General features: G+C 40.3%; 1 long non-coding RNA gene across 2 annotated transcripts; it reads right to left on the bottom strand.

The window, feature by feature from the left end:
* Positions 1 to 31615: 31615 nt before the first annotated feature.
* LOC308686270 lies at positions 31616 to 34824 on the bottom strand. 2 transcript variants are annotated; one of them, XR_014029557.1, is made up of 6 exons: positions 34691 to 34824; positions 34445 to 34509; positions 34118 to 34173; positions 33685 to 33765; positions 33145 to 33252; positions 31616 to 32597 (listed from the first exon to the last, which is right to left on the bottom strand). It is a non-coding gene; the product is annotated as an uncharacterized lncRNA (long non-coding RNA). The 2 variants fall into 2 exon arrangements; XR_014029558.1 differs by having other exon boundaries at positions 32464 to 32597; positions 33685 to 33725.
* Positions 34825 to 72089: the final 37265 nt, after the last annotated feature.

Below are 72089 nucleotides of genomic sequence, written 5' to 3'. Positions count from 1 at the left end.
GGTGTAAGCGCTGCTGGGCTTTTTTATACACAGTGTCTGCGTGCTGTGAGAAAGATAGAGATGTGTCCATCTCTGTCCCAAGGTATTTAAAAACATTAACTTGTTCAACTGGCTGACCATTGATGCTGAGGGGTTGAAACATTTGCAGTGTATTCTTGGTTTCCCTACTCTGACAGCACAACTCCTTGGTTTTATCGATGTTGAGCTCCAGGGAAATTTCTTGGAATGTCGTGACCAAATTATTAACTGTCTGGTGGTAAACAGACAGTGCCTTAGTATCGGACAAATGGGCTACTAAGGCCATATCATCAGCGTACTTAAAAAGAAACATTCCATCCTTGTTACAAGATATATTGTTTCTGTAAACAGAGAAGAGAACAGGAGATAGAACACATCCTTGGGGGAGCCCAGTATTTAAAAACTGTTTCCTAGAATTAAAGCCGTTCACACACACCTGTTGTGGTCTGTCCTGTAAAAAGTTCTTTATCCATAAAATCAATGTTGGGTGAACCTGCAACTCGACGTGTATATATGTGTACAGTATTAAAAGCAGAAGAAAAGTCCATAAATAAAATCCTTGTGTGAGTGTGTGATGAGTCCAGCTGTCTGGTCACAGTATCCAAGAGAGTTAGAGTTGCATCCTCCACTCCACGTTTAGCTTTATAAGCAAACTGGAGTGGATCCAGTCTTTCTGTCACAGAGCTGGAGAGGTGGTTACCTATTACTCTTTCCATACATTTGGTGTACTTTACAGCTCATAACTATGCATAATTAGCCTTAAAGGGGTGGTTCGGGATTTTTGACATCGGACCTCATTTTTAAGTCAGCCTGGTTGTTATTCATCAGTGGAGACATTTTTAAAAAAAAATTATCCAGTCCTTATATTTGGATAGTTAGCCAATGCTAGGCTAGCGCGAGTCAAGGGTAGATGTTAGCCAGCCATTAAAAACCGTTTTACCCACTCCACAGTGCACCAAACGCAAATCAATTATAACACTAGACTATCGATGCAAATGTCCGTTGAGAGAATAATGTTAGAAATCAAACTTACCTTTCATCACATTGCATTAGTTATAATTTGTTCCCTGTAATCATAAGCCTTGTCTACAGCAGCAGCGGAGTGATATTGATTACCTAGGCAACCGAGTGAGCCGGTACACACATGTACTGCGCTTCTTTTCTGTGTTTACTTTTTGCCGCATTACTAACTGGAGCAAAGTAAAATTCCGCAGCTGCTGAGAAACTAGTTCCTTTGGGATCATTGAGATGAAAGGTAAGTTTGATTTCTAACATTATTCTCTCAACCTACATTTGCATCGATAGTCTAGTGTTATAATTGATTTGCGTTTGGTGCACTGTGGAGTGGGTAAAACGGTTTTTAATGGCTGGCTAACATCTACCCTTGACTCGCGCTAGCCTAGCATCGGCTAACTATCCAAATATAAGGACTGGATAATTTTTTTAAAAAAATGTCTCCACTGATGAATAACAACCAGGCTGACTTAAAAATGAGGTCCGATGTCAAAAATCCTGAACCACCCCTTTAAAATGACATGTCCATGGACAGCTTACAGGGACCCCGTCGAATAAGTTACAGGTGGGCATTTCCTGTAAGATCACAGGAAGTGCCCACCTGTAACTTATTTGACGGGATCTCTGTAGGCTGTCTGTGGTCAATGCATTAATAGGTCATACTTCATAATTACAGTGGTTTTATTAGGTAAAACCTACTGTAAACCACACAGGAAACACCATTTAACTGTTTCATGTGCATGTCAGCTGATAAAAATGATGAATATGCATAAAAATGCTTTGTCCAGAGAAAGCCTATCTGGGTCATGTCAAATAAGTTGCACGTGGGCTCTACGTCTAAGAGGACCCTGAGCAGTGTTTCCCCTACAATGTATTAAGCAGATTTTCAGCGCCTCTGCAAAATCTTCACATCATCAGTAATATCACGACATTCACTTACACACGTTGTCATAAGGAGTCGTTCACATACAAATATTTCAAATGTGGGCGCGCAGAAAGCGTACTCATAATAGAAGCGACGCGGCGACAGACACAAGTTTATTTTTTGCTATTTTTTATGCATCTCTCTGTCTCACATTGATCTCTTTGGGAACATGTGTCTGCTAAGGTTAATGCAGCAGTTAGGGTTAGGGTTTGACGAAACGCATGTGTCAGTTTCAGGCCAATCGGGCCTTTCTGTCACACCGTCCACGAAACACCTGTGAAAATGAATGGTATAAGTTGTACGTGTCAGGGGCCCCTGTTCGGCCCCCGGGGGTCCCACGGGCCCCAAACTCTGTGTGCCGGTAGTCCTCGGCCCCCCGAACGACATATTAGGAGGACAAGTCTCTAGAACTCGGGTCATTTTTTTGCACCCCCCGTTAGTGGTCCGACGTCCCGCCCGCGGGACACTGGGTGTGTAAGAGGTTATACTTTTTGAAAGACAAAACTCAAAAAAAAAAAATTAAACATGTTACATATCTCTGGAAAGCTGAGATTCTTGTGATTCGAACGATATAAACCATTTTAGGATACAATCAACACAGCGGGTACAATCTGTGTCTTTGTCAGACCACCAACAGCCAGACAGACAAACAGAAACTGGAAGAAACTCACCATTGAAGCCTTCTGTTAGTCCACTGATCCATAAATTCCAACAAAAATGGTTCGGTTACACTTTCAAGGGTCCATACAATCCAATTCAGCGAAGTATTTAGTCCATAACACATTTATATATCAATAAACATCCACGGAATGTAGTAGTAGCATTTCCAGTTAGCCGACAGAGCTGTCACAACTTCGACGCATTCTATGGTCTAGTTTCATTTGACATGTAAACATGAAGAAAAATGTGATGTCAAAATGGCCGCTGACCCCTGAACTTTTGATAGACGGGTCATTTCAGCCAATCGGTCCATGATAGAGGTGTCACAAGGTATCAATAGCCAAGGAGCGCCTATGATGAAGCATGGTACCTCCCTCTCTTTGATTGACAGTAAAGCAATCCAGTTGCAATGGATGATGGAAATGACGGTCGTTTCTATTAGCCAATGAATTTCTGCAAAGAATAATATGCATTTTCAGTGGGTCGATCCATCTGGTCATGCGTGAAGTTCGTGCGCAAAGCACCGTAGTGATTCATGCGCCCCGTGCGTAAACATAGCATTGAACGAGTTTACGAGTGAAAGAAGGTAACAGGTGAAAAATGACAAAGATAACTAGAAAAACACACTTCTTGCTTGAAGAAGTTATTGAACAGTGTAGTCGCCGTGATAGTGATGAGTCGGAGGTTGCTATTTCTGATGAAGAGAGCGATGTTTCATCATGGACTCGATAGCTGCGTGCTAGCAGAGTTAGCTGTTTTTGGATGGTGGAGACGTCACTCTCGACAAGTAAGTGTTTTATTATATTATACAACATATTTTACTATATATACTGAGGTATGTGTTTGTTTTTAGGTGTACTTATCAGCTTATGTCGTGTGTTTGGTGTGTTAGGTCGAGTGTGTGTGTTTTGACATGTAGCCACCTGCTAACTTCTGTCGTGTGCGCTTGTAACTTCAAATGTGGGCGCGCAGAAAGCGTACTCATAATAGAAGCGACGCGGCGACAGACACAAGTTTATTTTTTGCTATTTTTTATGCATCTCTCTGTCTCACATTGATCTCTTTGGGAACATGTGTCTGCTAAGGTTAATGCAGCAGTTAGGGTTAGGGTTTGACGAAACGCATGTGTCAGTTTCAGGCCAATCGGGCCTTTCTGTCACACCGTCCACGAAACACCTGTGAAAATGAATGGTATAAGTTGTACGTGTCAGGGGCCCCTGTTCGGCCCCCGGGGGTCCCACGGGCCCCAAACTCTGTGTGCCGGTAGTCCTCGGCCCCCCGAACGACATATTAGGAGGACAAGTCTCTAGAACTCGGGTCATTTTTTTGCACCCCTTGTTTAAGTTTCTCGCACAGGCCTCTTGCACTCATAGACTGACATACCTTCTTGAAAGGTCAAACTGAAGACACACTTGGAACCGATCTAGAACCCTGCAACCCAGGATCTAGAACTGGGGGCCCCTCGACTACCACGATGCCAAATTTGGAGTCGCTGCGACCTTTTGACCCCTGTATTTCCGCCTGCCCACCTGCAACTTATTTAATTCAAACTTCACAGGCGCTTTCAGGTCAAGGGGGTCTTTTTTGGCCAAACAAGCAGACGTGGACACGGAACTCTAGAATCCGTCCCAGGGGCCCGTGACGGGACATATATGTGAATTTCGAGCCGATCGGACCACCGTCCACGAAGTACCTATGAAATCGCATTGAATAAGTTGCACATGTCACTGGACCTCGTTCGGCCCCTGGAGGTGCTAGGGGCCCGAAACTTCAGAGAAAGTTGCATCACACAGCCCCCGAAAACATACAGAGAGGGGAACGCCTACACAAAAAAACAAAAAAAAAAACACTTGTTGCCCAATGTCCACAGAACACCTGTGAAAATCAGTGGGTTAAGTTGTACGTGGAACGCTTTGCCGTTTGGCCTCAGGGGGCCCTGGCGGCCCCAAACTTGATCTGCCTGCAGTCACTGGGGCCCAGAAAGACCCTTGTGGATGGAGGAAGCTGAACCATGTGTGGATCAGGCCGAACCACTGAAACACACACTTGTGAACAACGTAGAACCTTGAAACTAAGGATCTCGCCCTGGGGCCCACTGGGCTACCCTCATACCGAATTTCAAGGCCCTGTGACTTTTCGGCACAGAGTTAGAGATACGGTGACTTGAGACAAAAAAACAGGTGGTTAGGGGTCAGAATAGGCACTTCGTGGATGATGAGGTAGACTATGGTGAAGTTTAGGTGGTTAGGGGGCACCATAGGCACTTCGTGGCAATGAAGAAGAGGATAGGTGGTTAGGGGTCAAAATAGGCACTTCGTGGTACTGAGGAAGACTATGGTGAAGTTTAGGTAGTTAGGGGGCACAATAGGCACTTCGTGGCAATGAAGAAGAGGATAGGTTGTTAGGGGTTAAAATAGGCCCTTCGTGGACAATGAGGAAGACTTTGGTGAAGTTTAGGTGGTTAGGGGGCACAATAGGCACTTCGTGGCAATGAAGAAGAGGATAGGTGGTTAGGGGTCAAAATAGGCACTTTGTGGTACTGAGGAAGACTATGGTGAAGTTTAGGTGGTTAAGGGGCACAGTAGGCACTTTGTGGCAATGAAGAAGAGGATAGGTGGTTAGGGGTCAAAATAGGCACTTCGTGGACAATGAGGAAGACTATGGTGAAGTTTAGGTGGTTAGGGGGCACCATAGGCACTTCGTGGCAATGAAGTAGAGGATAGGAGGTTAGGGGTCATAATAGGCACTTCGTGGTACTGAGGAAGACTATGGTGAAGTTTAGGTGGTTAGGGGGCACAATAGGCACTTCATGGCAATGAAGAGGAGGATAGGAGGTTAGGGGTCATAATAGGCACTTTGTGGTACTGAGGAAGACTATGGTGAAGAATAGGTAGTTAGCGGGCTCCAAAAGCACTTGGTGGTGTCACGGTAGACGTATTCTCTGTTCCTTTTAGTCTCGTGTTTATGTTGTTGTGTGAGCGCGTGTGTAGTGGGTGTGAGTGTATGACATCACCTGATCCGCTCCAGCTGATCATCATCACTTCACCAGCTGCAAGCAATTCACCCTTCTATAAATACTCACCGTTGTTGTATCATCCTTGTCAGATCGTTTGTTGATGTCCTCCGTGTTGGTGTTCCGGTGTCCGTTCCTGCCTTGTGTTCCTGTTCCCGTTCTTCGTGGATTTTGTCGTCTTCTCACCGTCACCGTCACAACACTTCATCACGGATCCTGACCATCTTGTCCCTGCGTCACCCATCTCACATCTGCTTGTACTGTTGACTGTGTTGCCGTAATAAATAATACTTGCACTTGCTTCCTGTCTCATCTAGTCATTATGACAGAACGATCTGACCACGGAATGGAAGCAGCGAGCGCGTCTTCTGGAGCATTGGAAGAGTTCATTCATCACAGTATCCGAAGAATGGATTCACAACAACGAGATCGGCGACACGGGTCGCGCAGTACAAGCCCTGGTGACGCAGGTGTCCGAGCTCACCCAGCAGATCCATCGCCTACAGAGTCCCGCTGCGCCGCCCACACCGGCTGTTCCCCCCGCAACACCTGCAAGACCTTCCCAGTCCGAGCCTCGTCTACCCACACCGGAGACCTATTCAGGTGAACCAGCTTTTTGTAGAGCATTCTTGACGCGTTGTTCAATGCACTTTGCTCTTCAACCACAGACTTTCAGTACGGAACAGGCCAAAGTGGCGTTCGTTATCACCTTGTTGACTGGGAAGGCGGCACTCTGGGGAACGGCGGTGTGGGAGAATCAACATCCATGCTGCGCCTCGTTCCAGACCCTCTCCGCCGAGATGAAGAAGGTCTTTGACCGAGCGCTTTCGGGGAGAGAGGCTGCCAGGACATTGGCGGATCTTCGTCAAGGTGAAAGATCAGTTTCATATTTTTCTATCGAATTCCGGACCCTGGCGGCGGAGTGCGGCTGGAACGAGGAGGCGCAGTGGGATATGTTCCTGCATGGGTTGGCTGACCACGTCCAGAAGGAGATCTACGCCTTGGATCTACCTACCACACTGAACGGGTTGATTGACTTAGCTCTGCGGGTGGACGCTCGGCTATCCAGGATCGAACGCCGAGTCCCGTCCACCCGTACCTTCGGAGGGGTCGACGGTTCAAGATCCAACGGCAGGGACGTGGTCAGCCCAGTCTACGATCCCGAGCCCATGCAGGTGGGTCGAGCTCGGCTTTCCCGGGAGGAGAGGGAGAGGCGGAGGTCCCAGGGCCTTTGCCTATATTGTGGAGGAGCGGGACATTTTTCATACAACTGCCCGGTAAAAGGCCAAGCCCGATAGTAAACTTGAGGCTACTATCGGGTGGGATCTCCGCCAGGAAGACCTCATCAGCTGTCACATCTACCTCCACGCTCCTCCCGGTAAGACTAAGATGGTCAGTCCACCAGCACGACTGTCGAGCACTTCTGGATTCTGGGGCTGAAGGTAATTTTATGGACCACTCATTCGCACAACAGTTACAGATTCCCCTCAAACCTCTCACTCACAGAATTGCAGTTCACGCTCTTAATGGACAGACACTTCCCACCATTTCACTATCCACTGAAGAATTAACCCTCATCACTTCTGGTAACCACTCTGAGACTATTTCATTCTACATCATGGATTCACCTCTGGCACCCGTCGTCCTCGGACATCCCTGGCTCAGTCAACACAACCCCCGAGTGGACTGGCATCATAGAGTCGTGCTGGAGTGGAGCAAGGAATGTCATAAGTCTTGTCTCGTGTCTGCTTGTTCGTCTGTGCCTGTTTCTGTTTTTCAGGAGGAAACAGGGGATTTGTCTAACGTGCCCGCGGAGTATCTGGACCTGAAGGAAGTGTTCAGTAAGTCTCGTGCTGCTTCTCTTCCTCCGCATCGTCCCTATGACTGTGCGATAGATCTACTGCCAGGTAAGTCTCCGCCTAAGGGCAAGTTATATTCACTCTCTATTCCGGAGAGGGAGGCTATGGAGAAATACATTTCTGATTCTCTAGCAACCAAGTTCATTCGCCCTTCCTCTTCTCCAGCGGGGGCGGGGTTCTTTTTTGTGGGGAAGAAGGACGGTTCTCTGCGACCTTGTATTGACTACCGGGGGTTGAATAACATCACGGTTAAGAATACTTATCCTTTGCCGTTGATGTCTTCAGCCTTCGAGAGGTTGCAGGGAGCGTCCATCTTCACTAAATTGGACTTGCGTAACGCTTATCATTTGGTTCGCATTAGGGAGGGGGATGAGTGGAAGACTGCCTTTAACACCCCCAGGGGGCACTTTGAATATTTGGTCATGCCCTTCGGGCTGTCCAACTCCCCGGCAGTTTTCCAAGCACTGGTCAATGATGTGTTGCGAGATATGATCGATCAGTTCATATATGTCTACCTGGACGACATATTGATTTTTTCTTCTTCTCTCCAGGAACATGTGCAACACGTCCGACGAGTGCTTCTGAGGTTGCTAGAGAATGGGCTTTTTGTCAAGGCGGAGAAATGCGAATTCCATGCACAGTCAGTTCCTTTCCTTGGGTACATCGTGTCGTCTGAGGGGATGCGGATGGACCCTGAGAAGATCAAGGCTGTGGTAGATTGGCCAAGCCCGGATTCTCGCAAGGCCCTGCAGAGGTTCCTGGGGTTCGCCAACTTCTATCGGCGTTTTATTCGCAATTTCAGCCAACTAGTCGCACCTCTGACCGCCTTGACCTCCCCCAGAACGACGTTCAGGTGGTCTAACACAGCCGAGGCTGTGTTTACCAAACTGAAAGGCCGCTTTGTTTCAGCCCCCATTCTTGTCGCCCCTGATCCATCACGTCAGTTCGTGGTGGAGGTCGACGCGTCAGAGGTGGGAGTAGGTGCAGTGTTGTCCCAACGCTCCCCTGTAGACGACAAGGTGCATCCATGCGCGTTTTTTTCTCATCGGTTGTCCCCGGCAGAACGTAATTACGACATTGGCAACAGAGAGTTGTTGGCAGTTAAGCTAGCGTTGGAGGAATGGCGCCACTGGTTAGAAGGGTCAGGGGTACCTTTTATCGTCTGGACTGATCACAAGAATTTAGAGTATATTCGCACTTCTAAAAGACTGAACTCCAGGCAGGCTCGGTGGGCACTTTTTTTCGGTCGTTTCGATTTTTCTATTTCGTACCGCCCGGGTTCTAAGAACATCAAACCCGACTCTCTATCTCGCATATTTGATTTTTCCGCACGCCCGACTACTCCCGAGTGCATTTTGCCCGAAACTCTAGTCGTTTCCACACTCTCATGGGAGATCGAATCGAGGGTCCAGAAGGCCTTAGAAGGGGTAACGCCTCCGCCCGGGTGTCCACCGAGCCGCTTATTCGTGCCGGAGGGATTACGGTCCGACGTTATCCAGTGGGGTCATGGTTCCAACGTGGCGTGCCATCCAGGAGTTAATCGGACTAGTTTTTTAGTCAAGCAACGATTCTGGTGGCCACGTATGGCTCGCGACATTCACGATTTTGTCTTGGCTTGCTCGGTTTGTGCCACTGGTAAGACTTCCAATCGACCTCCTGATGGGTTACTTCAACCGCTGTCGATTCCTTCGAGACCCTGGTCCCATATCGCTCTAGATTTCATTACCGCCCTCCCACCCTCTCAAGGGAACACGGTCGTTTTGACTGTGGTGGACCGATTCTCGAAGGCAGCCCATTTTGTCCCCTTACCCAAATTACCCTCAGCTAAGGAGACAGCGGTAGCCGTCGTAGACCACGTCTTTCGCTTACATGGCCTCCCGATTGACGTGGTCTCTGACAGGGGACCCCAGTTTGTGTCCAAATTTTGGCGAGAGTTTTGTAGATTACTGGGGGCGACTGTTAGTCTGTCCTCAGGGTTTCATCCCCAGAGCAATGGCCAGACCGAGAGAGCCAACCAAGATTTGGAGAGGGTGTTGCGATGTTTGGTGTCCAAGAATCCTTCCTCATGGAGTCAGCAACTCTCTATGGTGGAGTACGCTCACAACACGTTGCCAGTGTCGGCCACGGGCCTTTCTCCATTTGAGTGTAGTGTAGGTTACCAGCCACCTATTTTTCCCAGTCTGGAATCCGAGGTTGCGGTTCCCTCCGCTCACGCCTTTGTTCAGAGGTGTCATCGTACTTGGACTAGAGCCCGTGAGACTCTTCTCCAAGTGGGAGCGCGCACCAAGGCCAAGGCCGATCGCCACAGGTCTAAGCCTCCCGTATACGTCGTGGGTCAAAAAGTGTGGCTTTCTACTAAGAACATTCCTTTGCGCACCGTCTCTAATAAGCTTGCACCCAAATTTATTGGCCCGTTTACTGTCACCAAAATCATTAGTCCGGTGGCAGTCCGCCTCAAATTGCCTCCCGCGTACAGGAGGATCCATCCCGCCTTCCATGTATCTAAAATCAAACCAGTGTTTCATTCTCACATTAATCCGCCTGTCCCGGTTCCTCCCCCACCGCGACTCGTAGATGGGGAGACCACTTATTCGGTTAATCGTATTCTGGACTCTAGGCGGAGGGGACGGGGATTTCAGTACTTGGTGGACTGGGAAGGTTACGGTCCGGAGGAGAAAAGTTGGGTACCTGCTAGAGACATCCTGGATCACTCCCTTATCGATGATTTCAATCGACAGGTAGGGGGGCCTGGGAACGCCAGGAGGCGTTCTTAGGAGGAGGGGTACTGTCACGGTAGACGTATTCTCTGTTCCTTTTAGTCTCGTGTTTATGTTGTTGTGTGAGCGCGTGTGTAGTGGGTGTGAGTGTATGACATCACCTGATCTGCTCCAGCTGATCATCATCACTTCACCAGCTGCAAGCAATTCACCCTTCTATAAATACTCACCGTTGTTGTATCATCCTTGTCAGATCGTTTGTTGATGTCCTCCGTGTTGGTGTTCCGGTGTCCGTTCCTGCCTTGTGTTCCTGTTCCCGTTCTTCGTGGATTTTGTCGTCTTCTCACCGTCACCGTCACAACACTTCATCACGGATCCTGACCATCTTGTCCCTGCGTCACCCATCTCACATCTGCTTGTACTGTTGACTGTGTTGCCGTAATAAATAATACTTGCACTTGCTTCCTGTCTCATCTAGTCATTATGACAGGTGGACTGTCCCACAGTGCGCTGGCACCCCCAGAGGTGTCCATACAGAGCCTATGGTCAATTTGGCCACCTAACCTGCGATTTCAGAAAACGTCCACACCACCATTGGAATAAGCAGCTCGTGTCGTCCGTTTCGAGCATGCGGACCTCGGAGTGCCTAGGCTGACGATGGCAACTTGAATGGGAAAATTCCCACGAACCACCTAGGTTCCCTTACTTTTTTTTTTTATTATGCAAGGAGTGAAATTACAGTGAGAACAGTGTATGTATATACAGTGAAAACAGTGAAACATCAAATTGGATCTCAACGGAACAACAGTTGAATTGTTTAAATTTCTGAATAGAAATGTATGTTTGTGTACATATGCTCTATATAGCTAATGACATATTAGCATTAATAACATTAACAATATAACAAAAAAAAAAAAGATACCACTGTCACCATTCCGACTACTTATGATAGCGATAGTAACAATAATAAAGATGATAATATCAATAATTACTACCATTACTTCCACCAGCATCATAATATACAATAAATAACTAAATGCAGTAGCAAATAATTACCGCTATTATCCAGTCGTGTTGTGTTTTGTCACGTCTCCGCCCTGCCACCCACAGCCTGTAGGATGTGCCCAGAACGTGCCGCCCATCAACAAGGGAAGATACCGCTGAGCCCAGAACACCCCAAGTACCCTGGCAACTCCCACCATCGCAGACAGGCCGCTTACACCAGATTGCCAACCCTGGCGTAGTTAATGTGACAATGTTCCTAATCTAATATGTTGCATTAAAATGAGACATGGCATGAAACACAGACCCAGGGGTAGCCAGTTGATGGCAAGGCCCGAGTGGAATTCTGACCTCTGCCACCCCTGTGCTAACTAACCTTGGTCAGAAGTAACGCACCATGCTTACCCTGTTCTATATGTGTTAATTTAGTTTTTTTAATATACACATATATATATATATATATATATATATATATATATATATATATATATATATATATATATATATACAAATGCATACATATATATACACATACATATACATATACATACATACACATACACATACATACACATATATACATATATATACATATACATATACATACATACATATATACACATATACATATATATACATACAGGTTCCCTTACTAACAGTTTCGACACTTCGGTACAAAGGATCAACCTGGTCTCACAGGATTCCGTGAAATGTCCACGGGCCCTTAACTCAAAATCCGTGCAGCCATCACGGAATCGCCCCAAATTCCGTGATGCGGCCACGGATATAACTCCAACGCAAGTCAATGACACTGACCTTCCGTGGTCCACACACGGATACCGTTTCAATGACGGGAATACAGAACTCAATCAACGGACGTGCTTTCTCATTTGGAAACGCAACATTTGAAGTATTTGTTTCTTTTCCAACATCAAATGCCATAATGACGTTAACCTGACTGTTATTGTAGCTGTTGCATTGTCCTGTCATCATAAAATTTCAGTTTGTTTCAGTTAGCCTAACCAAAGTCCCGTGATGGCACCACAGACCTCAACAACCTGACCTCACTCATGGACGTTGTAATGTTGCTGGCTTGTTTAGGAACTTATAAGCTTTTTAGGTCGACTGTGTTGCAATGGCATGTAATTAAGTTGACATTTTGTCTCGTCCTGTCATCATAAAATCCAGTTTGATGGCGTTTTACACCTATTGCTCGCTTGGCTATAGTCAGAACTAAAATCTGTGATAGGAGCACGGAGTGAGTCTGTGATGAGACCACGGATAACTCCAACGCAAGTCGTCTCACGTCAGTTCGTGATATGGTCACGTAATTTAATCTATTGATTCGTGTCACGGACACGTTTATTTCGTTATTTTCGTAATACCAGGACGTTTTTAACTAATGTATTTTCAATGGGAAGCGTCTTTCGTGATCACAGCACGATTCGTTCTGCCTGTCGGCTGCAGCAGAGAAGTTGTTTAATTATTTATTCACGAGATCTTATCTTATCATGGTTTATGTATTTTTTAATGTTATTATTTCGGTCTTTTTGCCAGGAAAGCTGGATTGCTTTGCTGTTTATTGATATTTTTTAAATTATATTTTATCAGTAGGAAATCGCGCTGAAGAAGTCTCGTTCCGAACACATCGCGATATTTGGCATCAGTTCACGTGTGTCAGATGTTGGTGAGTATACCTAAATACGCTGTCCTAATAATGTGTGATATAATGTATTTTCTGTTTATCGATATTAATTTGCCATTATATCTGCCATCTCCACGGAGACTTCTTATTTCATTGCTTTCTAATTCAAAATAGGGTGATTAAACACTGCCTGTCACGTGACGTGCTATAGGCCTAGAATAGATATTCATATCAGATTAAAAATAGTACAATTAGTTCCAAAGTTGTATTTGTAGTAGAAGCACAGTAAAAACAACACTTACCATGCTTTTACCACAGTAGCATTAGTTTTACTGTGATAAGTGTAGTAAAAAGACAATAATCACAAAACTTACCATGCTTTTACCACACTATTGGTATTTTTAATGTGATACTTATTGTAAATGCACAGTAACCACAACACTTACCATGCTTTTACCACAGTAACCCTAGTTTTACTGTGATAGGTGTGGTAAAAGGACAGTAACCACAACACTTACCATGCTTTTACCACAGTAACCCTAGTTTACTGTGATGGGTGTGGTAAAAGGACAGTAATCACAAAACTGACCATGCTTTTACCTCAGTATTGATAGTTTTAAAGTGATATTTGTTGTAAATGCATATTAACCACAACACTTCCCATGCTTTAAATGCTTTATAATGTAACATCCAATATTTGTAAGGTAAATCAGTACTTTTTCCTTTAAATAATCCTATATATTATACATAATGATATTTTATTTTCTCTTTTTTCAGCTGAAAAGACCAAAGGGGCCTTTCGGACTCAGTCAGCCCATTATTGTTTGAGGAGAAGTAAACGGAGGAGACGGACAGCTGCAAAGGCAAATATTCACAATGGTATGTATGTGTTGGTTTTAACCCTAAATCAAACATTTTATCAAGCATTTGTTGTTTCTTAAAAAACCCATAGCCCAATCAGTACAAACATAGTCTGAAAGTCTTAATAATTCACAAGATTTAACAAGTTGTCAAATTCGTATGATACTCGTACATATTTGTATACTCGTACACAATCCTGCAGCTTTTACTCCTAGTGCGGTCATTGGCTACTGCCTCAATTCCTGTACATATTTATCGTCATATTTGTAAATCAGTTGCGCCCCTTCTTGGAAAGTTGTCGGATGTCACACACACTGTCAGAAAGTTTATATTAATTGCAAATTGGTCCCCGTCTGTTTATGTTCCAGTGATACATGATGTCTCTCCACACCTCATAACCTTCCTCTGTTTGCAAGAGTGGAAAAGCTTATCTGACTTGTCACATGACATCAGATACTCGATTATTTTGTCATAATCAGATCAGTTACACTGCTGATAACTGTCCCGTTTGCATGTAAATCATTTTCATATAATTATTGCTTGCTATTAAAGACATACTTTTATTCATAGACATGCCCACATATCAGTGAACTTATAACATAAAAATGCTTTTAACATTTAATTATGCAACACTCTTTACAGAAAACATATCCTACAGTTATAAACTGACTATTTGCAAGTAATGTATTAAAATGACCTTCCTTTCTGTTTTGCAGGATTACTTAGTCCTTTTTTTAAAAGCTCTACCAATATCAAACTCAACAGCTCTTTTAAGAGCCAACCATTACAAGAGCTACTAGTGAGTCTCAGCGAATCTTGCCGTGATCAGCCCTTCCCAGGTGAAGTTTCTAGAATATTGCAATCATTATTTACTCATCAAATGTTCTCTCCTGAATCATATGGTAAAACCTTATTTATAACTGTCTTAATTTATGTTTCAAGAACAATAGTAATTGCACATAGAGTAAGTCGAGACTTTCTTGTTTTACAGCAGAGAAGGAAGACCAGTCCTTATATCAACGCAAGCTAATCGAATAAGTCCTTTGTTTCGTGTGAGGAAGGAACATCTGGTGCCCAAAGAAGACAGAAAAGTGTGCGAGTCCATTGGTATGTATTGTATTGAAACAATGCTGTAAAATGTAGTACATAATTTGATGTTGACAATTTTACATTGTACAGGTTATCACTTGGTTTTTGACCAAGCTCTTGAAACAATTGACAGAAGATTATGGGTAAAACTGTTTTTGTTCAGTACTTAGCTTATATTATGTGCTGCAATATTATATACAGTATATATAACCAAAGTCTTCAGGTTTATTTCTAGACAATAGGCAGGAGGGTTTGAGGTCGGAGCTAAATCTGCAGGACAGTGGACGCTGAGGGCCAGAGTAAACCATCACTGCTTTAAATAACGCAGAACATAAGCTGACCCGACTGTCCATTAAAGGAGCATTTCACCCGTGGGAACATTGATCTTCATTAAAAGTGGGTCATATATGTAGTCGAAATGTATTAAAATTTTCGAATTTGGTGCCTTTTTGACCGAGTTATTACAGAAAGTAACTTTAGGGCTCATTTGTATGGAAAACCACAACTCCCACAATGCAACACATTTGCACAGCTCCACAAGCCACTCCCACTAATCCAGAACACCGCCTATGCGAAATCCGCCTATCAGAGAAAGCACTAGGCTAGCTAACGTTACCGCTTGAGTTTGAAATTCATTGGCGATCTCATTCTTGAATTATTCCTTGTTACTATTTATTTGGAAATGGTGAACTATTGCATGGTACCGGGATGTTCAGCCAAATCAAGGAAAGGGCAAAAAGTAAGTTTTCATGCCCTACCGAGAGATGTGGAGCGATGCAAATAGTGGCTAAGAGCGATGTCTTTACAAGACACACGGATGAAAGACCTAAAAAACAAGAGGATTTGCAGTCTACATTTTAAGAAGGAAGACTACGAACTAAATGTACTTGGAGTGAAGAGAGTCGTTCTTTTGGATACTGCGATTCCGTCCGTGTTTACCCTTCCAGACGACGATGAAGAGCCTGGAACATCTGGCACTAGCAGCAGCGCTAAATGCATTTGCTTGGAGGTAAGAGACTCCTATTTCTGTTAACACACATACACTCGTCTGTAGTAAAGTAGGACATCAAATATAATTTGTCTGTTTACAAAGTAAATCTGCCGTCTTCCGCATGTTTTCCTTGCTAGTGGTTGTAGTTTGTGTGACTAAAACTCCACTCGTCAACAGTGAAGAAGTTCAGAAGCAAATTAGCTGCTAGCAATGTAATGTTAGAAAGACGTTCCTTTCAACGTGAACCTTCAACAATGTTCTTTGTAAATTTGTTGGTATTGATGTAAATTAATATTGTTTGACGTAAGATGTTATTTCATAAAAGTTTAACGTTATTGAACGTTTGCAATTTCAGACGGGAACTGCTGCTGCTTTGGTGTCGTCGTCGTCGGATGATGAACAGTGTCTTCTTACCTCAACACCAGTCAAGAAACCTACCCCTGTACAAGCAGGAGAGTTTGTAAGTTTGTACATCAGATTGTCTATTAGGGAATTCTGAAACTAATGTAATGTTGATGTTAGTGGAATTTAAATCTAAAAAGAAAGCTCTTTTTGGATTTTACAGTCAACATGCCCAAATACACCTGGAGGCCTCAATACAAGTGCCAGCAGCATTGAACTTTTGCAAACCGACGAAAGCTATCAGCCTGAGTCAACCATCCCCCCCCACATCATCATCATCTTCAGAAGAAGAAGGTGTAAAGGACTGGCGTGAAAAAAAGATTATTGTAAATGAATCCAGCCTCATGTCACTTTTCAAATTCTGCCAAATGTGTGGGAAGCCAATTTCTTCGAAGGTCATCATTGATACTGGGGCACAGAGGAAGGTGAATTGGATTTGTCTTGGGGGCCATTCGGGGACTTGGACATCTTCACCTGATGTAAGAGGAATGCCTGAGGTGAATCTCCTTTCTGCGGCGGCTGTTCTCTTCAAGGGTGGAGCATTCACAGAACTATCAGACTGGTGCACAACCATTGGTGTCCAAATGATTGGACAAACTACTTTTTATGCCATCCAGAGCACATATTTGCACCCTGCTATTGAGCAATTATATGAAGACAGAAGATAAGAAATCTTGGCAAGGGTTTATTTGGACCAGGAGGATGGGAAGCGCCCACACTTAGCGGGTGATGGCCGATGTGACTCACCAGGTTTTAATGCAAAGTACTGTCACTACACATGCATGTTAGATGATACAAAGGAGATAGTACACACAGAACTGGTGCAGGTAAGATATATTTAAATGGATGCATAATAACAATAATGAAAAATTATGCTATGTTGAAAACGTTGATAGCATCACACTTATCAAACTTGATTCTTTAGTCTACAGAGGCCACCAGCTCTGGAGCCATGGAGCCACTGGGTTTTAGAAGGGGACTTACAGAGCTTTTGGACTTGGGCCTTGACGTGGAGGTGATGACCACGGACCGCTCTGCGTCAATACGAAAGACAATGAGGGAACAATATCCTGATATCATGCATGAATTTGATATCTGGCACACAGCCAAAGGTATGTTGTTTTTTCAATTGTTGTAAACACACGCACGCAATTCACCATACTTCTCAGTATACATAATTGAGTCACTCCTGACCCCTGGCCAGATCTGTGCAGCCTTGCTGAACTCAGCCATTGTATGTGTTGAATGTGCACAATGCATAAATAAATGGAAAATGTTGGTTTTTGATTAAAATTATGCTGCATTTACGAACACAGGCTTCCGGAATAAAATGCTGACGAAGGGAAAAAAAAGGACAATGCAATCCTTCTCGCATGGTCCAGGTCAGTGTTGGTTTGAAATCTTGCAGAAGTTCCATTGGTTTAAAAGGTTTGAAATTACTAATTTAAATGTCTTTCACAGGTTTGTCGTAAACCACATGTGGTATTCATGTGCCACGAGTAAGGGGAACATAGAGGTAAGGTATTATAAGCTACAATACAATATATATCTAAAAAAAAATTTTTAGTGTTAGTATTATTTAAAAATCTTTTCTTTCACACAGGCACTGAAAAACCGGTGGAAACAAATTACACACCATGTTTGCAACGAACACGAGTGGAGAGATGATGATGGAAAACGGCAACGGTGTGACCATCGTCCTCTTACCGCCCAGGACCAGAGGATGCGGATGTGGATTGAAAAAGACTCATCGGCATTTCACGCCCTGTCGTCACTGGTCCTAAACCAAAGGCTCTTGAAAGACCTCGACCATATGGCACTGTTCAAACACACTGGTGAGAATCAATGCGCTTTCACTCTTGAATATTATTCTATATCCTAATCAACATGTTTTAGCTATCCATCCTCTGTCTTATTTGTAATTGCACACAGGGCAACTAGAAAACTTTCACAGTGCTATGTTGAAATACCTCCCCAAGCGTCAGGCGTTTTCATACCATGGAATGAGGGAGAGGTCCTACCTTGCCATCCTTGACCACAACGAAAACATTATAAAAAGGAAACAAGCCACCACAGTAACAGGTTTGTTACCATGTACGCTCTTCAAATAGTATAATAAAAAAATTATAATGTTAACAGTTAACTGAATTGTCATGTTGTTTTTTAAAAACAATATAAAATTATATATACACACTATATACTATATAAAAATATATTCATTGTGGAGAGAACTCTACTGCAATCAAATCTTTATTCAGAATTTATGATTTTTTTTTCTTCTTATTTTATTATATTCCTTGTCATTTATAGGAGAACTACGGTTCAATCAAGTCTACTGCAAGAAATCCAAGCAATGGATACTGAAAAAAATCTTCACGGCACACACAACACATTTTGTTGGAGATCTCATCAAGAGAGTACTTGAAAATAGACGCAATATGAACATCAAGTACAAAACCCCAACCTCCTCACTTGCCCTGCAACAACCGGATTTGCCACCCAACATTGCCCCTTTACCAAAACCACCGAAAGAGACTGCCAAAGCTTTATTCAAAAGCCGCTTCTGAGACCTCTTCACATTGCATCCAATTCAAATTCCATCTCTATCACTACTGTCTTGGGACAATACCATCTGCGTCTTTTTATATTCTGTAAATAATGGATGTATATAGAAATTGTTGGCTTTAGCTAAAATTATCTTGTTTAGTTAGTCTTATTTAAATTTCTTGTCTACTCATGACAAAATTCTTACATTTGTGAATAAAAAAATACTTATTCAATTCTTTCTGTCTACACTAAAGTTCTTCGTTATAAACTTAGGAGTAAATTGATTTAGAAATAAACTTTGCCATTTAGACTTGCACAATACGACAGCAAAATAATGGTTATGCCTACATTATTTTTCAATCTATTGTCATAAGGCAACAGGTGGTTACTAGTTCCACTTATTAAATGTTGATCATCCAATAGCCCAAATTATTATCAAACATAAATTTGGAGAAACACTATTAGGACAACAGAAACGTGAATGTTATCAATTTATTGAAATATTTATAACAACAAAAAATAAAAATATGAACAAAAGTTATAATTCCTCCTGAGCGTCCTCAACTTCTTGGTGCCCGCAGTACTGGCCATCTGGAGCTGGATATTTTAATCGAATTGCCTGCACGACACAAGCGGGTAGAACGACACGACGTCCTCTACCCAATCTCTCGCCTTGCAGGACCCATTCGAGAAAGTGTCGGTAGGCTGTTAGGCGATATTGTCTACAAGACATTGAGGACACAGTTAGCGATGTATGGTATTTACGTGCCACAGTAGTAAACAATGCCACAGTAAGCTTTTTGTGCATTAAAAAAGGTACTGCACAAACAGTTTACAGTTGACGTTACGTATTAACCGGGAATCATTTCGTGATAATAATGCTTGAAGAAATTGTGTACATTTCGCGAAATGAATAATAAATAAAATTGAAACACTTACTTTACAGTTAGACGTCCATTTGTCCCTGCAGGCTTCGGCTGGCGTTTCCAGTTTACCTTTGGAATTCTGAAATATGTCTCCAGGACGCCTCTGTCCATATGCGGGGCGAAACTAGGATGGTTCACAACGCAAACATCCGTGTCCTTGTCTGCCTCAGACATTTCTTCGAGGAGAAATTGGAATCTATGAAATTCTTGGCAGCAGACGGACTCTAGCTCTGTGTCCGTAGGCGCACAGTGAGAGCACAGGCACCACCAGTCCGCACCAGCTCGAGCACGCCCGGGCTCCTCGGATGCGACAGGCAGGTCTCCGGCCTCGGCTGCAGCCGCCGCCTCCTGTTCCTCCATCAGCCTCAGCTGCTCTTCGCTATATTGCGGCTCGTATAGATAGCCACGAACATCTGTTTCGAGCAACAGACTTTGAAAATCCTCTTCTTCCATATTATGAGTTGTTCCTCCAGCCATTCTCGTAAATCTGACTCCATCAGCGCTTGTTAGCTTAGCTACATAGCTTCCAAACAAGATGGCGGATTTTTATTTTCGTTTCTGTAAGTTTAGTCCCACCCACTAATCTGTAATAGGCCTGTAGGGTGAGTGGGTCCCACCCCCTGGAATAATAAGAAGCTAGTGTTTGTAGTCTCTACACTTTTCAATGAAATGTGACTTCCTGCTTATTATGACGCAAAATGATGATTTTTACGTCATAATAAGCAGGAAGTAAAACACTTAAATCCTTATTTCTCCCATCTCAGGGAAAAATAAAGGAAAAATCCACGATCATTATAATATATGACTGGGTTTCTAACAATACAAAGCTTAATGCAAATGGGTGAAGTGTCCCTTAAAACAACTTCATTTGAGAATGGTTTGTGTTTTTTGTTTTACTTTCAGACCAGGACTGGAGAACGCCTGACAATGGGATGTTAAGACTTCTTCCTCTGGTTGAGAAAAAGCTACACCACATCAGTGATCACATCATCTGTTCTTCTGTTCTTCAACTGAACAAACTGTTTAGACAAGGAAGAAGAACACGAACACGATAGAGACGTACTGGGAAGATCAAGAAACCAGTTTAGCTGTGATAATGAATCATTATTTTCCAACACAATATCAAATCTGTTTTCTGTATCATAGGTGACTGAATATGATTATCTGGCACTCGTTTTGTGGCTTCAGCAGCTGTGAATGGATTCATATGATGTTAACGTATTTTTGAAGACACATTTTTATTTATCTTGAATCTCATTTTTCTTTATGCTACTTTTTTTTTCTGTGATGTTTTATGTTTTTTTTAAACTCAAATGAGTATACTCTCGAGAAACAGGACATTCTCTTCAATACTGGGATTATTTTAATAGTGGATAAGGCTGAATTCTGAACTTAAAACCTGGACATTGACCACCTGATAGCCCTGCTTGCTAGCCACCACATGGATGCCCTGCTAGCAGCCTGCTACAGGTAGTCCTGCTTGTTGACCTGCTGCAGCTAGCCCTGCAGCTAGTCACTACCTGCATGATATATTGCTAGCTTGCTGCTGGAATTACTGCTGCTAGCCTGCTGTCAGTAGTCCTGCTTGCTAGCCGCCTGTTGGATGCCCTGTTGCTACCCTGCTACTGGCCTGCTGTTGGTAGCCTTGCTTCATAGCCTGCTGCTGGTGGTTTTGCCTGCTAGCCATCACCTGGATGTTATGTTGCTAGCCTGTTGCTGGTAGCTACCACCTGGATGCCCTGCTGCTGGCTGCCCTTGCTAGCTACTACCTGGATGCCTTGCTGCTAGCTGCCCTTGCTAGCTACCACCTGGATGCCTTGCTGCTAGCTGCCCTTGCTAGCTACCACCTGGATGCCCTGCTGCTGGCTGCCCTTGCTAGCTACTACCTGGATGCCTTGCTGCTTGCTGCCCTTGCTAGCTACCACCTGGATGCCCTGCTCCTGGCTGCCCTTGCTAGCTACTGGATGCCTTGCTGCTAGCTGCCCTTGCTAGCTACCACCTGGATGCCCTGCTGCTGGCTGCCCTTGCTAGCTACTACCTGGATGCCTTGCTGCTAGCTGCCCTTGCAAGCTACCACTTGGATGCCCTGCTGCTAGCTGCCCTTGCTAGCTACCACCTGGATGCCTTGCTGCTAGCTTCACTTGCTAGCCACCTTCTGGATACCCTGCTGCTACCTGGAAGCCTCCCTGCTAGCCTCCATTCTATAGCCCTGACTTTTTGACTCCAAGCTACTGTTCACCCCTGTTAAGGCTGTCTTCAACTAAACCTGGTAACTTGACATCATGCATTTGTTTATACTATTCATACTTTTACAGTCCAGCCCTATACTAGATGAATTTAATATGCCCAAAATGAGAAGTAGTATACTGATACAGTTAAATTATGGTCATTTCTCAATTTCATCTACAAGCCATTATGAGATGTACCGCCAGAAAATCAAACTGTGTAACAAAACAAATTGTTCACAAATTAATAACACCCTGTATCTCCAGAACTTAATGTTGTTAAATGATCATTTTACTGTCTCAGATTTCTCTTTTTCTCAGTTCATAGAGGACAGTGGTAATGATAAATATTACCCAGCTAAACAAAAACTACGTTGTTTGATTATGCTTTTATTGATGTTATCCGGTAATGTTTAGCCCAATCCTGGTCCTGTTCTTGGTCTTCTTAATACTTTGCAATCCTTAGCCACTCCTTCTGATTTCAAAAGCAGACATGGCCTTGGTTTTATACATTTAAACGTTAGAAGTCTAGTCCCAAAAATGGATATGATTAAGATATGGGCTAATACAACCAATGCTGATATCATTGTTATCTCTGAAACCTGGCTTAAAAAATCTGTATCTGATGAACTTATTTCTATTGAAGGTTTTAAAGTTTATAGAACTGATCGGGTTGGCAAGGGAGGTGGGGTTGCCATATATGTGAAATCCAAGTTTATAAGCTCGGTAACCCTGTCATTAACTAAAGCTAAACAATTTGAAATTCTGACTGTGAAAGTGAATATTTCAAAAGACGCTGATATTACAGTAGTTGGGTGCTATAGACCTCCATCTCCTTCAAAGGATGCTTTCCAATCTATATCTGAAATATTACATGAAATTAATGACTCTGAATTTATTCTTATGGGTGATATGAATTGGGACTGGCTGTCTGGGAACTCTGATTGTTTTAAAGACTTATGTAATGACTTAAATTTAGTGCAACTTATTAATGAACCGACAAGAATAAATCCCAAAGCAGAAATAAAATCTACTCTCCTAGATCTAATCGTAACAAACTCAGTTCATAAATACACCTCAACTGCTGTATTTTGTAATGACGTCAGTGACCATTGTGCAGTAGCTTGTGTAAGAAATACAAAAATCCCAAAGGTAAAACCGTGCATGATCCTAAAAAGACATTTTAAAAGTTTTGAACAACAGGCTTTTCTGCATGATCTGTATCATAGTGAACTCAACAGGGTGTCTTTGTTTTCGGATGCTGAAATGGCATGGGATTTTTTTCATTCAAATTTTATTTCCATTGTAAATAAATATGTACCAATCAAAAAGTTTAGGATCAGTGGTAAGGACAATCATTGGTTTTCAGACAGCCTATCAGAGCTAATATGTTTAAGAAATAAAATGTGGGCACAAGCCAGATTTTCCGACTCTTCTGCTGATTGGACTGCATTTAGAACTGTAAGAAACAAGTGTACTTTGATGATTAGAAAGTCCAAATCTGAGTTTTTTTTTAAGTCAACCACAGAAAACTTAAACAATCCTTTAAAGTTTTGGAAATCAATTAAATCTTTGTCGGGTGCACGTGTGACCTCAAATCTTCCAGAACAGATTCTTATTGGTTCAGATGAAGTAAAAGACAAAGCAGTCATAGTCAATCAGTTTAATAAACACTTTATTCAGGCTGGATTCATATTTAATCAAACCGCAAATAAATCTGTCCCATGTCCTGCCATGTCAGCATCTGAAAATGTAAATCGGGAATTGTTTAATTTTAAACCGATTTCAGTTTCAGAAGTTCATAAAGCCCTCAGAGATATTGATCACAAAAAGTCAGCAGGTACAGATAATCTGGATCCCTTTCTGTTAAAAGTGGCAGCTGATATTATTGCTGAGCCCATAGCGCATATTTTTAATTTGAGTCTTGTTTCTAACTCCATTCCTAAAAGTTGGAAAGCAGCCTATGTTCTACCTTTACATAAAGGTGGAGACCCATCAGAATTGAATAATTACCGTCCAATATCAAAACTTTCTGTTTTGTCAAAGATCTTAGAATCATTTGTGAATGTACAGTTAAAACAGTATTTGACTGACAAAAATATTTTAAATAATTTTCAGTCAGGATTTAGAAGTGGCCATAGCACTATAACTGCTGCTACATTAGTGACAAATGATATTATCGGGGCCTTAGATAAGAAGAAACATTCTGCTGCATTATTTGTTGATCTGTCTAAGGCATTTGATTCAGTTGATCATGGATTGTTATTGACCAAACTACGTTCAGTTGGTTTAAGTGAGAAGGCTGTTGCATGGTTCCAGAATTATTTGGTAGATCGTACTCAATGTGTTTATGCTGAAGGTTATAAATCTGATTTTCTTGAAATAACTAAAGGTGTCCCTCAAGGATCAATCTTAGGACCCATTCTGTTTTCAATTTTTATAAATGATTTGGATAGAGATGTTCAAGCCAAATTACATTTATACGCTGATGATACAGTGGTTTACACCCAGGCTTCCACCATTTCAGTAGCAGTGCAGGAACTTCAGACTGCATTTCAGGCACTGCAATACACATTATTGAGTTTAAAACTGGTTTTAAATACACAGAAAACAAAGTTTATGGTCTTCTCTAAAGCTCGAGCACAGCTACTCGACAATTGTGGCCTTTTTTCATTAGATGGGAACTCAATTGAGAGAGTGTCTTCATACAAGTACTTGGGCATATGGATAGATGATAAGCTTTCCTTCAATGAACATATTACTGCTTTAGTTAAGAAACTTAAAGTCAAGCTCGGCTTCTATTACAGAAACAAATCTTGCTTTACTTTTAGTGCTAAGAAGAAACTTGTGGAAGCTACTTTTCTGCCTGTAATTGATTATGGAGATATATTGTACATGCATGCTGCATTTTCCATCCTGCGTCATGTTGATTCAGTTTACCATGCATCACTACGATTTATAACAAATACAAAGTCCCTTACCCATCACTGCATTCTTTATGATTTAGTTGGTTGGACATCACTTAAAATTCGTAGACAACAGCACTGGTATATCTTTATTTATAAAGCTATACTTGGCAAATTTCCACTGTACCTCTGTAACCTCCTCTCTGTTTGCCCTGGTACCTATCAGCTACGCTCCTCAAAGTGGTTGCTTTTTAAGGTGCCACGAGTTACAACCGAATTGGGAAAAACTGCTTTTTCTTATTTAGCACCTTGGGGGTGGAATAATCTACAAAAAGAGCTAAAGTTAGAAACCCTTATGTCCATAAATGAATTTAAAACTACTGTAAAGAGTGTTGTGATGGAGACATGTTCTTGTTTTTCTTAAGAGTCTCATTGTGTTTTATTTTTAACATTTTGTACTTCTTTTATCGTGAAAATGTAATTTGGTGTTTGTTGTGTATGCATTTGTGTGATTTGGCTGCTACCTTGGCCAGGTCTCTCTTGTAAAAGAGATTCTGAATCTCAATGGGACCTCCTGGTTAAATAAAGGTATAATAAAAAAATCAACTTTATGCTTTGTCCTCCAATAAAGTGTTGTTTAATAAAGTATGGTGACTATTGTGTATTGAAAGTGGTGTTTGGTACAGTAAATATACATTTTTATTTGAGAAATTTTAATTTCTTATTTCTTTAGTTTAATTTAAAAATAACTACATATAATTAATAACTTATAAATAACTACATATAATTAATGACCATGATTCTTTTAAGTGGGACATAAAAAATGTAGATCTGGTTAATGATATTTGGGACAACAATGCAACAAAAGTTGCACATACTTGCATGTATGCCAGTTTGCAGTGAAATAAAAGGCAGCTATGTGAATAGCAAGAGGCTGCAGTGGGCTATCTTGCTATAAATACTTAACGCTTAATTGAAGATGATCCATGTTGATCATTCTAGTTCATCTTCAACTGCTTTTCGAATGAAAGCATATATCACTGATGTCAGGCATATAAGCAGCAATCAGAGGGGGTGAAAGGGAAATGTTGGCACTGTTTTTTTGTTGTTTTACTGAATGGTGCATTATCCTTGTGTAATAGAAATAGTGTGTGTAGATCTGTGTAGATTATACTGTCCTTCCACCCCCAGGGGCCCAGCAACGGCCCCCAGAAGAGCAAACAAATGCACATTTCAAATGGCTGTAACTCAAAGTCCGGTTTGTGTATCAAAGAGAAAATCGGCTGGACAACTGCTTATGCTATGTTTAATAAATAATGTTGGCCACAGTTTTCAGACATATATGGAAAGCTGGCATAAAGGTTATTTTTAAAGTGCTCACAGTAAAATATCAAATTTCAGCCTGTCCCTCATATATGTCATAAAGGTTTGCACAAAGGTTTGCACAATGAACAAATTTAGATATCCAGTTGTCCATTAAATATATTATTTATTTAACATTTATTGTTTTATTACTAAACGTTTTAAACTACATTACCCACATATCTCTGTCATTCTATCAATGGAACAGGAAGCATGGTGCTGTAGTTCATTGAAATGTGCAGACATGCTTAGGGTTAGGGTTAGGATCTCGGTAAAGGAGTAATTTCTCACAACATAAAGACACTTTATAGTTAGCTTAATGTATAACTAACGTAATAATAACACCAAACCATACTTTGTAACATGAAGCGCCGTTTTATATGGGTTAAACGATTGTCTAATCACAGCGAGTTCTGCGATAAAGTCACAGCCAATAACAACCCAGCTGAACAGATGCGTCACACTTACATGCCCATTTATGGCAAATTTGCTTATTTGATTAGACTGATGCATAAATACATTTGAAAGAGAAACTTTTTTCTAAGCAATGGCCTACAGCAGAGGTAGTTTTGCAGTATTTTAATTAAAGATAATTGCATGTAGGCCTACTAAAGTGCTTCTAACATTTACAGTGTATGTATAGTCAAAGGTATATCAATTATATTCAAATAAATGTAACAAAAGCACAATGAAACGACACAATTTTGAAAGCTTATTCCAATATTTAATGTCAAACTGTTTAAAGACAAATGTAGCGCCAAAACTACAGCACAACAGTATAAAAATAAGTTCATTAAAAATATCCAGATACAGGGACAATCTATACATTAACATTAAAAAAAATGCACAATGACACAATTTAATTGATTAATATTACACTTTTACTTTAAACTCACTTTAAAACACCATCGAGTATTTGTATCATATTCCGGTCGCGGTTTAAAATGGTTTCAAGTCAAAAAAATATTTTGAAATATGTTATATTTAACATTTTATATGAAGCTATGGGCTATCCTTACCTAGCAAGCATACTGTAAACATTCTTTATTCATATGAAAATACCCCAATCGCACGAAAATCACACACAAATCACATATACTTGAAACCGTGCATTTATTAGCTTCTTGTTTCAGGTGAAGAGATGTTACTTTAGCTTTGTTATCACGGATGTCAGAATGAGGAAGTCATGCAGGACCGCGTCAGGCAGAACAGAAGCTTATGCTGAGTCCCAATTCGCATACTATCCGTCCTAAATAGTATGCGAAACTAGAATTAGTACGTCCCAAATCGTAGCATGTTGAAATGAGTATTCCAAAGATACCCGGATGGTCTACTATTTCCGGTTAGAATTCGAAGTGCAGATCAATGCACACTCTAACGGCTAATATTGCCCACAACCCATTGCGTGCGGGAGGGAGGAGCTTTGCGGTGATGATGGTGATGTAAACCTGGCAGTCGGATGCAGCAACGGAGATGCGCCCTCAGTTTTTAAGTGTAAGAATTCAAATGTTTAACCCTAATTAAAGTTATATTTTATTGTCTCGTAATATTAATGGGTTTATGTTGTGCCAAAAAAGTACCGTGTTTATCTTGTAGGGTCCGACGAAGATACCGAGCGCCTCATTGCAGGCTACAAAACAATAAATAAAAAGGCTCTAGTAGCCTACAGTGTCATGCAAGTGTCTTTTTTATGTATTTCTGTTTCTGTCTGACTTATATGTTAACTTTATCAGTCCAACCAAAGAAACATGGTTACTACACTTTTACTATAGTAAAAGCATGGTTCATTTTCATCGGGGTATTTTTAAGGATTATACATAAGTATAAGATTAAGTATAAAATACGTTAAACAATAGTTACACTATAAACTTTAAATATTTTAACTCAGAAAATAAGTAGCGCTAGCTTTCGTTACACACATTTGCACATGAACGTCAGAACCAGCCGCCTCACAAACGACCTGCGTTTGGTTGATCTACGACGACGCCCTGCTTCACTCCTCAATTTGGTAAACACATTGTAAATGTATTGTGGAAAAAAAGATGGGAATAGTAAATAAAATTATATTGGATATAAGAATGAATGGAATGTTAAATGTTTTGTTAACAGTCGCGGTGTGCGTAACTAGGCAACCACGTTCAAGTTCACGTTGCATGACGTCATCGAAGTATGTCCCAGAACGTGCATACTTTTTTGCTACACACTCAAAAGTATGTACTTTTTCATCACAAAAAAAGTACATACTTTTAGGTCGTAGTATAAGTAGGCGAATTGGGACTCAGCCTTAATTTTTTTTTCCCAAACCACTTCAGCGGAAATCCCGCCCTGCAGCTGATTCTAAAGTTTTCACTGGTCATGTCAATCACTGTACTGATTGCCTACACCAAACACTGATCCCTAAGGCCGGTGACACACTGGATGCGTGGCGTGAGCGTGGCGTTTCTGTTGCGTGTCAGCTGCATCGCGTTTTCCATGTCTTTGCACACCAGAAGCGTGTCTGACGCGGCGCTGCTGCTGCTAGGTGACATATTGGTGATATATTTGACATATGGGGAGAGAGTTGTGGAAGGCCTATACTTCATGTTAAACAAATATATAGCAGCAAAGACAACTTCGGCAGTGTTGACGGCAATATAGACTATAGAATATTTCATTCTGTATTGACAGGTGCAGTATTTGAAAATCGATCATATTTTTTTAAATTGCATTTATATTTGCATTTATGTCAAACCCTAGACACTTTCAAACATCAAAATGACATTTATTAATATGTATTCGTGTCAAAATTTCATATAAACATCTTTTCCTATTCAATTTTGCTTGGAAACGCTTCCAAGACGCTTGCGTGTCGCGTGAAAAATAGGCGTCGGTTCTATTTCTAGCAAGCACGCGTTTTCCGCGCGGCTCAAGCCGCGCCTGAGACGCGCGTGTCACGCACGCAGTGTGCAAGCTCTAACCTGTTAACATGGGAGCCGAAATAAAAACGGACACGCCACGCAGCTGAGACGCTTACGCCACGCATCCAGTGTGTCACCGGCCTTAGGCCGGTGACACACTGGATGCGTGGCGTAAGCGTCTCAGCTGCGTGGCGTGTCCGTTTTTATTTCGGCTCCCATGTTAACAGGTTAGAGCTTGCACACTGCGTGCGTGACACGCGCGTCTCAGGCGCGGCTCGAGCCGCGCGGAAAACGCGTGCCTGCTAGAAATAGAACCGACGCCTATTTTTCACGCGACACGCAAGCGTCTTGGAAGCGTTTCCAGGCAAAATTGAATAGGAAAAGATGTTTATATGACATTTTGACACGAATACATATTAATAAATGTCATTTTGATGTTTGAAAGTGTCTAGGGTTTGACATAAATGCAAATATAAATGCAATTTAAAAAAATATTATCGATTTTCAAATACTGCACCTGTCAATACAGAACGAAATGTTCTATAGTCTATATTGCCGTCAACACTGCCGACGTTGTCTTTGCTGCTATATATTTATGTTTAACATGAAGTATAGGCCTTCCACAACTCTCTCCCCATGTCACCAATATGTCACCTAGCAGCAGCAGCGCCGCGTCAGACACGCTTCTGGTGTGCAAAGACATGGAAAACGCGACGCAGCCGCCACGCAGCTGACACGCAACAGAAACGCCACGCTCACGCCACGCATCCAGTGTGTCACCGGCCTTAACCTACCCGTCACTGTAACCTAAACCATTGAAATCGGTTGTAGGGCGGGATTTCCGCTGAAGTGGTTTGGGGAAAAAAATCACGCCATGCAGAATAAGAGGCAGGATAATGGTCACGTTGAACCACGTGAGATGATTGACAGTTGTACAGCGAATGAGCGCGCGCTGAGATCATAAATGACGCAAATCAGGAAGAGGAGACAGATCTCGCTGCATTCGCTGTTTGAGCTCTTCAGATCGCATAATTCAGTGGAAAATGGATAGAAATGTTATTCTGTATGACGAAATATTTTACAAACATGTGATAATCATTATTTCTCCAAAAATGCGCACCATTGGACTAATAGCCCTGGCGGATACTGTATTCATTCGATTCACATGACGTCACTGTAGCTTTGCGCCGCCATCTTTGCGACCGACGGTCTCAGTAATGCCTGCAATATGTTGTGCAGTTGGCTGCAAAAACAGCTGAAAGAGGAGCCCTGAACTGGTATTTTATTCTATACCAAAAGAAGAGAGAAGAGAGAATCATTTATTTAAAAGACTAAATTTATTATTTAAAAGTCTCATGTTGGTTTGTGGTTAATTATATTTCCATTATACTCTCAGTGGCCAACATTATACAGACAGATATCGACAGATAATGTTTTGTCTTCATTTTATTGTTGGATCTGTTTAAATGCACTTTATCATGGTAAGTTAGTAAGATTTGGGGTTGTTTTGTTTTTGAACTGTCTGTCTGTCTGCCTGTTAGTTGATAGGCTACCTACCTAAATCTAATAAATATTTTTCTGAAGTTCATAAAGATATTGTCTTCGTCACATGCGCTTTAGATGTTATTTTGTGTAAGTAACGTTAACGTTATCTCTGCAGACGATGCATAATCTCAGCCTTGAAATGCATATTTTAGGACTAGTTCTTCCAAAAGTGATAATTCTGACGTCATTTACTCACCTTCATGTTCAAATCCTTAAGTTTACTTTCCGTGGAAGACAAAGGGACATTTTTGAATAGGCCTATGTAAGTTAGCCTAATGGAGACTCTTCTTGTCGATGTAATGAAAGTGAATGAGTAACGTTAGCCTACTGGGGGCTGTCACGCAAAAAATAATAAAATAATAAAAGACAAAAAAACATCACAAAAGTATCATAAAAGTGATCTAATACGACTCGTCCGTTATATTAATATCGTTATTTATTCATATGATAGCTTTATGTGACGAACAAACTGCAATTTCAGTCGTTATATTATAATCACTGAGCTTACCTCTTGCCCAGCTAACAATTTAACGTTCTGGGAACGTTCTGGGAACGTTAGTTTTTGGTTCCCAGAACGTTCCCAGAACGTTCCCAAGAACGTTCCCTATTGGTTAGCCAGGAAAGTTTTCTTTACGTTAATAGAACGTTCCCTATAGGTTAGGGGAACGTTCCCGGAACGTTCCCGAAAGGTTCCCAGAACGTTCCCGAAAGGTTCCCGCAAGGTTCTCGTAACGTTCCCGGAAGGTTAGGGGAACGTTCCCGGAACGTTGCCGAAAGGTTCCCAGAACGTTCCCGGAACGTTCTCCTAACGTCTACACATCCTGATATGCCTGTACACAAATTGTAGGTCTACAAACAACATATTCTACATTGTTTATTGTTCAAACACTTAAGAATCCTATGAATATATTATTACAATAAATTGAATTTACAGAAACTATCACTAATAAGTAAATCAATCAGTTTGTATTAAATAAATAAATCAGCACACAATCCATGTTTTTGTTTATTCATTGTTTAATTATCAACCTAAAATAAGTCATTAAAAACAGCGTTAGCAAAATGTATTCAGGAACAGTAATTTACATTTAATATTTCAAACATGAAAATATTTCAAATAAAACTGCACAAACATTTTAATTAAAACGATCTTTTTGCAAACTGTAGCCTATAACTTTGGCTATAAAGTTGAAAAAGTATTCATTTATATACAATATACATGAATGTGCCAATCTTCACTCCGCTCAAAACATTTAAACTCCCAACACCATCTGCAAATTTAACAAGAAAATTAAAAGACAACGCGTTACATGGACACACAATCCCATGCCAAAATTCAAGCCCTGTAATGGCATTAATATTCATCTGGAGCAAATGAAAAGAGTGAGGTGGGATTGTGGATCACAATTGGGATCACAAGCTGTAGGAGATATGAGCACGAGCGCTGCTGGTATCATGTATTTATTCAGATATTTCAGCATCAATGTGTATAGAAAAATTTATATATTTCAAAACACTACATTGCATTTATTTATATTGCACTATTTATTATTTCAGACTACAAATCAAAAAAGGAATGTTTTATATAGGGGTAAGGATACCCATATTAAGCCTCTCTCTCTGAAGTCAAATAAAAAACAGAGAAAATAATATTTAAGTCTAGTGAACTCTGACCTGCGAATTCGCTCTACCTTTTATGTATAAGTCTCACCTCCAATGAAGAATTTGAAAACCTGTAACTGCTGTGTTGTTTATGAGAAAGAAAGTGAAAAAAAGTTTGAAACTGCTATCAATTTTTTTTTTTTTAATCTCTGTGACTTTACACCTACAAATTCCACTGTCACAGGTGCTCAGTTTTGCTATAATGAAACCCTCACAGAACATGGTAATAATCAGCCATCCATGCAAAAGCAAAGGTCGGTGTAGTTTACAGGTGCATCTGTCCAGGCCAACATCTGATGCCTTGATGCCTTCCGCTGGGATCCCAGAAAACCTGAAATAAAAAAATAGTACAGTTCAAAATCTATCATACATACATCTCATCTGGTATCACAAATTATCATTCCAGGTTCACTTTAAGATATGCTCAATATTAGTGCTGCACAATATTGAAAAATTTAGAGTTTATTTAGAGATATCAGCCGTATGGTTTAGTGCATGCGCTAACGGCTCCAGGTTTGTATCTGGTAAATTACCCCACTAATAATGCCCAGAATGGTACCAAACTACTACAGTAGTACAAATAGGTTCTGTACTCATTAAACGAGGCATTGGAAAGTTTGTAAGTACATCAGGAGTTTATTTAAATAACACTTGCCTGACGGCGAATGCTACTGCTGATGTTGACGTCACTTTATGAGTACAGAACCTATTTGTACTACTCATTTTTCCCGACATAGAGCAGACCGGCACACAACAAAAACTGCTGTTCGGATGTTCCCTTTTCTGATATTTTAGCCTTCGTGACATTTTAATTAAAACAGAAGTAAGAATTTTAGTGTAATAAGCAAAAATTAACAGTAAACTCAGAGATCACCTACCGCTGCAGATGTGTACGGAAGTGAAAAGCGGAAATGCTTAGACCTCTTTCCGGTTCAACCGCTGGGCGCTCCGCATAACCTCTATTGGGGGGATTTTGTAGAGTGAACCTGCATAGAAAATTACAATAGATAACAAGCATAGATAAATACAATAGAAGAAAAACACAGTTGAAATAAGCAGTGCATTATGTTTTTCAGTTAAATCTAACTTATCAGGTACAGAAATTGATTTATCAAAATGTAAAATAAGTCTTCAGTGTAAAAATAAAATAACTATAAAATTAATGTATCTTTGCTAAAGCTACAAGTCATTCTCTCTTTTGATGTTTGATCACCATTGGCGACACAGCTGCGGGTACGTTAGGCTGCTGTCCCTTTAAGACGAATGCGCAGAACTAATATAAATGACACGCATCCGTTTTCTTTCTGTTTAAAACACAAGACAAGAGGAAACTCGCCATTTTGACTTCATTTTGCGTGCACGTGTCTGTTTAAGCTAAAAAAAAAAAGTGAAAGAGAACTGAATTCGGCTAAACTCACCTTCTTCATCTACTGACTGTGGATGGCATCAAGGTCTTGTCCTGAAGAATACAGGGCCAAACAATAGGGATTTTATCTCATCTGGTAACAAGAGCAAAGCCATAACTTTAAGAACTCTAATGATATATTTACCCCCTGATATTGCATTGGGGATATCAATTCAAACATTTTTAAAGGCTAAGAGTATGAGCCACAGCTGCCCAAGATATCTAGGGGTTGCAAATTAGTCATGGCTATAAACCTGTATGCATGGCATCTACTTTGTATTTTTTATAAAGCAATGTTCTATGCATTTGTCCCTGTCAAATAAACATTAAATAAATAAATCTGTGAAAAATAACTGCCTAAAGTTGTCGACCCCCTGAACCGCATTTAAAAGTACAAAGAATTTCAGTATTGATCAATAAAAAAAAATAAAAAAATACATAAATACCTTTGAGTTGGACAGTATGTTGTCAGTCTCATTGGCCAACATAATTCAAAACAGACCTAAAGAAATAAAATAAAATATAGTAATCATCAGGATATCATGTTATCATAATAGTTAAATGAATTATTATAACTATGACCATTATAATATTGTATTAGTCGCCTATTATTTAGCTGATTATTTAGCTTACAGGCTTCTCAAGGACAATCTCACTGAAAAAACTTGGGGTTAATGATTTTAAAATGTGAGACTTATTTCAAAAGCATAAATCTTACAGACCCCAAACCTTTGGACAGCAGTGCACTGCATGTTTGAGGTGGTTTTGCTTACTAGTCATATGGTTCATAGAGATTTTCTTGGACAGGGAGTGCAGCAGGCCATCACAGCATGATGATCTAGGAACATAACATGCTGTTTGTCACAGAGCCAAAAATATTACATGTGATAGGTTTATTACAAGGAACCAAGCTAGAACAGAGGTGAAATGCAGAAAAGATAAATATATACAAATCTTAAGATAATATATTGTGAAATAAATGCATATGGAATTATCATCATGATTAAACAATAACTCACCCCTTGTTGTAGAGTTTTATTTTTTCTCTCGCTATTCTGAAATCACATTTTAGCAATATTGGTAAGTAACGTCACTGATTAAGTTAACAATACAGTGCATTCTTTTTGGTTAGCCTAAATAAATTAGCTTACTTCCCATTGACAAATTACCAGCAAAACTATCAAAAACTGTTATCTACACTAAATATGTGTTTAAAAACCCAAACTTTCATAAATAAGACCTCAACTTAACGTAACTTAGGCCTAACGTTGTCTTTTGAAACCGGTTAGCTAGCGTAGATGCTAACGGACTTTTTCAAAGACATAAAACCATTTCTTTAAAATAAATATTTAACAGAAGCGTGTCAATTACACGTAAGAAATGTGTCAGGGGCGTTTGTGTGTATTATTTGTGAGATTTTGTTGTCTAAACTTACCTGAAAGCAGTGAAACCAACAGCGAGAGACGGGAGTTTTGTTGTTTGTCAGTTGTCGATGACGTTTCCATCTGCTCTCGAGCAGCGCACGTGCTCCAGTGTTTGATCACGCGCATGCGCATTAAAACACTTCAAAGTCATGCAGCATTTAAATAAACATATAGAATTAAAATATAACATAATTTAAAATATCATTAATAAAAAGTTATTGCGAATAGATCTGAACGTTGTTGGTTATCTTATAACCTTAGGGGACCGTACTGACGACGTTGTCAGTTGGTAATCTGCCTGTTAATAGTAGGCTAAGTGATATTAAAATAATAACCTGCAGAGAACGTTCCCAGAACGTTCTCTTTAGGTTATACAAATAAAACCTAAAACCTGCAAGGAAACGTTCTGGGAAGGTTCTCTTTAGGTTATAAAAATTAAACCTAAAAATAACCTGCAGGGAACGTTCTGGGAAGGTTCTCTTTAGGTTATTAAATAACAACCTGCAGGGAACGTTCCCAGAACGTTCTCTTTAGGTTATAAATTTAAACCTAAAAATAACCTACAGGGAACGTTCTGGGAACGTTCCCTTAAAGTTATAAAAATAGATCCTAAAAATAACCTACAGGGAATGTTCCCAGAACGTTCTCTTTAGGTTATAAATTTAAACCTAAAAATAACCTACAGGGAACGTTCTGGGAACGTTCCCTTAAAGTTATAAAAATATATCCAAAAAATAACCTACAGGGAATGTTCCCAGAACGTTCTCTTTAGGTTATAAATTTAAACCTAAAAATAACCTACAGGGAACGTTCTGGGAACGTTCCCTTAATGTTATAAACAAAGATCCTAAAAATAACCTACAGGGAACGTTCCCAGAACGTTCTTGTTTGGTTCCCAAAAAAATAACCAAATGGGAACCAAACGGGAACGTTAGGGGAACGTTCTGTGTTTGCTGGGTGATAGCTTTTAATCGCAGCCGAATCATTCAAAAAGATTCGACTCGAAAGAGTCTTTCATTTCGATATTTGTGTGTATTAAACCTTCTTCTCTGTAATTGAACATCTGTTCTTTCGGACAGATATGGCAGTCTTTTATGATTTTCGGCTGATGTCTCTGGCTGTGCTGATGGACGGATTAGATAGATTCATTCATGCCAGCCGAACAGCTGCAGATTCATAGATTCATTCATGACATCGCCTCGACTCTCATGAACGCGCGCCTTGAAGCTCTATGACTTAAGTATTTCTATATCATGAAAGGCCAAATGGGACAAACCTGGGGCAGATAATAATGGACTAAAGAAAACTGGGGGTAACAAATAAGGATCGGAGCCTAAAATAAAATTTTCTCCAGGTATCTCTGTCTCTCTCGCTCATTCAAATGGGCAGTTTGGGCGGCCACACCGGGTGAGTCGGTCGCAAATATGGCGGCGTTCTATTTATAGTGACGTAGGTGGCATCTATGAATATTGCATGCATTTGAACACAAATAAACCGGAGAAGACGTGAATGAATGCTTTATGAGTGATGGTTTTTATTCAAAATAACGAACGTTACAGATTAATGTTATGTTATATTTATGTTACCGTGTTGTGAAAGCATAGCTAGCTAATTCCTTTGCGACTGATGTATCGATCTTGCCGAATCAGGTACTCAAGATGGCGGCAGACAAGTTTTAGAAGTGAGTGACGTCAGTGAGGAGACGTTGGTGACATCATCTGATATTCATGTATATTTACAAACCAAGAGATGAGATTCAACTTTGTTATGTGAAAATACATTTGTTTATTCGCTTTAAAGAACAAATAGGCAAAAACATAAGCACAACATTTTACATTCTCAACTTTCATTCTATATCCTTGTGATTATTGATCACTTTTATTGTAACTATGCAATGAATATGTCCTTTAGCAAAACACCTGATGAGCACTGACAATTTTTTGATAAAGGCATTAGGCAGAAATCAAGTACAGTTTATGAAGCTGAAAGAGAAAACAAAACGCTTTAACAATATGGAAAAAGATAAATCACTATTTTCAATATTGGTTCTGCATATATCAAAGAGATCCTGAGGAGGAGTGGGACTCCACATGAAGTCTTTCAGAAACTGAGACAGAGCAAAGGGTGCACCTCGCTGGACACATCCTACGCATGCCCAAACAACAACACCCAAACACAGTGATGAAGTGGACACCACCAGGAGGATGCAGGAGACAGGGAAGACCAAGGAAGACACGGAGACAGATGTTTCACGAAGATCTGAAGAATGTCAGTGTCCCATGGGAAGATGTGAAGAACTTGGCCACGGATCGAATACATTGGAGGACACTTGTTGCCCAATGTGCCCAGCACAGCACTTGATGATGACGTTGTGAGTTTATCCATAAGCGTGGGATATGTTTTTTGTAAAGAGTGTTGCATAATTAAATGTTAAAAGCATTTTTATGTTATAAGTTCACTGATATGTGGGCATTTCTATGAATAAAAGTATGTCTTTAATAGCAAGCAATAATCATATGAAAATGATTTACATGCAAACGGGACAGTTATCAGCAGTGTAACTGATCTGATTATGACAAAATAATTGAGTATCTGATGTCATGTGACAAGTCAGATAAGCTTTTCCACTCTTGCAAACAGAGGAAGGTTATGAGGTGTGGAGAGACATCATGTATCACTGGAACATAAACAGACGGGGACCAATTTGCAATTAATATAAACTTTCTGACAGTGTGTGTGACATCCGACAACTTTCCAAGAAGGGGCGCAACTGATTTACAAATATGGCGATAAATATGTACAGGAATTGAGGCAGTAGCCAATGACAGCACTAGGAGTAAAAGCTGCAGGATTGTGTACGAGTATACAAATATGTACGAGTATCATACGAATCTGACAACTTGTTAAATCTTGTGAATTGTTAAGACTTTCCGACTATGTTTGTACTGATTGGGTTTTTTAAGAAACAACAAATGCTTGATAAAATGTTTGATTTAGGGTTAAAACCAACACATACATACCATTGTGAATATTTGCCTTTGCAGCTGTCCGTCTCCTCCGTTTACTTCTCCTCAAACAATAATGGGCTGACTGAGTCCGAAAGGCCCCTTTGGTCTTTTCAGCTGAAAAAAGAGAAAATAAAATATCATTATGTATAATATATAGGATTATTTAAAGGAAAAAGTACTGATTTACCTTACAAATATTGGATGTTACATTATAAAGCATTAAAAGCATGGCAAGTGTTGTGGTTAATATGCATTTACAACAAATATCACTTTAAAACTATCAATACTGAGGTAAAAGCATGGTCAAACTTTTACCACAGTAACCCTAGTTTTACTGTGATAGGTGTGGTAAAAGGACAGTAACCACAAAACTGACCATGCTTTTACCGTAAAAGCATGGTAAGTGTTGTGGTTACTGTCCTTTTACCACACCTATCACAGTAAAACTAGGGTTACTGTGGTAAAAGCATAAAAAAAAACCTACAACAAAGGGTGAATTATTAATTTCATATGCATCTATTTATATTAATATATAATTAATTATTATATTAATTAATATATTATCTTAAGAAATAGTAATAAACCCTATTGTAAATACTATGTAACATTGTTGGCTCTGTGAAATTGCATGTTATGTTCCTACTGTAGATCATAATCCTGAAGGCCTGCTGCAACCCCGTCCAAGAAAATCTCCACGGCTATGAACCATATGACTAGTAAGCAAAACCACCTCAAACATACAATGCACTTACTGTCCAAAATTTGGGGTCTGTAAGATTTATGCTTTTGAAAGTCTCACATTTTAAAATCATTAACCCCAGGTTTTTTCAGTGTGATTGTCCTTGAGAAGCCTGTAGGCTAAATAATAGGCGACACATATAATGGTCGTAGTTATAATAATTTATTTAACTATTATGATAACAGGATATCATGGTCATTGGTATATTTTATTTTATTTCTCTAGGTCTGTTTTGTGTTATGTTGGCCAGTGAGACAGACACCATACTCAGTGGTATTTATTTATTTGTAGGTATTTTTTACTGATAAATACTGAAATTCTTTTTACTTTAAGTCACGCAAGTTATTTTTCACAGATATCTGGCCAGCTTACTCATGGCTCATATTCTTAGCCTTTAAAATGTTTGAATTGATATCCCCAATGCAATATCAGGGTCTAAAGATATCATTAGAGTTCTTCAACTTATGGCTATGCTCTTGTTATCAGATGAGATATAATCCCTAGCGTTTGGCCCTGTGATTCTTCAGGACAAGACCTTGATGCTATCCACACTCAGTAGATGAAGAAGTTGAGTTTCACAATAGCTGCCACTATCACAAATCAAGAGACCGAACACAACAGGCTTTCATCCATATGAACACACCCATATGTAGGCATGGGTACTGAAACCCGGTATTAAATGGGTCCTCCTGGGGCCAAATTATGGAAGACCGCAGTCACCGCAGTATCAATAAGCTTGGACGTTATCAGTTCTGCTGACGGTACTGAAGAAATTACATGCACTATTTATTAAATACATTCTCTTGCAAATTGCATCTCACGCCATCCTTAAAAATATTCTTGTTTGCCGTAACCCGACCGACCCTGTCAATTTAGTACCGACCCAATTTATTTATTTTTTTTCCTTTTAGTCCGACCGACTTGCCGGTTGTAAACTTGCGTTAATACCGACCGATTTATTTTTTACTCTTCAAACAACTAATACAAATGCAATAAAATAATATTAGTTATTAATTATTGTGAATATAAGTTGCCTAGACCTACATACAAACATAAGCTACGTTCTTTCTTTTAAATAAAAACCCGTGGCGCATCATCTATGATCATGTTTACACCATTGGTTTACGCATGTCACACTACGGCCTGTAGGCTAAGTTCACTTCGTTTCATTCACTGTCAATGGTTTGCGCTTGGTAATGATGGCTGCGGCTTTATCAAATTACTATAAAGATTATTTCATTTTTATATGTTGTTGAATATGGTTTATTAAAAAATAAACATGTGAGAGCGTGTTATAGGCTATATGTAATGTTATAGTCAGATATGACGACGCTACTGCAGCACGCATCACCGCAGATGAGAAGCTGAGCATCTATTCATCAAGCCAACGTGCAAACTATCGCAAATCAAAGTGAAAGTAAGTCACTGATGATTAACACACAATCATCTTCATTAAATGTAAAGAAACGAAATGATCTTACCTGGGCTGTTTCTGCTTTCTCTTATTGCGGCCTTTGATTCAGAAATTTTAGCTGATGATCAATGAAATAATGCATCTCATAACTGTTGATTTCGGTGACTTGCACTCCATTAAATCTGCATATAGCGGGAATTGAAGATCGGATTTATATCCGCAAAAAATGGAAATCGTAAATGGAATCGTTTTGATAAGTCAGACAGCAATCCGATCTGAGAAAACGCATGAAGTGAACGCGTTTGATGACCAGCTGACCTTCACAGATCACATTTCAAAGACAGCTCGATCATGCAGGTTTGCACTGCACAACATCAGGAAGATCAGGTCTTTCCTAACTGAGCATGCAACACAACTTCTCGTCCAGGCCCTAGTCATTTCTAGGCTTGACTACTGTAATGCTCTTCTGGCCGGACTTCCAGCATGTGCAACCAAACCCCTACAGATGATCCAGAATGCTGGAGCTCGTCTTGTCTTCAACAAGCCCAAGAGGGCCCACGTCACTCCTCTGTTCATCTCTCTGCACTGGCTACCTCTCGCTGCTCGCATCAAGTTCAAGGCATTGACGCTTGCTTACAGATCTATCACAGGCTCAGCTCCCTCCTACTTTCACTCACTCCTACGAGTCTACATCCCTACCAGACGCCTACGATCGGTCAACGAGCGACGTCTCGTGGTTCCATCCAGGGCCGGATATAGGCATGGGCAAGGAGGGGCAATGCCCCCCCAAATGCCGTGACTGCCCCCCCAAACGTGATGGCATGCAAAGATCCCAAATTTAAAATATATTTCAAGAAAAACGCTCTCTGCTCTCTATCCCTCATTCAAAGTAGCTACTGATTGGTAGATGCATAGGGAGGGCGTGGCCAGTCGCTTCACCGGCTTGTGGTGAACCTGCTGAGCTTCACGTCTTATCGTCAGTCACTGCAGAGCGGAGCACGCAGACACACTGTCGTCAGCTGAGCTCAGCCCCTGTTTTGAGTTTCCTTCGCCGTCAGTCACTGAAATTATTTGGTTACTCTTTCTGTAAGCGTATTCTCATTCCCTCCATATCTCTCTATCGCTTTCTCTTGTAATTTGCACCGAGTGACGAGTCGAGTATGCACCGATTTCTGGTTGCTAAAGCTAGCACTGGCAGCAGCAACGAGGCTGCTAGGGCATTAGCTGCAGCAGAGACCGAATCACCCGGCTCGTCGGGTGATACTGCTCCTCGACTCGCTACAATTTCTAACCCCCGTGCCCAGTCCAGTACCAGTACACCTAGTTCTAGTTGCACAAGACCCGAGAGATTGTTGAGAAGGAGCGACAAAGTGTGGTCGACACTTGTAATTTCATTTCCCTTCATTTATTGCCTCACAGCACAACTTTTTCAGATAACTAAAAAAAAAGTTACACATATTACAAACTAAACAAAAAGTGAAGGTTTTCAAGTTTCAAAAGATAATATTGTCAATATGAAATGAATTAGCTAGGAACTAACAACAAATTATCAGAATAATTGTTTTTTTAAAACAAAAAATCAAACAGAATATAGATACATTTTTGTTTAAATCCTTGGTGCAAATTAGAGCAGCTTTCAAAGACAACATAAACTAAATGAAATGCTAAGCTATTAGCAGTGTCAAGCCAGATGTTAATGATTTTGTTTAGAATCAGACCAGAATCAGGTGTGTGTGTGGGGGGGGATTTTTGACTGCTAGGTTATATTCTGTGTGTGAAGGCTTATTTTATTTTAATGTTTAAATCTCTTTGTTTTTTTTTCCCCTCTTATGGTATAACGCTGGAGTTCTCGGTAAATTTTTCATCAGACGGAACATTAATGTTCTCCGCTGCCCGGTCGGCTCCTGCAGCCCAGACATCCACATGTGTACCGCTTGCTAATTCACAAGTGCTGTAGGTAACAGTGGGAAGTCTGGGAACATGGCTCTGTTCCCACAATGATTGGTTCGGCACAGCGCTACTAAATTCTGATTGGCTATTCTTATGTCTATTTTAAAAAAATTGGACAAATGAGTTCTATGCAATAGTCTCATATTTCTATCGAGAAAATGTTATTTTGCGATAGATATCGTTATCGTTTTATCGCCTAGCCCTAAGATAGATATATGAATAGATGAACTGATATGATGATAGTATAGTTAGTATAGATTTCTATGAATTTTAGGGGTTTGGGGGGATTTGACACCCCAAAAATGACTTGCCCCCCCTGATATTCTACCTGCACCCCCTAGTGGGGCTGGCTGAATCCGGCCCTGGTTCCATCACAGAAAGCCACAAAATCACTTTCCAGAACATTCTCATTCACAGTTCCATGCTGGTGGAACACTATCCCCACCCTCATCCGGAATGCAGAATCCCAGACAACATTCAAAAGACAGCTGAAAACCTATCTATTCCGTGAGCACTTAACCCCATAAAAAAAAAAAAAAAATCTTTCCCTTTGAAACATCACTTATCAGGCTTATGCTACTCTGAATAATGCCTGAACTTCGTATTTTGAGCACTTCTTGCGTTGTTGTTGTTTTTGCCTCTTCATGTTGACTCGCTTAATTTAGTCCTAATTTGTAAGTCGCTTTGGATAAAAGCGTCTGCTAAATGACTAAATGTAATGTAAATGTAATGAAGTGGCCAGGTGTAAACAGCCCCTTGACATCGGTGAAAAACTAAATAGAGATGCATTGTTAATGTAACACATTAACATGTTTTTTTTCATCGGTATTACATTGCATGTTAATGCAATTAACTGTCATTTTGTGAATTCTAAAGTCAATTTAATTTATTTGTTTCCCTCTGAAAATCCACTTTAGTTGATATCTAGTGGCTTCTTTCTTGATTCTCACCCAGTCAGTGACATCACGATATGCAAATTAGTTTAAATTCATACCTATGTAATCACCATGACAATTTTTTTTTTCTTTTTTTTTACTGTTACTGCAAATTAAAATATTTTTAAGGATGGCCTCACCAGCTGTTTCTATATGCGATAGGGGTGATTGCATTGAAGTTTTTCCCTCTTTTGCACCTCGCTTTAAATCACTAATAGGGGTGTAAGAAAAAATCAATACACTTGAGTATCGCAATATTTTATTTTGCAATACTGTATCGATTTTTAATATCGATTTTTTTTTTCTTCAGTTTGCGTGCAAAAATATTCATGGTAAGACAGTTGTCACCGCTAGGGCCGAGGACAACCACCACTCCGGAGGAGCTACACCAAGAACACCAAGAACACCAAGAGTCAGACAACGACGTGATGTAAAAGCTTGATTCTTTTTATTGAATATAAAAACACTTTAAAGGAATGTCACTGCCACAGAACTCTTCGTAGGGGCCACTCATCGGAACGGGGCTTCTGTGAAGGTAGGCTCCGGTCGGCCGCCAGTTGATCACCTCCTTACACGGAGCAATACCAGGGGGGGAGGAGAAGAGACAAGGGACGGATGCCTTCGTTTAAGCAACAGCGGTGGCTGGGTAACTCTGCTCACAGGACCACAATAGAAGGAAGGAAGGGACGAGGGACGGATTGGTCCAGGGGCCAGGACCTGCAGATGGCAGACAGCAGACCGACATAAGTAGTGGGCAGGACCCAGGAGGCCACAGGTGAGGATCGGCAGACGGTGGGTTCTTCTCACAGGACAGCACCAGATAACTGAGTGTCACCTCTCTTTCACAGGACAACGGGGATTGGACGGAGGACCAGGACCTTTTGGTGGGGAGCAATGAGCAGCATATGGTAGGCAAAAGGCAATGACCATCAGAGGGAGTGCAGTAGTCAGCAGTAGGTGGCGGGCAGGGCACAAGGGGCTACAGGTGGGTGGCAGCAGACCGTGGGCTTTCTCTTTTCACAGGACAGCATCAGATACTGAGTGTCACCTTTCTTTCGCAGGACAGCGGGGATTGGACAGAAGACCAGGACCTTCTTAGTGGGGAGCAGAGAATAGTATGTGGTAAGCAGGAGGCAACGACCGTCAGATGAAATACAGTAGTCAATAGTAAGTGATGGGCAGGGCACAAGGGACTACAGGTGGGTGGCAGCAGACAGTGGGCTTTCTCTTCTCACAGGGCAGCATCAGAAACTTAGTGTCACCTCTCTTTCACAGAACAGCGGCAGGTCACCGGAACCGGCCTGGTGTTACACCGGAACTGTTTCCCCAAGGGAACTCGTTCCGTTCTACCTCAGCGCTCAGCAGTAGCAGTTTTATACGGAAGCCATATGAGGCCATGGATTGTTATTTTTTTCTATCTTGTTTTCTTGTGATCACGACTTAATTTTCTCGTGATCTCGAGATAACAAAAGTTGTTTTCTCGTGATCACAACTTAATTTCTAATGTATGATCTCGACATAAAACCGTTTTCTCAGTCACGACTTCATGTGTATCGCGATTCGCAAGAAAATCTCGCTCCTTCTGAATGTCATGGTGTAGCCTATGTGCGAGCTGGCATCTTTGCCCGCAGAAGAGATGGATTTTATAACTGCTTTGAGAGAGAGAGGTGTCCCAGAGGAGAACTGGCAAAAATGGAGGAAGATCTCGAGATCACGAGAAAATTAAGTCGTGATCACGAGAAAACAACTTTTGTTATCCCGAGATCACGAGAAAATTAAGTCGTGATAACGAGAAAACAACTTTTGTTATCCCGAGATCACGAGAAAATTAAGTCGTGATAACGAGAAAACAACTTTTGTCATCCCGAGATCATGAGAAAATTAAGTCGTGATAACGAGAAAACAACTTGTTATCTCGAGATCACGAGAAAATTAAGTCGTTATCACGAGAAAACAACATAGAAAAAAAAATATAATCCATGGCCTCTTAGGGCTTCCGTAGTTTTAACATTAAGTGACATGCACTTTCCGTGAGCGGTAATTGAAAACCCGGAGTGGACCATCAGCGAAGTGATTACAGAATGCTTAGAGTGGAGAGAGGAACGTGCTTTCGCTTCACTCCAGGCTTTGATCACATCCCCCTCAGCAGGGTGAATACACCTCGTCTTTCCTTAATTTAAGACCTTTTCAAACAAAAATTAAGACATTTATTACTCTATTTGAGAAATGAAAGCCTATTTACGGCCTTAAAATGATGAAAAGTGAATTTAAGACGTTAAAGACCGACTGGAACCCTGCAATTGACGGAAATCCGTCATAGACTTGCTGCAATTAACGGAAATCCGTCGTAGCGACGGAGAACTTTAATCCCTGGAGTCTCAGCATAGGTAGGGATTTAAACAACATAAATGTGAACCACTGTGTCACAGAGTGACGAATAGGAACTAAAACAAACTATATTTCAGTTACCATGGACACACTTATAATGCAGGTAGGGCTGGGCGATATATCGATATAAAAAATATATCGTTATATTTTTTAAATGCGATATGGAATTAGACCATAGCCTACCGCATATATCGATAGTTCAAATTTGCGCTGTGATCCTTGCTCCCCGCTCCTCCGCTCCTCCTTTTCCACTCTGCGTGCGTGTTTAGAGCATGTAATGTAATGAGAGGCGAATCATGACTACTTCAGAAAACCCAGCACAATAGGAACTACCAGGCAGTGACATAAGTGTAGGCCTACGCTGAAATAAAGTTTTTCACCTCAGAAAAACGGACTTTCTTGTCCTGTCAGCCGTTATCCTGTTCTCGTAGCGCACACTCTTCAATTGCACGCGCAAATGCAGCTGATCAAGTGCAAAAGAAACTACGAGCATGCAACGCCGTTACGTTGTAAATTACACGAAATAAAAGTGATGCAGGCATGATTTTCATTCTGTTCACCAGGAGCAGTTTCCATGTTTCATTAACAGTTATTGTTAATATTGTGTATTCACCATGGTAACTGTCGTTTCCATATTAACCCCAAAATGCCACTTTCTTTTTCTGTGTGTTATTTTTTATATTTTTAAATGACTGTAGTGGCTCATACCAACACTGTATTAACAAAAACTAGTTTTGGGACTGCTATATAGCTTTAGCATAGGCCTAATGTTTAGTTATCAGTACTAGTCTTTACTATTAGTCTTACAATTTATGTTAAGTAAAGGGGAAAAGTACTTGTGTGTGTGTGTTAACTTTTTTTTTTGTAAATGTGTTATAATTTAATTATATATATATATATATATATATATATATATATATATATATATATATATATATATATATATATATATATATATATATATATATATATACGTGTATATGTATGTATATGTATATATATGTATGTGTATATATATATATATAGGCAAATTATAACATGTTTACACAAAATTTGTTTGTATAGGCTATATTCAATGTAAACTTTGATAATCATAATTAATAAATCACAATTACAATTCGAAGGGAATAATCGGCAATTATGATTTTTGTCATAATCGTGCAGCCGTAACTTAGGTGAAGAAACCTGTTTATTATTTATTCATTCATTTGATTTTACAACTGTTCACTGAAATAGCTGGTTTCAATAAAACTACTTGTGACGTCATATTTGGCTTTGACTTTGACTGAACATTTGCTCTCACTTTGTGGAAAAAATATCGATATATATATCGTATATCGATATTCAGCCTAAATATATCGGGATATGACTTTTGGTCCATGGGAAGGCTCCGATGTATCGGAGATCGATAAAAGTTTAAAAAATAAATGGAGATGGGCTTGGCTTAGCGAAATGGGGGGATAATGGCAAGCCTTTTAGTTCGTGGACTAAAAAAATCAAACAGCCAGGTAACGTGTCTTTGCACAGTATGTCACAGGAGACTTCAATATGGCAATAATGGCAAAAAAGTGCTAGGTCACCATCAATCAGAAGCTAGTCACAATTAATGCTGCCATTCGTGCTCTACAGTAGCCTACATGCTCCCTGCCTGGTTTTCATAGATTAAAATAGCTTTTAAAATACGCCTACTGGCAATATTAAAGCGGTTTAAAACATCTCCCCTTGAAACGCTATTGGTCTCGACTATTTAAAAATTTAAAGGAATATGACTTGGCCTAAAAAAAAAATTCAGTCAGAAGAATTTTTTTCACTTTAATCCCTGTGAGACGCACCACTAGTGTCCTAGCCTAACAGTGTCTAACTTTTTGCTAGAAGCTAACAATGTAGCTATGGCTGAACCCCGTGTAAGACCGGCTCCCACTGCATGAAGTATGGAATCATTTTGGTTTCCAGAGTAAAGAGGGCACTACCAATATCGACAGGAACCATGCAGTTTGTAAACTGTGTAGTACTCTGGTAATGCCACAAATTTGAGGAAACATTTTGCAAGACACCATTCAGACACTCAGTTAAGCGAACAGCAAGCTAAACGAGACGACCCCTCACAACTCACCCTTGCTTAAGTTCAAACGCATAAATTAACAACGACTTCAACTCATGCAACCAAAATAACCCAGTCAGTATTTTTTTTCATTTGTAAAGACATGCGTCCGTTCAGTGTTGTTGAAAACAAAGGTTTCCGTTATATGGTGCAAACAATGGAGTCTCATTACACTATACCGTCCCGGCAACACATCACTGAAATCGCTGTGCCCAATCTTTACAAGGTGGTTAAAACAAACGTGCTGGAATGTCTAGATTTAGCTGAGAAGGTTGCCTTGACATGTGACGCTTGGACATCTAGGGCAACTGAGTCATATGTGACTATTACGGTTCATCATAATTGATCAGCTGGTTTCCTCCACAAAAACCTTAAGATTAAATAAGCTTCCCTTTTCATTGATTTAATAATTAGTTACATTCCTAAATGTTTCCTTTAGGAATCGTGTGTTTGTAACACTAAGTGTTATGTGTTGGATGTACCCTGTGTATGAATAATAGTGCAAGCATTTTTTTAATGACAGATTGCACCTAGTGTGTTATGCATTAGCCTAGATGTCACAGTCAGGGGCTATGTATTTACTTTAACTGACAATTTACATTTGTACCTCAATGTTTCCCTTAGGAATCGTGTTCGTTTTTTTGCAACACAAAACGTGTTGGATGTACCCTGTGTACTAGGAATAGTGCACGCATTTTTAAAAAAAAAACGAAACGCTCATCATTTAAAGCCAATGTCCCAAACACTTCAACATAAATCAAACATATACAGTACAGTGGTCTAGTTTGAACCAGTGTAAGATTTCTTAACTTTTAAAATTAATTTTACATTCATATTTCCAACTTTCTTTATAAAAAAATGGCAACACTTTACAATAAGGTTTCATCTTGTTAGTATTAGTTAACATGAACTAACAATGAATGAACAATACTTCTATAGGATTTATTAATCTTACTTAACGTTAATCTCAACCATTTTCCAAGACATTTTAGGATCCAGTGTTGTATCTGTTAATTTAGTGCACTGTGAACTCAACTAACATGAGCTATATTGAACTACATATTTTATTAAATCACAATAACATAAGTTTTTCTCTCTGTTAGTTCATGTTAGTTAATGCAATAACATATGTATTGTAAAGTTTTACCAAAACATCCATTGCCTTGCAAATAATAATAATAAATAAACTGAAATTAAAATGCAAACAAGTTATTTGACATTATTGCTTTACTACATTACTTAGGCTACATATAAAGAATCAAAATGCATATGCCGTGGATAAATAAAATGAAATAGCCTCCGCATGGACAATAAGGGAATGATTTTACTCAAACCATATTGTTGATGAAAATGATACAAGAACAATAAAAGTACTAGTTGTGAATAATAACACATCAGTGTTTTTGAAAACATATTGAAATCTTTAATATTGCAGTAATATTAAACATTTTAATACTACAGTAATATTAAACATCTTTAGTATTTCTGTTTCAAATAAAGTTGTGTTTGAGCTGTGTGCGCTAAAGCTAAAGAGCTGAAGGAACACCCCTAAACCTATATATGATCAATTAGATATTTATACAAAATAAACACAATATTACAACTTATACTTGCACAAAATCATGCACAGATTAACTTGAGCTATTATTAATAGTAATCAACTATTACATAGTGCAACTCCTGTTGTGGATGCGCTCCTCCCAGGACAACAAGCTGAAACACAGCAACTAAACCCAAAGAATTCACTACGATTTTAATGCAATATTTTGCTCATTATAATGTATGTATATATGGCAGTCCCAATCATAGTTATTAATGTTCTGCATTGAAGCTAATGATCATCACATATTGTGACTTTTAATTCGAAATCAAAGCTACAGCTAACACATCGCTGTAAAAGACAGACTTACAATCAGTTAAATGTACTGTTATGTTGATGAAATATTGAAAAAAATCAACTTTAGAAAACATGGGTGGTGATGAAGTAAAAAGATCCAGCACATTTAGTTGGTACAAACTTTTAAACTGACTGTATGCATATCCCACACAGCCTCATTTTTGATTCACTTGGAATTAAATATGGCATCTACCCAGACTAAAGTTGCTTGACACATGCTGAAAGGTTCCACACAAATTGTTAAAATGACTAGATATCTTTGTAGGGAAAAAAATACAGCTTCTTATTTGTAATATTGAGATCTTTAAAAAAAAAAAAAAAAAATTCAGCTCTTATGTGGTAGCCAAAGTAGGAGTAACATCACAACATTTATAGCTACCAACTGGAATATATTCTGTATAAGTTTCTTTTTTCTGTAGACCATAAAAGAAGATCTTTTGAAGAGTGTTTTTTTTTTTTTTTTTTTTCATACAAGTGAAGCTCATTTATGTTTTGTCTTGAAGATCCACATAGGAAACAAAGTTTGGATCAGAGAAGAGGCATGGAAGAAGATTCATTTATCTACAAAAGATTCTCTCTATGTTAAAGAGATAGCTGTGGCACTGGGGGACAAATGTCACGGAGTGACAAGCGGCTGGGCGCTAACCTTTTCTTTTTTTTCAACTTGTTTCCCGTGGGGAGCACTTCCGGGGTAACACAAGGCCGGTTCCGGGGATACACGGAAGCCGGAAAAACGCTGCGAATGAGGGTAATCGCTGGCAGCTGCACGGGGAAAAATGTCGACAGGCGATTGGACTGAGTGGCAGATAAAAGAAGCTGACGCTCGAGAGAGACGGAGGTGGGGGGAGCGCTGAAGGATCGCGGGGGCGCGCGCGCCCGCGGCAGGCGGCAGGAGAGATCGGAGAGAGAGGCACGAGCAGAGAGGACATGTGAGGCACGCGGCACGTGAGCGGCCGAGGCCGCGACCGCTGATGCGGAGGGAGGCCGCGAGAGAGAGAGAGAGAAAGGGAGAGACAGAAAACTTCGGCTGGATTGCGGGCGGAAGCCTTGGTTGCACCGTGAGTCTGTTGAATTGCAGTTTTATTGTGGAAATGAGCACGAGTGGAACCTTGCAGTGTGTGGTGGATATGTGAGTGTGGGAATTGTTTTTGCTGTTCACTCGCAGTCACAGCTGTTCATTAACCTCTCCTTTATCTGAGCCTTGTGAAGTTACAGCTGCATTGGGGAAATACCATTATCCTCCACTCTCTGTCTGAGGCTAGTGAAGCTAGCTGTGCTAATGCTGGAAGAGCCTGCTAATGCTGGAAGAGCCTGCTAATGCTATGAGTTACACGTATCTATTCCACTCTCTGTCTGAGTCCAGTGAAGAGCCGGCTAATGCTGTGAGTTATACGTATTCTTTTCTCTCTGTCTGAGGCTAGTGAAGAGCCTGCTAATGCTGTGAGTTACACGTATCTATTCCTCTCTCTGCCTGAGTCCAGTGAAGAGCCAGCTAATGCTGTGCTGAGATACGCGAAGAGCTCGCTGAAGAAGAGAACGCGGAAGCTGTGAATTATGTTCATTCCTCTCTCTGTCTGAAGGTGCTGAGATACGCGAAGAGCTCGCTGAAGAAGAGAACGCAGAAGCTGTGAATTATGTTCATTCCTCTCTCTGTCTGAAGGTGCTGAGATACGCGAAGAGCTCGCTGAAGAAGAGAACGTGGAAGCTGTGAATTATGTTCATTCCTCTCTCTGTCTGAAGGTGCTGAGACACGCGAAGAGCTCGCTGAAGAAGAGAACGCGGAAGCTGTGAATTATGTTCATTCCTCTCTCTGTCTGAAGGTGCTGAGATACGCGAAGAGCTCGCTGAAGAAGAGAACGCGGAAGCTGTGAATTATGTTAATTCCTCTCTCTGTCTGAAGGTGCTGAGACACGCGAAGAGAACGCCGAAGAAGAGAACGCGGAAGCTGTGAATTATGTTCATTCCTCTCTCTGTCTGAAGGTGCTGAGACACGCGAAGAGAACGCCGAAGAAGAGAACGCGGAAGCTGTGAATTATGTTCATTCCTCTCTCTGTCTGAAGGTGCTGAGATACGCGAAGAGGACGCTGAAGAAGAGAATGAAAGAGAAAGAGACTTTTTAAGATTGTTTTTATTATTTAATAAAGAGCATATTTATTTTGAATTCTGTGTCCGCCTTTTTCCTTCGTGTCCACGGCCAGCTCCTCGGGCGGCACGCAAGCGAGGGGTGGGCGGCCCGCTGGCGCTCCACCCCGACCTGTGACACAAACACTTTAAAGAGCAGAAGTGTGTCAGGAAAGGAGTGTCCCACGAATAAACACTCTGCAAAGCCTCCCCTGACACCCTCCAAGCTGCAAGTTTAAATAGTTTAAATAGTCAGTAGTACAATTTGTACCATTCACAGTAAGCAGAGCTCCACTGTGATGTTTCCAAGCACATTTTTGCGCGTGTGAAGAGGATGATTTTTTCCATCGATATTGGAACACGAGTGAAGTACAAAGCCTATAATAAAGAACAGTTTAGCATCCAAATACATCGCAAATATTGAAAATTTTGATTCTAATGAGAGGGTTACGCGAGACCAACACTGCTTACTTTCGTTTTTATTTTTACATTAAATTTAAATGATTTGTTGTGGAATATTTTGAGTGTATCATAAAATCAGAATAAGGTAAGACAAGTAATATTTTCTGTCTTATATATATATGTGTGTGTGTATATATATATATGTGTGTGTGTGTGTATATATATATATATATATATAGACATAGATAGATAGATAGATAGATAGATAGATAGAAAGATATTTATTTATATATATATATATATATATATATATATATATATATATATATATATATATATATATATTATATATATATATATAAATATAGCTGAGAGCAGCGATGGAGGGCCAAAGCTGGCGGCAACGCCATCCCCGGTGCCTTTAGGTAACTAAAGGCACTGGGGTGGCGGTGCCACCGGCTTGGGCCCGTAATCGCTGCTCGCAGCTATATTTAGGGCCCAAGCCCTGAAAGGGCGAAGGCCCTATTGTTTTCGGTAGGATTATTTATCAGGGCCCAAGCCCTGAAAGGGCGCAGAGCCCTATTGTTTTCGGTAGGATTATTAGGGCCCAAGCCCTGAAAGGGCGAAGGCCCTATTGTTTTCGGTAGGATTATTATTATTAGGGCCCAAGCCCTGAAAGGGCGAAGGCCCTATTGTTTTCGTAAGGATTATTATTAGGGCCCAAGCCCTGAAAGGGCGAAGGCCCTATTGTTTTCGGTAGGATTATTTTTTTCTATTATTATTAGGGCCCAAGCCCTGAAAGGGCGAAGGCCCTATTGTTTCCGGTAGGATTATTTTTTAGGGCCCAAGCCCTGAAAGGGCGAAGGCCCTATTGTTTTCGTTAGGATTATTTTTATTAGGGCCCAAGCCCTGAAAGGGCGAAGGCCCTATTGTTTTCGTTAGGATTATTAGGGCCCAAGCCCTGAAAGGGCGCAGAGCCCTATTGTTTTCGTTAGGATTATTAGGGCCCAAGCCCTGAAAGGGCGCAGAGCCCTATTGTTTTCGTTAGGATTATTATTAGGGCCCAAGCCCTGAAAGGGCGAAGGCCCTATTGTTTTCGGTTTTCGGTTTTCACTTTTATTTTGCTAATAACTTTTGAACCGTAAGGCCAATCAACAAAATTCTTTTTTTTTTTTTTGATTCCTGAGCATATGCCGATTCGATTGCACCCTATGACTTCATTTTCCGTCATAAAAATATGGCCGCCATTTTAAATTTTTCTAAAAACCTACTTTTTCGAACTCGTCCTAGACGGTTTGTCCGATTTGCACGAAAATTTAACCAGATCATCTTCAGGCAGTGCTGACCAAAAGTTATGGAATTCAAATTGATTCGTTAAACCGTTTTCGATAAACACTCGAACAAATTTTACGTAGCGCTTGCAAAAACAGTCGTAGGGCTGTATCTCAGCAACGGTTTATCGTATTCTGACCAAACTTGGTACATATCATCACAAGCATGACCTGAGGCTACATGCTGCGTTTCGGCGCAGCGCCACCTACTGGTCCGGAGATATGAAAAATGGCTATTTTTGCTTATAGCTTTTGAACAGTTTTTCCAAAAATCATAAAATTGGTCTCGTTGGATTCAGGGCAACATGCTGAGTCGACTGATATCCAATTTTACCATATCGGCCATTTTGGCTGTCGGCCATTTTGAATTTTGTGCTAAAATGCTGTATTTTAACAACGCATGAACGGATTGTTACGAAGCTTGGCATGGGTCATCAGCACGATGTCCTGGAGGAGCCTGAGAAGTTTTGAAACAGTGCCACCTAGTGGTGATTTTTTTTTCCAAATGCTTATAACGTTGGGTGTGGTCTACTTATTTTCACAAGACTCATCTCATTAGACTCCTGAATCCTTGCCAAGTCCAACGATACCAAACATGTTAGATTTCGGCTTACGGTTTATGTAGTGTTTTGATTTAGCGCTTAAAAAACATTTGGCTATATCGTCGAAACCGCTAGTCCGATCGAGACGAAACCACCGTCAGAAGTTTGAAAACATAGGTCGATAGCTATTCGCTAATGCCCAAATGCGAAAATATTGATGTTTAGGGGTAGTAAATTCCAATCAAAGTCATGTGTCAGTCATTTTTTACGTGTTTTTTCATATAAATGTCTATAACTCCGAAGCGAATTGAGATATTTTCACCAAAATCGACACACATATGTACGGGCTCACTCTGAGGACACATAAAAAAAAAATGGTTGGACTGAGCCTCTTGGTGGCGCTATAATAGTACAAAACATGAAATTCCCATTGACTTCAATACAGTTTTGTGAAATAAAATGCTATACTAAACAAATGCATTGGTGTAATATTACAAAACTCAGAATGTGCCATCTGCACCATCCCCTGAAGGTACCCAACATATTTAGAAACAGCACCACCTAGTGGTCAAAAGTTATAACAAAATTTCCAAAACTGCTAATAACTTTTGAATAAATTTGCCTATTGTAATGCAACTCATCTTAGTAGATTCCTTGGGTCAAGCTGAGAACATAGATAGCAAGTTTACCTTATTTGGCCTAACTTCCTGTCCGCCATCTTGATTTTCATTCAAAACCTACTTTTTCGAACTCCTCCTAGACCGTTTGTCCGATTTTCACCAAAATCGAATCATATCATCTCCAGACCGTGCCGACTAAAAGTTATGGATTTCGTGTCGATTGACGTAACCGTTTTCGTATACCGCAGCAGCAAATTTAAGGCATAATGCCAAAAGGACTATTCAGGCTTTATCTCTGCAATGCCTTGACATATTGACACCAAACTTTGTATGTGTCATTGTCACTTCACTCTGACCACATCACATCAGTTTTGTAACTGCGCCACCTATTGGTCGAAAGTGATAAGCCAGTAAATCATATTTTTCATTACTGTTTCTATGATTTTTCAGGCATTTTGCCTAAAATCCTCTTTAAATGTCTTTAATTGCTCATTGTTGCAGTTGGTCTGACACGTCTTGTCGTCTTATTCTGCTTGGCCCCGGTAATGGCTGCTTGCAGCTATATTTAGGGGCCAAGCACCGAAGGTGCGTAGGCACCTATTGTATCTGTTCCCGTTCTTATTATTAGGGGCCAAGCACCGAAGGTGCGGAGGCACCTATTGTATCTGTTCCGTTTCTTCTTCTTATAATTATTATTATTAGGGGCCAAGCACCGAAGGTGCGTAGGCACCTATTGTTTTCGTTCCCGTTCTTATTAGGGGCCAAGCACCGAAGGTGCGGAGGCACCTATTGTATCTGTTCCGTTTCTTATTATTAGGGGCCAAGCACCGAAGGTGCGGAGGCACCTATTGTATCTGTTCCGTTTCTTATTATTATTATTATTATTATTATTAGGGGCCAAGCACCGAAGGTGCGGAGGCACCTATTGTATCTGTTCCGTTTCTTATTATTATTATTAGGGGCCAAGCACCGAAGGTGCGGAGGCACCTATTGTATCTGTTCCGTTTCTTATTATTATTATTATTAGGGGCCAAGCACCGAAGGTGCGGAGGCACCTATTGTATCTGTTCCCGTTCTTATTATTATTCTTCATTTTTCCGACTGGGAGTCTATGGCAGCCCATAGAACCGATTGCGGGAAAGTTGTTTTGGTTTGACATTCTGATAGAGGACAGTCCCAACATTAAATACACCAATTTTTGTGTTTCTAAGTCATTCCCTCTAGCGCCACCACCTGTCCAAATTTTCACTTTTATTTTGCTAATAACTTTTGAACCGTAAGGCCAATCAACAAAATTATTTTTTCCTCTTATTTCTGAGCTCATGCCGATTCGTTTGCACCCTATGACGTCATTTTCCGTCATATAAATATGGCCACCATTTTGAATTTTCTGAAAAAGCTACTTTTTCGAACTCGTCCTAGACGGTTTGTCCGATTTGCACGAAAATTGAACCAGATCATCTTCAGGCAGTGCTGACCAAAAGTTATGGAATTCAAATTGATTCGTCAAACCGTTTTCGATAAACGCACGAATACATTTTACGTAGCGCTAGCAAAAACAGTCGTAAGGCTGTATCTCCGCAACGGTTTATCGTATTCAGACCAAACCTGGTACATGTACTCACAAGCATGACCTGAGGCTACATGCTGCGTTTCGGCGCAGCGCCACCTACTGGTCTGGAGATATGAAAAATGGCTATTTTTGCTTATAACTTCTGAACAGCTTGTCCAAAAATCATAAAATTGGTCTTGATAGATTCAGGGCGACATGCCGAGTCGACTGATATCCAATTTTGCCATATCGGCCATTTTGACTGTCGGCCATTTTGAATTTTGTGCTAAAATGCTGTATTTTAACAACGCATGAACGGATTGTTACGAAACTTGGTATGGGTCATCAACACGATGTCCTGAAGGAGTGTGAGAAGTTTCGAAACAGCGCCACCTAGTGGTGAATTTGTTTTTTCAAATGCTTATAACTTTGGGAGTGATCGACTTATTTTCACGAAACTCATCTCATTAGACTCCTGAATCGTTGCCGAGTCCAACGATACCAAACATTCTAGGTTTCGCCTTACGGTTTGTGTAGCGTTGTGATTTAGCGCTTAAAAAACATTAGGCTATATCTTCGAAACCGTTTGTCCGATCAAGACGAAACCACCGTCAGAAGTTTGGAATCATAGCTTGTTAACTAGATGTCAAAGCCCAAATGCGAAAATATTGATGTTTAGGGGTAGTAATATTCAATCAAAGTCATGTGTCAGTCATTTTTTACGTGTTTTTTCATATAAATATCTATAACTCCGAAGCAAATTGAGATATTTGCACCAAAATCGACACATATATGTATGGGCTCACTCTGAGGACACATAAAAAAAATTGTGGGACTGAGCCTCTTGGTGGCGCTATAATTGAACAAAATATGAAATTCCCATTGACTTCAATACAGTTTTGTGAAATAAAATGCTATACTAAACAAATGCATTGGTGTAATATTACGAAACTCAGATTGTGTCATCAGCACCATCCCCTGAAGGCAACCAAAATATTTCAAGACAGCGCCACCTAGTGGTCAAAAGTTATAACAAAATTTCCAAAAAGGCTAATAACTTTTGAATAAATCTGGCTATTGAAATGCCACGGGTCTTAATAGATTCCTTGGGTCAAGCCGAGAACATAGATACCAAGTTTTCCTTATTTGGCCAAACTTCCTGTCCGCCATCTTGATTTTCATTCAAAACCTACTTTTTCGAACTCCTCCTAGACCGTTTGTCCGATTTTCACCAAAATCGAATCGTATCATCTCCAGACTGTGCCGACAAAAAGTTATGGATTTCGTGTCGATTGATGAAACTGTTTTCGTATAGCACAGCAGCAAAGTTGAGGCATGATGCCAAAATGACTATTCAGGCTTTATATCTGCAATGCCTCGACATATTGACACAAAACTTTGTATGTGTCACTGTCTCCTTACTCTGACCACACCACATCAATTTCGTAACAGCGCCACCTTTTGGTCAAAAGTGACAATCCATTAAATCATATTTTGAATCACTTTTTACATGATTTTTCAGCCATTTCGCCTGAAATCCTCTTTAAATGTCTTTAATTGCTCATTGTTGCAGTTGGTCTGACACTTTCAGACATGTTGGCATGTCTTGTCGTCTTATTCTGCTTGGCCCCGGTAATTGCTGCTTGCAGCTATATTTATTATTATTATTATTCTTCCGCCATGGGAGTCTATGGCAGCCCATAGAACCGATTGCGGGAAAGTTGTTTTGGTTTGACATTCTGATAGAGGACCGTCTCAACATTAAATACACCAATTTTGGTGTTTCTAAGTCATTCCCTCTAGCGCCACCACCTGTCCAAAGTTTCACTTTTACTTTGCTAATAACTTTTGAACCGTAAGGCCAATCAGCGAAATTCTTTTTTTCTCTGATTCCTGAGCTCATGGCGATTCGATTGCACCCTATGACGTCATTTTCCGTCATAAAAATATGGCCGCCATCTTGAATTTTCAAAAAAAGCTACTTTTTCGAACTCGTCCTAGACGGTTTGTCCGATTTGCACGAAAATTGAACCAGATCATCTTCAGGTAGTGCTGACAAAAAGTTATGGAATTCAAATGGATTCGTCAAACCGTTTTCGATAAACGCACAAATACATTTTACGTAGCGCTAGCAAAAACAGTCGTAAGGCCGTATCTCCGCAACGGTTTATCGTATTCAGACCAAACTTGGTACATGTACTCACAAGCATGACCTGAGGCTACATGCTGTGTTTCGGCGCAGCGCCACCTACTGGTCCGGAGATATGAAAAATGGCTATTTTTGCTTATAACTTCTGAACAGTTTGTCCAAAAATCATACAATTGGTCTCGTTAGATTCAGGGCAACATGCCGAGTCGACTGATATCCAATTTGACCATATCGGTCATTTTGGCTGTCGGCCATTTTGAATTTTGTGCTAAAATTCTGTATTTTATGAACGCATGAACGGATTGTTACGAAACGTGGTATGGGTCATCAGCACAATGCCCTGAATGAGCCTGAGAAGTTTCGAAACAGCGCCACCTAGTGGTGAATTTTTTTTTTCAAATGCTTATAACTTTGGGTGTGGTCGACTTATTTTCACGAAACTCATCTTTTTAGACTCCTGAATCGTTGCCGAGTCCTACGATACCAAACATGCTAGGTTTTGCCTTACGGTTTGTGTAACGTTGTGATTTAGCGCTTAAAAAACATTTGGCTATATCTTTGAAACCGCTAGTCCGATCGAGACGAAACCACCGTCAGAAGTTTGGAAACATAGGTCGATAGCTATACGCCAATGCCCAAATGCGAAAATATTGATGTTTAGGGGTACTAATTTCCAATCAAAGTCATGTGTCAGTCATTTTTTTCGTGTTTTTTCATATAAATGTCTATAACTCCGAAGCGAATTGAGATATTTTCACCAAAATTGACACACATATGTATGGGCTCACTCTGAGGACACGTAAAAAAAATTGTGGGACTGAGCCTCTTGGTGGCGCTATAATTGAACAAAATATGAAATTCCCATTGACTTCAATACAGTTTTGTGAAATAAAATGCTATACTAAACAAATGCATTGGTGTAATATTACGAAACTCAGATTGTGTCATCAGCACCATCCCCTGAAGGCAACCAAAATATTTCAAGACAGCGCCACCTAGTGGTCAAAAGTTATAACAAAATTTCCAAAAAGGCTAATAACTTTTGAATAAATCTGGCTATTGAAATGCCACGGGTCTTAATAGATTCCTTGGGTCAAGCCGAGAACATAGATACCAAGTTTTCCTTATTTGGCCAAACTTCCTGTCCGCCATCTTGATTTTCATTCAAAACCTACTTTTTCGAACTCCTCCTAGACCGTTTGTCCGATTTTCACCAAAATCGAATCGTATCATCTCCAGACTGTGCCGACAAAAAGTTATGGATTTCGTGTCGATTGATGAAACCGTTTTCGTATAGCACAGCAGCAAAGTTGAGGCATGATGCCAAAATGACTATTCAGGCTTTATATCTGCAATGCCTCGACATATTGACACAAAACTTTGTATGTGTCACTGTCTCCTTACTCTGACCACACCACATCAATTTCGTAACAGCGCCACCTTTTGGTCAAAAGTGACAATCCATTAAATCATATTTTGAATCACTTTTTACATGATTTTTCAGCCATTTCGCCTAAAATCCTCTTTAAATGTCTTTAATTGCTCGTTGTTGCAGTTGGTCTGACACTTTCAGACATGTTGGCATGTCTTGTCGTCTTATTCTGCTTGGCCCCGGTAATGGCTGCTTGCAGCTATATTTATTATTATTATTATTATTCTTCCGCCATGGGAGTCTATGGCAGCCCATAGAACCGATTGCGGGAAAGTTGTTTTGGTTTGACATTCTGATAGAGGACCGTCTCAACATTAAATACACCAATTTTGGTGTTTCTAAGTCATTCCCTCTAGCGCCACCACCTGTCCAAAGTTTCACTTTTATTTTGCTAATAACTTTTGAACCGTAAGGCCAATCAGCGAAATTCTTTTTTCCTCTGATTCCTGAGCTCATGGCGATTCGATTGCACCCTATGACGTCATTTTCCGTCATAAAAATATGGCCGCCATCTTGAATTTTCAAAAAAAGCTACTTTTTCGAACTCGTCCTAGACGGTTTGTCCGATTTGCACGAAAATTGAACCAGATCATCTTAAGGTAGTGCTGACAAAAAGTTATGGAATTCAAATTGATTCGTCAAACCGTTTTCGATAAACGCACGAATACATTTTACGTAGCGCCAGCAAAAACAGTCGTAAGGCCATATCTCCGCAACGGTTTATCGTATTCAGACCAAACTTGGTACTTGTACTCACAAGCATGACCTGAGGCTACATGCTGTGTTTCGGCGCAGTGCCACCTACTGGTCCGGAGATATGAAAAATGGCTATTTTTGCTTATAACTTCTGAACAGTTTGTCCAAAAATCATAAAATTGGTCTCGTTAGATTCAGGGCAACATGCCGAGTCGACTGATATCCAATTTGACCATATCGGTCATTTTGGCTGTCGGCCATTTTGAATTTTGTGCTAAAATTCTGTATTTTATGAACGCATGAACGGATTGTTACGAAACGTGGTATGGGTCATCAGCACAATGCCCTGAATGAGCCTGAGAAGTTTCGAAACAGCGCCACCTAGTGGTGAATTTTTTTTTCCAAATGCTTATAACTTTGGGTGTGGTCGACTTATTTTCACGAAACTCATCTTTTTAGACTCCTGAATCGTTGCCGAGTCCTACGATACCAAACATGCTAGGTTTCGCCTTACGGTTTGTGTAGCGTTGTGATTTAGCGCTTAAAAAACATTTGGCTATATCTTTGAAACCGCTAGTCCGATCGAGACGAAACCACCGTCAGAAGTTTGGAAACATAGGTCGATAGCTATACGCTAATGCCCAAATGCGAAAATATTGATGTTTAGGGGTACTAATTTCCAATCAAAGTCATGTGTCAGTCATTTTTTTCGTGTTTTTTCATATAAATGTCTATAACTCCGAAGCGAATTGAGATATTTTCACCAAAATTGACACACATATGTATGGGCTCACTCTGAGGACACGTAAAAAAAATTGTGGGACTGAGCCTCTTGGTGGCGCTATAATTGAACAAAATATGAAATTCCCATTGACTTCAATACAGTTTTGTGAAATAAAATGCTATACTAAACAAATGCATTGGTGTAATATTACGAAACTCAGATTGTGTCATCAGCACCATCCCCTGAAGGCAACCAAAATATTTCAAGACAGCGCCACCTAGTGGTCAAAAGTTATAACAAAATTTCCAAAAAGGCTAATAACTTTTGAATAAATCTGGCTATTGAAATGCCACGGGTCTTAATAGATTCCTTGGGTCAAGCCGAGAACATAGATACCAAGTTTTCCTTATTTGGCCAAACTTCCTGTCCGCCATCTTGATTTTCATTCAAAACCTACTTTTTCGAACTCCTCCTAGACCGTTTGTCCGATTTTCACCAAAATCGAATCGTATCATCTCCAGACTGTGCCGACAAAAAGTTATGGATTTCGTGTCGATTGATGAAACCGTTTTCGTATAGCACAGCAGCAAAGTTGAGGCATGATGCCAAAATGACTATTCAGGCTTTATATCTGCAATGCCTCGACATATTGACACACAACTTTGTATGTGTCACTGTCTCCTTACTCTGACCACACCACATCAATTTCTTAACAGCGCCACCTTTTGGTAAAAAGTGACAATCCATTAAATCATATTTTGAATCACTTTTTACATGATTTTTCAGCCATTTCGCCTAAAATCCTCTTTAAATGTCTTTAATTGCTCATTGTTGCAGTTGGTCTGACACTTTCAGACATGTTGGCATGTCTTGTCGTCTTATTCTGCTTGGCCCCGGTAATTGCTGCTTGCAGCTATATTTATTCTTCTTCTTCTTCTTCCGCTCTTGGAGTCTATGGCAGCCCATAGAACCGATTGCGGGAAAGTTGTTTTGGTTTGACATTCTGATAGAGCACAGTCCCAACATTAAATACACCAATTTTGGTGTTTCTAAGTCATTCCCTCTAGCGCCACCACCTGTCCAAAGTTTCACTTTTATTTTGCTAATAACTTTTGAACTGTAAGGCCAATCAACAAAATTATTTTTTCCTCTGATTCCTGAGCTCATGCCGATTCGATTGCATCCTATGACTTCATTTTCTGTAATAAAAATATGACCGCCATTTTGATTCATTCGAAAAACCTACTTTTTCGAACTCGTCCTAGACGGTTTGTCCGATTTGCACGAAAATTGAACCAGATCATCTTCAGGCAGTGCTGACCAAAAGTTATGGAATTCAAATTGATTCGTCAAACCGTTTTCAATAAACGCACGAACAAATTTTACGTAGCGCCTGCAAAAACAGTCGTAAGGCTGTATCTCTGCAACGGTTTATCGTATTCAGACCAAACTTGGTACATGTCATCACAAGCATGACCTGAGGCTACATGCTGCGTTTCGGCGCAGCGCCACCTACTGGTCCGGAGATATGAAAAATGGCTATTTTTGCTTATAACTTCTGAACAGTTTGTCCAAAAATCATAAAATTGGTCTCGTTAGATTCAGGGCGACATGCCGAGTCGACTGATATCCAATTTTACCATATCGGCCATTTTGACTGTCGGCCATTTTGAATTATGTGCTAAAATGCTGTATTTTATGAACGCATGAACGGATTGTTACGAAACTTGGCATGGGTCATCAGCACGATGTCCTGAAGGAGTGTGAGAAGTTTCGAAACAGCGCCACCTAGTGGGGAATTTTTTTTTTCAAATGCTTATAACCTTGGGTGCGGTCGACTTATTTTCACGAGACTCATCTAATTAGACTCCTGAAACCTTGCCGAGTCCTACGATACCAAACATGCTAGGTTTCGCCTTACGGTTTGTGTAGCGTTGTGATTTAGCGCTTAAAAAACATTAGGCTATATCTTCGAAACCGCTTGTCCGATCGAGACGAAACCACCGTCAGAAGTTTGGAAACATAGGTCGATAGCTATATACCAATGCCCAAATGCGAAAATATTGATGTTTAGGGGTAGTAAAATTCAAACAAAGTCATGTGTCAGTCATTTTTTACGTGTTTTTTCATATAAATGTTTATAACTCTAAAGCAAATTGAGATATTTTCACCAAAACTGACACACATATGTATGGGCTCACTCTGAGGACACGTAAAAAAAATTGTGGGACTGAGCCTCTTGGTGGCGCTATAATAGAACAAAACATGAAATTCCCATTGACTTCAATACAGTTTTGTGAGATAAAATGCTATTTTCATTCAAAACATACTTTTTCGAACTCCTCCCACACCGTTTGTCCGATTTTCACCAAAATCGAATCGTATCATCCCCAGACTGTGCCGACTAAAAGTTATGGATTTCGTGTCAATTGACGAAACCGTTTTCGTATAGCGCAGCAGCAAATTTGAGGCATGATGCTAATAGCACTATTCAGGCTTTATCTCTGCAATGCCTTGACATATTGACACCAAACTTTGTATGTGTCATTGTCTCCTCACTCTGACCACATCACATCAGTTTTGTAACTGTGCCACCTATTTGTCGAAAGTGATAATCCATTAAATCATATTTTTAATTACTGTTTCTATGATTTTTCAGCCATTTCGTCTAAAATCCTCTTTAAATGTCTTTAATTGCTCATTGTTGCAGTTGGTCTGACACTTTCAGACATGTCGGCATGTCTTGTCGTCTTATTCTGCTTGGCCCCGGTAATTGCTGCTTGCAGCTATATTTATTATTAGGGGCCAAGCACCGAAGGTGCGGAGGCACCTATTGTATCTGTTCCGTTTCTTATTATTATTAGGGGCCAAGCACCGAAGGTGCGGAGGCACCTATTGTATCTGTTCCGTTTCTTATTATTATTATTATTATTATTATTATTATTATTCTTCCGCCATGGGAGTCTATGGCAGCCCATAGAACCGATTGCGGGAAAGTTGTTTTGGTTTGACATTCTGATAGAGGACCGTCTCAACATTAAATACACCAATTTTGGTGTTTCTAAGTCATTCCCTCTAGCGCCACCACCTGTCCAAAGTTTCACTTTTATTTTGCTAATAACTTTTGAACCGTAAGGCCAATTAGCGAAATTCTTTTTTCCTCTGATTCCTGAGCTCATGGCGATTCGATTGCACCCTATGACGTCATTTGCCGTCATAAAAATATGGCCGCCATCTTGAATTTTCAAAAAAAGCTACTTTTTCGAACTCGTCCTAGACGGTTTGTCCGATTTGCACGAAAATTGAACCAGATCATCTTCAGGTAGTGCTGACCAAAAGTTATGGAATTCAAATGGATTCGTCAAACCGTTTTCAATAAACGCACAAATACATTTTACGTAGCGCTAGCAAAAACAGTCGTAAGGCCGTATCTCCGCAACGGTTTATCGTATTCAGACCAAACTTGGTACTTGTACTCACAAGCATGACCTGAGGCTACATGCTGCGTTTCGGCGCAGCGCCACCTACTGGTCCGGAGATATGAAAAATGGCTATTTTTGCTTATAACTTCTGAACAGTTTGTCCAAAAATCATACAATTGGTCTCGTTAGATTCAGGGCAACATGCCGAGTCGACTGATATCCAATTTGACCATATCGGTCATTTTGGCTGTCGGCCATTTTGAATTTTGTGCTAAAATTCTGTATTTTATGAACGCATGAACGGATTGTTACGAAATGTGGTATGGGTCATCAGCACGATGCCCTGAATGAGCCTGAGAAGTTTCGAAACAGCGCCACCTAGTGGTGAATTTTTTTTTTCAAATGCTTATAACTTTGGGTGTGGTCGACTTATTTTCACGAAACTCATCTTTTTAGACTCCTGAATCGTTGCCGAGTCCTACGATACCAAACATGCTAGGTTTCGCCTTACGGTTTGTGTAGCGTTGTGATTTAGCGCTTAAAAAACATTTGGCTATATCTTTGAAACCGCTAGTCCGATCGAGACGAAACCACCGTCAGAAGTTTGGAAACATAGGTCGATAGCTATACGCCAATGCCCAAATGCGAAAATATTGATGTTTAGGGGTAGTAATATTCAATCAAAGTCATGTGTCAGTCATTTTTTTCGTGTTTTTTCATATAAATGTCTATAACTCCGAAGCAAATTGAGATTTTTGCACCAAAATCGACACATATATGTATGGGCTCACTCTGAGGACACATTAAAAAAATGGTGGGACTGAGCCTCTTGGTGGCGCTATAATAGAACAAAACATGAAATTCCCATTGACTTCAATGCAGTTTTGTGAAATAAAATGCTATACTAAACAAATGCATTGGTGTAATATTACGAAACTCAGAATGTGCCATCAGCACCATCCCCTGAAGGTACCCAAAATATTTAGAGACAGCGCCACCTAGTGGTCAAAAGTTATAACAACATTTCCAAAACTGCTAATAACTTTTGAATACATCGGCCTATGTAAATGTCACTGGTCTTAATAGATTCCTTGGGTCAAGCCGAGAACATAGATACCAAATTTTCCTTATTTGGTCAAACTTCTTGTCCGCCATCTTGATTTTCATTCAAAACCTACTTTTTCGAACTCCTCCTAGACCGTTTGTCCGATTTTCACCAAAATCGAATCGTATCATCTCCAGACCGTGCCGACTAAAAGTTATGGATTTCGTGTCGATAGACGAAACCGTTTTCGTATAGCGCAGCAGCAAAGTTGAGGCATGATGCTAATAGCATTAATTAAGGCTTTATCTCTGCAATGCCTTGACATATTGACACCAAACTTTGTATGTGTCATTGTAACTTCACTCTGACCACATCACATCAGTTTTGTAACTGCGCCACCTATTGGTCGAAAGTGATAATCCATCAAATCATATTTTTAATTATTGTTTCTATGATTTTTCAGGCATTTTGCCTAAAATCCTCTTTAAATGTCTTTAATTGCTCATTGTTGCAGTTGGTCTGACACTTTCAGACATGTCGGCATGTCTTGTCGTCTTATTCTGCTTGGCCCCGGTAATGGCTGCTTGCAGCTATATTTATTATTATTATTATTATTATTATTCTTCCGCCATGGGAGTCTATGGCAGCCCATAGAACCGATTGCGGGAAAGTTGTTTTGGTTTGACATTCTGATAGAGGACCGTCTCAACATTAAATACACCAATTTTGGTGTTTCTAAGTCATTCCCTCTAGCGCCACCACCTGTCCAAAGTTTCACTTTTATTTTGCTAATAACTTTTGAACCGTAAGGCCAATCAGCGAAATTCTTTTTTCCTCTGATTCCTGAGCTCATGGCGATTCGATTGCACCCTATGACGTCATTTGCCGTCATAAAAATATGGCCGCCATCTTGAATTTTCAAAAAAAGCTACTTTTTCGAACTCGTCCTAGACGGTTTGTCCGATTTGCACGAAAATTGAACCAGATCATCTTCAGGTAGTGCTGACAAAAAGTTATGGAATTCAAATGGATTCGTCAAACCGTTTTCAATAAACGCACAAATACATTTTACGTAGCGCTAGCAAAAACAGTCGTAAGGCCGTATCTCCGCAACGGTTTATCGTATTCAGACCAAACTTGGTACTTGTACTCACAAGCATGACCTGAGGCTACATGCTGTGTTTCGGCGCAGCGCCACCTACTGGTCCGGAGATATGAAAAATGGCTATTTTTGCTTATAACTTCTGAACAGTTTGTCCAAAAATCATACAATTGGTCTCGTTAGATTCAGGGCAACATGCCGAGTCGACTGATATCCAATTTGACCATATCGGTCATTTTGGCTGTCGGCCATTTTGAATTTTGTGCTAAAATTCTGTATTTTATGAACGCATGAACGGATTGTTACGAAATGTGGTATGGGTCATCAGCACAATGCCCTGAATGAGCCTGAGAAGTTTCGAAACAGCGCCACCTAGTGGTGAATTTTTTTTTTCAAATGCTTATAACTTTGGGTGTGGTCGACTTATTTTCACGAAACTCATCTTTTTAGACTCCTGAATCGTTGCCGAGTCCTACGATACCAAACATGCTAGGTTTCGCCTTACGGTTTGTGTAGCGTTGTGATTTAGCGCTTAAAAAACATTTGGCTATATCTTTGAAACCGCTAGTCCGATCGAGACGAAACCACCGTCAGAAGTTTGGAAACATAGGTCGATAGCTATACGCCAATGCCCAAATGCGAAAATATTGATGTTTAGGGGTACTAATTTCCAATCAAAGTCATGTGTCAGTCATTTTTTTCGTGTTTTTTCATATAAATGTCTATAACTCCGAAGCGAATTGAGATATTTTCACCAAAATTGACACACATATGTATGGGCTCACTCTGAGGACACGTAAAAAAAATTGTGGGACTGAGCCTCTTGGTGGCGCTATAATTGAACAAAATATGAAATTCCCATTGACTTCAATACAGTTTTGTGAAATAAAATGCTATACTAAACAAATGCATTGGTGTAATATTACGAAACTCAGATTGTGTCATCAGCACCATCCCCTGAAGGCAACCAAAATATTTCAAGACAGCGCCACCTCGTGGTCAAAAGTTATAACAAAATTTCCAAAAAGGCTAATAACTTTTGAATAAATCTGGCTATTGAAATGCCACGGGTCTTAATAGATTCCTTGGGTCAAGCCGAGAACATAGATACCAAGTTTTCCTTATTTGGCCAAACTTCCTGTCCGCCATCTTGATTTTCATTCAAAACCTACTTTTTCTAACTCCTCCTAGACCGTTTGTCCGATTTTCACCAAAATCGAATCGTATCATCTCCAGACTGTGCCGACAAAAAGTTATGGATTTCGTGTCGATTGATGAAACCGTTTTCGTATAGCACAGCAGCAAAGTTGAGGCATGATGCCAAAATGACTATTCAGGCTTTATATCTGCAATGCCTCGACATATTGACACAAAACTTTGTATGTGTCACTGTCTCCTTACTCTGACCACACCACATCAATTTCGTAACAGCGCCACCTTTTGGTCAAAAGTGACAATCCATTAAATCATATTTTGAATCACTTTTTACATGATTTTTCAGCCATTTCGCCTAAAATCCTCTTTAAATGTCTTTAATTGCTCATTGTTGCAGTTGGTCTGACACTTTCAGACATGTTGGCATGTCTTGTCGTCTTATTCTGCTTGGCCCCGGTAATGGCTGCTTGCAGCTATATTTATTATTATTATTCTTCCGCCATGGGAGTCTATGGCAGCCCATAGAACCGATTGCGGGAAAGTTGTTTTGGTTTGACATTCTGATAGAGGACCGTCTCAACATTAAATACACCAATTTTGGTGTTTCTAAGTCATTCCCTCTAGCGCCACCACCTGTCCAAAGTTTCACTTTTATTTTGCTAATAACATTTGAACCGTAAGGCCAATCAGCGAAATTCTTTTTTCCTCTGATTCCTGAGCTCATGGCGATTCGATTGCACCCTATGACGTCATTTGCCGTCATAAAAATATGGCCACCATCTTGAATTTTCAAAAAAAGCTACTTTTTCGAACTCGTCCTAGACGGTTTGTCCGATTTGCACGAAAATTGAACCAGATCATCTTCAGGTAGTGCTGACAAAAAGTTATGGAATTCAAATGGATTCGTCAAACCGTTTTCGATAAACGCACGAATACATTTTACGTAGCGCTAGCAAAAACAGTCGTAAGGCCGTATCTCCGCAACGGTTTATCGTATTCAGACCAAACTTGGTACTTGTACTCACAAGCATGACCTGAGGCTACATGCTGTGTTTCGGCGCAGCGCCACCTACTGGTCCGGAGATATGAAAAATGGCTATTTTTGCTTATAACTTCTGAACAGTTTGTCCAAAAATCATACAATTGGTCTCGTTAGATTCAGGGCAACATGCCGAGTCGACTGATATCCAATTTTGCCATATCGGTCATTTTGGCTGTCGGCCATTTTGAATTTTGTGCTAAAATTCTGTATTTTATGAACGCATGAACGGATTGTTACGAAACGTGGTATGGGTCATCAGCACGATGCCCTGAATGAGCCTGAGAAGTTTCGAAACAGCGCCACCTAGTGGTGAATTTTTTTTTTCAAATGCTTATAACTTTGGGTGTGGTCGACTTATTTTCACGAAACTCATCTTTTTAGACTCCTGAATCGTTGCCGAGTCCTACGATACCAAACATGCTAGGTTTCGCCTTACGGTTTGTGTAGCGTTGTGATTTAGCGCTTAAAAAACATTTGGCTATATCTTTGAAACCGCTAGTCCGATCGAGACGAAACCACCGTCAGAAGTTTGGAAACATAGGTCGATAGCTATACGCCAATGCCCAAATGCGAAAATATTGATGTTTAGGGGTACTAATTTCCAATCAAAGTCATGTGTCAGTCATTTTTTTCGTGTTTTTTCATATAAATGTCTATAACTCCGAAGCGAATTGAGATATTTTCACCAAAATTGACACACATATGTATGGGCTCACTCTGAGGACACGTAAAAAAAATTGTGGGACTGAGCCTCTTGGTGGCGCTATAATTGAACAAAATATGAAATTCCCATTGACTTCAATACAGTTTTGTGAAATACAATGCTATACTAAACAAATGCATTGGTGTAATATTACGAAACTCAGATTGTGTCATCAGCACCATCCCCTGAAGGCAACCAAAATATTTCAAGACAGCGCCACCTAGTGGTCAAAAGTTATAACAAAATTTCCAAAAAGGCTAATAACTTTTGAATAAATCTGGCTATTGAAATTCCACGGTTCTTAATAGATTCCTTGGGTCAAGCCGAGAACATAGATACCAAGTTTTCCTTATTTGGCCAAACTTCCTGTCCGCCATCTTGATTTTCATTCAAAACCTACTTTTTCGAACTCCTCCTAGACCGTTTGTCCGATTTTCACCAAAATCGAATCGTATCATCTCCAGACTGTGCCGACAAAAAGTTATGGATTTCGTGTCGATTGATGAAACCGTTTTCGTATAGCACAGCAGCAAAGTTGAGGCATGATGCCAAAATGACTATTCAGGCTTTATATCTGCAATGCCTCGACATATTGACACAAAACTTTGTATGTGTCACTGTCTACTTACTCTGACCACACCACATCAATTTCGTAACAGCGCCACCTTTTGGTCAAAAGTGACAATCCATTAAATCATATTTTGAATCACTTTTTACATGATTTTTCAGCCATTTCGCCTAAAATCCTCTTTAAATGTCTTTAATTGCTCATTGTTGCAGTTGGTCTGACACTTTCAGACATGTTGGCATGTCTTGTCGTCTTATTCTGCTTGGCCCCGGTAATTGCTGCTTGCAGCTATTTAGGGGCCAAGCACCGAAGGTGCGGAGGCACCTATTGTATCTGTTCCGTTTCTTATTATTATTATTATTAGGGGCCAAGCACCGAAGGTGCGGAGGCACCTATTGTATCTGTTCCGTTTCTTATTAGGGGCCAAGCACCGAAGGTGCGGAGGCACCTATTGTATCTGTTCCCGTTCTTATTATTATTCTTCATTTTTCCGACTGGGAGTCTATGGCAGCCCATAGAACCGATTGCGGGAAAGTTGTTTTGGTTTGACATTCTGATAGAGGACAGTCCCAACATTAAATACACCAATTTTTGTGTTTCTAAGTCATTCCCTCTAGCGCCACCACCTGTCCAAATTTTCACTTTTATTTTGCTAATAACTTTTGAACCGTAAGGCCAATCAACAAAATTATTTTTTCCTCTTATTTCTGAGCTCATGCCGATTCGTTTGCACCCTATGACGTCATTTTCCGTCATATAAATATGGCCACCATTTTGAATTTTCTGAAAAAGCTACTTTTTCGAACTCGTCCTAGACGGTTTGTCCGATTTGCACAAAAATTGAACCAGATCATCTTCAGGCAGTGCTGACCAAAAGTTATGGAATTCAAATTGATTCGTCAAACCGTTTTCGATAAACGCACGAATACATTTTACGTAGCGCTAGCAAAAACAGTCGTAAGGCTGTATCTCCGCAACGGTTTATCGTATTCAGACCAAACCTGGTACATGTACTCACAAGCATGACCTGAGGCTACATGCTGCGTTTCGGCGCAGCGCCACCTACTGGTCTGGAGATATGAAAAATGGCTATTTTTGCTTATAACTTCTGAACAGCTTGTCCAAAAATCATAAAATTGGTCTTGATAGATTCAGGGCGACATGCCGAGTCGACTGATATCCAATTTTGCCATATCGGCCATTTTGACTGTCGGCCATTTTGAATTTTGTGCTAAAATGCTGTATTTTAACAACGCATGAACGGATTGTTACGAAACTTGGTATGGGTCATCAACACGATGTCCTGAAGGAGTGTGAGAAGTTTCGAAACAGCGCCACCTAGTGGTGAATTTTTTTTTTCAAATGCTTATAACTTTGGGAGTGATCGACTTATTTTCACGAAACTCATCTCATTAGACTCCTGAATCGTTGCCGAGTCCAACGATACCAAACATTCTAGGTTTCGCCTTACGGTTTGTGTAGCGTTGTGATTTAGCGCTTAAAAAACATTAGGCTATATCTTCGAAACCGTTTGTCCGATCAAGACGAAACCACCGTCAGAAGTTTGGAATCATAGCTTGTTAACTATATGGCAAAGCCCAAATGCGAAAATATTGATGTTTAGGGGTAGTAATATTCAATCAAAGTCATGTGTCAGTCATTTTTTACGTGTTTTTTCATATAAATATCTATAACTCCGAAGCAAATTGAGATATTTGCACCAAAATCGACACATATATGTATGGGCTCACTCTGAGGACACATAAAAAAAATTGTGGGACTGAGCCTCTTGGTGGCGCTATAATTGAACAAAATATGAAATTCCCATTGACTTCAATACAGTTTTGTGAAATAAAATGCTATACTAAACAAATGCATTGGTGTAATATTACGAAACTCAGATTGTGTCATCAGCACCATCCCCTGAAGGCAACCAAAATATTTCAAGACAGCGCC

Source organism: Scardinius erythrophthalmus, assembly GCF_964197995.2.
Source record: "Scardinius erythrophthalmus genome assembly, contig: HAP1_SCAFFOLD_76, whole genome shotgun sequence".
NCBI classification, from domain to species: Eukaryota; Metazoa; Chordata; class Actinopteri; order Cypriniformes; family Leuciscidae; genus Scardinius; species Scardinius erythrophthalmus.
This window is presented reverse-complemented; position numbering and strand designations above follow the sequence as displayed.